Genomic DNA, 70,852 nt, shown 5'->3' with positions numbered 1-70,852 from the left:
CTATTTCTCTAGCCTGAAGGGCAATGGGAATTTTACCAGGAGCTTCAGTGAAAACAGGCCAGCAGGCAGTGCTTTGCATCTCCTACGCTGAGGATCTTTACTTGGTTCACCACTCATTGTTCTGACAGTTGTCTCATTTATTCACTTTTTACATCAAAATCCATTCCTCTAAAGCTTATGTTCAGCCTTAAGCTTCAGCATGTGCTAATAGTATTAATCATTCTGGAAATAGCTCTGTCTACCCTGCTATCAGTAGCTATCTTGATGACACACTGTCCCGGCTCCACGTTGCTCCCCTGCTCTCTGGGGGTGGCTGTTGAGCAACTAAATAGGTGCACAGCAGGGGAGAGGGGTAGGAGGCAGAAGAAAGCAGAGGGGGATGCCTTTGCGTTGTGCCTCCATGTTTTGGAGCATGTGCCAAGATGCACTTAGTTGCAGTGAGATTCAGCCATGGTGTCTTCTGGGGGGTTCAGAGTGTCCCCTATGCATCCCATCTGTCCTGGAGGAGACATCACACAACATGCTTGGCGTGGTAAAGATGGTCTAGAAACCTTCCAAGAAGGGTCCTACTGTCACAGGCGTCAAGGGCAGATGGGACCTGCAGATAGGAGAGCCAGGTCTTGGAAATGCTCTGGTATCCTGCAGATCAAGTAAGTGTTGGTGTTATTGCATGACCTGCCCATATGGTTTTGCCTTTTTGCTAGCCAGACTTCTGTGTATGCATCTCTTCAGAAAAAGGAAGGATATTCTGGAGGGCTTTGAAACCTTCTCCTGGATATATTAAGAAGTAACACCATGTGTGGAACCACCAGCAGAGAAATTCAACTAAGACTAAAAATAGTTTCCTTTTGCTTTCTTATTCAAAAAAAAATGATAATGCCCACTTCTAGGATTCTCATGGTTTTTATCTAATGGACAGTCTTCAAATAAAAGCATCCTCTGGGGCAATGTCATGTTCCCTTCACAATTGCCTGAACCAGGTGTCCTCTTCTTTCTGATCATATATCTCACAACTAGCTATGGCGACTGTGGAAAAATGCCAGTAACAGTAGTAAGGTCGCAAGTAACACACTGCTACCTTCTTTGAATATAATTTAGCTACTGAAAAACAAATGATGGCTACAAGCATATAACCAGTCACTGGCCTGCTTCCTGGCCCATAGCTTAAGAACTTCAAATTAGTACAAAATTATTTCACAGTTAATTAAAAGCCTTACCGTTATGAAGCTCTGCCCATGATTGCACACAAAAAATTGCCAGTACAACTGGCAAATCACTTCCCATGTCTTAGTTTCCTATTTTTAAATAGTACAAAGTACTTTCAGACCTGACTTTTCCACGATCCACAGCAGGTGCTGGGAGAACAAATCCCCCCATGGGGCATTTGGTGGTCGCGGGTATAGTACTGCACACTGCTGCTGTACTGCAAGATGCACATGATGAAATAGTACTTGAACAGGAGAATGTGAGGTCATTTTTAGCTATCAACAGTTCATGAAAATGTAAAATGCATGGGCTGTAAGCAGGAGTGGATCAGAATACTGCTATGGTAATTGCTTAAGAAATATGTTTTTACTCACAAATCAATAGACAAGTCAACAAGTTCTTCTGAAAATGTTGTGTATCTATTTGAGGCACTTCAGTAGCACTTGTATTTTAGTACCCTGGTATCCCATAGCACATGTCAAAATATTGTATTGGTAGTTGAAATTAACTTAATTAGCTGACTTCTTGGGCGTTGATCATCTATTTTGACTCTGTGGTCCTTGGGGGAATACTCTTCAACTTCAACAGAGCATACTGTCAACATTAACAGTGAATCATAGTCAGGGTAGAATAATCAACTTGCAGCCTCATCTCTTTTCCAGCTAACATTTTGCCATGAAGCATGTTTAAAAAGGCTGGAAATAAACATAAAATTGAAAGTTAACTGAGCTACTTCATGGCTTTTACTACAGCAGCAACAATACCCATGTCACTGAACAAATTTACTGAGAAAATGATTTTTGCTGTCAACACCATTGGGAAAAAAACAAAGTTCCCATTCAAGTTACAGCAGTACTGCCCAAATTAAGTGTATGTAAAAAATAAGAATTTTATTATTTTTTTTACTTCCTCAAAAAATGTGGTGCATTACAGGTGAAGACATCCTATTCAGCCACATTACTTTTTAATCGAACGCTTTCCTTTACTTGTTGCTTGACATTAACCCACTGCTCCTCCTCTGGATCCTCTCCACCTCAGTGCTCCCCTTTCCCTTCTGCTGCTGCTGCTGCTCTGTTTAAGCTAACATTACTTTCAAAAGTTCGCTTTTAATCAGACCAAGCCTGCTGGCACGAGCTGTCAGCAGTATTCATTTCTCTAGGCTCTTGCCTTATGTTGCATTGCCTTGGCAACAAGATTTAGCAGCAAGGCAACAGCCTTGAACTTGTCAGAGTCTGTTGCAACGCGCCGAGCATGTATTACTCTCTGGCACCTCAGGTTGCTATAACAACTACTAACAATAAAACTCATCTCCCGGCTTTAAATACAGGAACTTTTACAGTCTGTTTCCTGGCAGGGCTGCAGAAATATTATGTGAATCCTGGCTGTGCTTGTTTTGCCGCCGCCTTCCTTTTTGCACATGATCACAGCCTCCAGGAGCGAGGCGCCGAGGCGCGGGCAGGAGCTCGGCAATGGGCAGCACAGCTGGTGGCAGCGAGTGTGGGTCCTGCCGGTGACAAGAGATGGGCTGGCCCAACAAAAGGGACAATGCGGGGCACAGAGCCCCAGCAGCAAACCCCAAAAGCTCCAGACTGCAGGCTGCGCTCGGTGATACTCAGCGCCTGCCCGCACCAGGCCTTCGGCTATGGCATTTTGATTTTTCCCCTGCTCCAGCAAAATACACCCTGCAGGGCTGGTAATGGCATCCTGGGGAGGAGACTGCAGCCATCAGAGAGGCACTTCTGGTCTCTACCAGCGCAAGTGTTTTTCTCCCACTCTTGCAAACACTCAGCTGGCATTGCTGATGAGAATAAAGGAGCAAGCCTAGTGTGGAGAGACGTGCAAGACCCATGATTGCCCTCTTGTCATCCAGCCCTGCTCAGCACAGGTTGTCACAACACAAATGTCACAAATTAGGTCTGAATCACTGGCATTAGGTATTAAAAAAAAAAAAAGCTTATCAGAGACAAGGCTTTCAGTGCCAGAGGAGCCCTTCAGTCCTTCATTCAGAAAATGCAGGGTGAGGATGTAAATTGAGCCAGTGCAGCATCAGGAACGGTGGAAACTTCCCAGCAGCTCACCCGCTGCCCTGTCACACCTCCTTCCTGTGGCTTCATTCATGAGGACAGTGCAAAGCACTCATCCTTTTCCTGTATGTCACAGACATGAGTATCTTGTGCAGACTTAACATCATTCTCACTTTTCCATAGCACAGGTCATATTTCTTCAAAGGGACAGCATTCGTAACCCACGATTCAAACAATGGGAAGGCTTGTTTAAGAATAACCCAGGATACAGCACATTTCAAGCACGGTGAGGGATGCAAACAGGAACAGGAAAGAAGCAGCAGATCTTTCCTCCTTTATGAGTGGAGCTCAGCTCCTGCAGCCAGGAAGCGCTGATGGTGATACGGCACTTGGTGAGATGCAGGAGGAGGCAGAGCTCTACCTGTTTGTTTCAACAGATTTTAAAATGTAAAAATGGTGCTTTTCATTTTCTACGATTGCTGCGAGCTGAAGGACAGCGGTTGCAGGTGGCAGGAGTGGCTGGAGGTCTGGTCTCATGCTGCTTTCCAGTGACTGCAGGGCCTGAGGCTGTGATCTCTCCGAGACCCCAAGCACAGAGCACCACCTGGACTCACAGGTCTTTTAGAAATTACCCTAAACAGGACCCATGTAGGCAATTATTTCCTGCTGGCAACAACAGAATTAGTACATGGCAGAAAAGTTGCAGGCAAGGAGCATCCCTAGATATGAACTGTCTTTCTACAGGGACCCTTTTCATTGCTTCATTTGCTTTTTCAGGCTCATGCTTTCTCCTGCAGAGTTTTGAGTAAACATTCCCTGTACTGAGTTGCTAAGAGCCAAGCAGCTGACCTGACAGGGACACCCCAGCCCCCAAACTTCTCTGGAGCTCCTCACATTTCATGCTTCATTCAGGAAAAAAAAAATCAGCCCAGTTTTTCTGACTCCTCATCTAGAGTTTTGGTTTCACAGATAAAAACAACTAATCAAACATAATGAGAATTTGTTTTAAGGAAAAGAGCTCATTTGAAAAGCCCGGGGCCCAGCTGTCAGATCTCAGGACAGCAGTGTCCAAAGACATGAAATATCATAGATGGGGTCTCAGATGGTCCCAAACCTCTCATGGATATAGGCTATGGATCACCATCCCTTGGGCATGGCAGTTAAAAAATGTGGCCAGGCACCGAACTAAAGCACCCAAACAGCCTCAGAGTTTGGTGTAAAGTGCAGGGCATACGTCAGCACCCAGGTTCGTGCCTAAGTGCTGATTGCAGTCTGGGACTGCCACACGGCAACTGCAGGGTTTGCTCCTGTAAGGCCAGTTACAGGACCTGGGCTACATTTTATGGTTTACAGTTTCTACACGGGACACATGTAGAATGTTTAATCCCAACTTTTCCGCTTTGTCCCGTTATCTGAGACAGACAGTAACCCAATACTTTGTGTCTGGACTCCTGCACCCACTGGAATAAACATCTGTTTCTTGTACTGTGGTTCATTTAATATATTGCACAGCACGGGACACCAAATTATTTCAACACATTCAGGCTCAAGGGATTTTTTGGCAGGTGAGTGGGCCTCGCTTACAAAGGTGGTGACTTCGGGTGGGAGTTGGGGCTTGTAAAATGTGGCCCTTATATATATATTTACAAATAAATTTCTACTATACTGCAAATATTAATTAAAAACAAAATCCATGTCTGGTCTCTCACTGGGACTCAGATGCCAGAGACTCGGGTTCGCCTGGAGGAGACATGCCACTGACTCAAGTCCTGGCAGGAGCTTTCAGGAGTACTCCTGCTTGCCCCCTGAGCAGGCAGGGAAAGGAGCGGGACCCAGCAGGGTTACAGAAGGCAAAGACACCTGGCTCCATTAGTTTTATTGCTGGAGCAGATAAGGAAACCTTGTGTAATAAAAATGCTTCACAGGTGTCAGGCCAAAACACAGGCAGGTCACTGCACCCTGTTAACATTTGTACTAGTGAAGACTTTGAGGAAGAATGGCATCATATGAACTGAAAAAAAGTCTCTGTTGTGCAATAAGCATGATTTTATGCAAGCTGAACAAATGATCTTCTAAAGCACTTAACAGGGCACCAGTGACAGCCATGGTCTCTTTTGCATGCATTAGATCTAGCTTTTCCCATCCTTTTTCCTGCAAGAAGAGAAAAGGGAAAATTAAGAAGTCTTGGAAATGGCCACAAGGCTCACATTTCACTTGCAAACAGGCAAGTGCAGGTGAGCAGGGATGTATGTGCACTGTTCGGTGTTGAAACGGTGCCAGGCAGAGAACTCAGCGAACATTTCATTTTCATCCTTGTTGTTAAAGGTTTACAAGCAAAGTCCTAACATCTGGTATTTAACTGAAAAGAGCAGACGTGGAAGTACTCGGATATCTACCTGGCCTGCTGCTGCCTCCCTTTCCTTTCCAAATGCAGCTGCTGGGAACCACCCAACCATGATCAACTTCCAGTGCTGGCTGGATAAATTGTCCTCCCAAGAAAAACTAAGATAAGATCTCTAGATAGCCTTGTTTCTTCTCTCCCTGCTATCTTTTCCCCCAAACACACCATTTGTTGTTGCAGTTTCTAGTTTCCCTGTTTCCAAACATACAAAATTTATTTTAAATGTGATCCAAAAGGACTTGTGCCACATGTTTGAAACCTTCATTTAACTCAAAGCTGAGAGCTTAAAATACAAGCAATTTTCTGCTGAACTGTTCTCAGGCCCTTCCTTGCCTTGGCACATTACAGTGCTGCTGTTACGTACTACCAAAACACTGGCATTAACTGTTGTTAGGTAATTTTCTAGGGTGGAAATAGGAAGAGAACTGGACTTAAAATACTTGCTCTCTCCTTCATGGACACAGGTGTGCCTCTGGGCTGGGAGGATGTGACCTTGCCAAGCCAGCACAGAGGCATGAATGCGACCAAACTCACTGCAGGGCTTTTGTGAGTAAAACAACTTGTGCGTGACGGTTTGCAGGACGGCCCCTGCGAAACACAAATACAAATGGGTCTGTTGTTGTCCGGGCAATCCAGCAATGTCACGCAGATGGGAGGGGCTGTTCGACCATGTGTGCAACCTCATAAAAGCAGGTTTGGGCCCTGTGTTGGGAGGATAAAGCGATCCCCCTCTCCACCTCCAATCCCCTGTGGGTGTCCTAAGATGTTTGTCAGCTTGGAAGAGGTGCTGAGGCTGTGGCGCTGTGGGACCATGGCAATGGGAGAGCCCAGTGGTGCTGATGGCCTCAGTCCCCGCGGTGGGAAAGTGGCCTGAGAGCATCCTTTCAGCTGTCTGGTGTCCAGATGTCTCAAGTCACTGGCAGGACACTGCAGTCCAAAAGCCAGGCTCGGTATGAGCTGAGCTGTAGCATCCTCAGTCCTTGGTGAAGGCTGTGCAGATGCTCAGACCCCTGCAACAAATCCCAGTTTCCTATTGCTGTCTCCCACAGCATCCTGCACCACGACCAGGAAAAAGAGATGTGTCCTGGTCACAGACTGGTCACTGGGTCGGCTCTGACACCACGGTCTCACCAAGGTGCCAAACAGGTCCCACCATGAAAAGGCTGTGGGCTTTCTTGAGGTGGGCAGGGGTCAACTCAGGAGATTAGATTGCAAAACAGGAGTCTAAATTTCACAGGTGCCCAACAGGAGAAGGTGAATGAAATGAAAGTTACAACCATAATAAAGGTATCATGGGTATAAGAGGGTTGATAAGATAAAGAGAGTTCTTTTATGGCTTATTTCCTGGCCTTGATCACTTGATACAGATCAAGATTACAAGAGAGTTAATAGCTCTGTCATTTAGCAAGGTTGATCTCAGGCAATTTTGGTTGCTACTTGTCAGGTCTTTCTCCCTCACCCCTCTCTTTTGTAATCTGATACAAATACAGTATTGTAAGAACATAAAAGATAACCCAATTAGGACAATTTAATTAAAAGGTAGATTGAAGTGCTTTCATAAAACACCTTTGCAACAGGACTTGCACCATTTTAGTCGAGATCAAACAGCCACTTAGAAAGGACAGTTTCATCTCTTTAAACATTTCAGATTATATATCATAGACAGCACTGCCTGATAAATTAATTATTGAAGTATTTTACATTATCTACATTGGCAAGTTCATTAGGGCCACTTCAAAGCTTCCCAGAGACCCAAAATGCCCAGGAAACAGGCATCAAACATTTTGGCTTAACCGGAAAGCTCATTCCGCTTTCTCTTATTTAACTTATTAGTCATGTATTATTCAAACGAAATAAATAGTGCTGCCTCCTGTGCTCATCCGGGCAAAGCCTTTAGCAGCAATCCACTGTCTTGTTCAGCCTGGGCATCCACCATCCTCCACGTGGCCCATGTCTCAGCACCAGTCCCCCGTGCACCCCAGACCTGCCCCAGGCTTATCCAGGGGCTTAACACTGGTCCTGCTGGGTCAGGCCACTGGTGGCACTGGGATGCTTGCAGTGTTTAGACCTAGGTCTCTGCAGACAGGCAGGACACCAGCCCATGTAGCACAGTCATGCCTCCACCTGTGAAATGGCTGTTTACTGCAGAGGACTAGTCACGAGCATAATCAGGAGATGTCTGCAAAATGCTTTCTGGCCTGAATACACCTTTTCTTACAAGACCATTCCACTTCTGGAATGAGGTTCCTGTGCAGAATACCCATCAGTTTGTCATTATTAATTCTACCAGAAAGGGAAGGAAATTAGTCTAAATTTTAGTGCTCAATGAGTCAGAACCAGTTAGAAGTCACCTCTGGGTACAGAAGCCTTCACAACATGGCTGTGCAATACCAGACACTCAATAGCAACTTGCAGACATCAATATTTTCCCTTCTATTTTCTGCTTCCTTTAGCACATTTTTAGAAGATGGGAATGCAGACTCTTTGTTTTAACCTTTATTAAATCAAGTTCTTGATCAGGAAGACAGAATGGGGACACATTTTGGTCACCAAACAACACAGTAAAGTATTTTCAGTGGTGGCTTAATTTATTTAATTTTAAATTACAGAGAGACATCAATATCACATTGATAGTCTGTCTGCAGTGGTGCTTGTTATTTCTACCCTGAGCTGGGACCAAAGTAGAAAAAGTTAATCAAATTCAATCCTCCTGGTTTGCTCCCCTCTCACTCTGGTGTTGTAGGGTAGCTAGAGAAGGCAGGACAGATCTGCTCTCACAGATCTGTAGCTGCTCCCCTTGGACTGGCTGCGGACAGGCAGGATGGCATCTCCAGACACGGAGGAATTAATGAGGCAAGTTCGATGAAGATGCTGAGCTTTCCCCTGCCCTGTCCTTCCCCTGGTATGCTGGGGTCTGTGAGCAGCCTGGTTATTTCATGCTGTGGACACTCCCCAAGACACACTCCCACATAGGAGATGTATTTTCTTTCCTCCCTGTACTTGATTGCCGTGGCTCCCACAGTCCATTAGCTAATTTAATAACGATTCACTGGCAAAAAATGATCAAACAAACAATTTCACAGGCACAGGCATTAAGATTACCTTGCTTTTAGCCACTGTCCTAAATTCAGCCAAACCGAAAGCTCTGCAGAGCACGAAGAGGCCAGACACCCTTAGCTCTGCCCCCAGGAAGCGAGCGTGGAGCATGTGGACCATGCCAAGGGAGGGCTGGAGTCTCCTGTTCCCTTGGGTACAATCCGCACAAGTTGGGAAGCACAGGGGAGGAAAAGGCACCCCCACGGTGCAGCACTACCTGGTGAGCTAGCAAGGCACATGATGAATGTTTGAAACGTTTTGGACTGATCCATCCCCTTTCCCTAGGTTGACACAGAGCTCCGGCAGGTACAGCTCTCCACAACTCTCTATTAAGACTCACAGCCAAATGCAAAATCTAACCCCAAATTATTATTATGAGTCAGAGGAGGCTGAAAGGACCATTTCACAACTCTGATTGGATTCAGCTGCTGAGTTTGCCATCGGCAAATGATCTCCGTGATCGTCATGCCAATGTTGCAGTGCTTTTAAAATGTCCTGAAATGTGCTTTAGTATGAGCATCACTAGTTTCTGGCCGGTTTCCAAGAAATGAATCTTCTTAGCAAATATTCTGCAGGATGAGCATAACATGGTCTGTAACACAAATGCAAAATATGGCTGTAGTTTACCCTGAGGGGGACACTGATGTGGTGATCTAAATGGGCCTTTCTGGCCCAGACTGCCAGGATTGTGTAAATCCCTTGTGGCCAAGGCTGGAAGATGGGGTGAGAATAATTGGGAACCAGCAATTACCTTCACCCAAGTTGATTAACGAGGAAAGAAAACTCTTCCTGCTATAACAGTCATGGTCACTAGCCTCCCCCTCCCCTCTCTCCTGTCCCTCCTCAGGGACAGCCTGCAGCCCAGACCCCATCCACTGACCCTTCCCAGTGCTGGGATACTGGTTGCAGGACAGACCTTTTATTCTCTTCTGTCAGATTACAAGCTTTGCTGCACTGTGTTATGCCCTAGATTTTACTTAAGAGATGTATGAGACAGAGCTCCGCAATGTGGAGAGAGCCGCAGAGGGCAGCAGTTGCTGGCCGGAGCTGGCTGCAGGATTCGGGGCTGCAGGGCAGCTGGGATTGCTCAGTCTGGAGAATGGTCAAAGAGAAAAGGGAGTCAGACCTTTTCCAGATGTGCACAGCGAAAGGGCAAGCTGCAACAAGGAAATTCTGCTTGGATATTGGGAACAAACCTTTTCAGTCCAGGGTGGTCAGCACTAGCACGGGCTGCTCAGGGAGGCTGTGCTTCTCCTTTCTTGGAGATAGTTAAACCCCAGCAGGACAGTCCCTAAGCAATCTGCTTTAGCTTTAAAGCTGGCCTTGCTTTTAGCAGGGGTCGGACTAGAGACCTCCAAAAGCCTCCTCCTCCCTGAATTATTCTGCATTTCTCTCATCCTGTTTTTGCTTCATGCTTCCCCTGGAAGTAGTGAGTAGTCAGGGAGACCCAGGTGGTTTAGTAAAAGCCTGCCTTGTGTTGACTCGCTAGACACAGCAGCAAATGTTTGGCAGTTTGTGGGTAAAGCTCTGCGGGCTACAGCATTCATGTGGACTGAGGGAGAGAAAGGAGGAAGGGGTGAGTAGCGGCTGTCTGCACTTTTTCTCCTCTGGAAAAATGCACAGGCGTAGGCCCAGGGACTGGTTTATGTGAGCTGGCCATGTACCCACACGGTTCTCCCTTAGCAGTGGGATGCCGGGTGTCATGGCCAGCCTGTGCATCTTTAAGAGCCTGGTCCTGAGCACCATGCAGCCAGCCGAGCATCTCCTCTCCAACCGAGTCCCCAGGACGTGTGGGAGGCCATCAACTAAGATGGGTCCCACTGAGCACATTTTCATCCTCTCTCCATCCTCTACAGTCACGGTTACACTGGGTGCAGTGGTGAACCCCATGGAAGAGGGGTTCTGTCACGGCACAGGCGCCGGAGGGTCCCCAGGGTACCAACTGCTGCAAGCAAACCGCACCAACCTGGATGCAGTTACAGAGCAGACATTTTGCTTTTGTTGTAGCCTTGCTTGGTAGTGATCTTCTAATTTCTGCATTTCTGTTAACAGCCTCCTGTTTTTGTCAATAGGGTTGACTTATAGCCCACCTGTAAAAAACTGCTGGGGGCAGAGGAGAGTGGTGGAAGGTATTTTCATTAGGGAGCAGACATGGCAAATGGCCAGATTTTACAACTGCACTCACCGTTGTTACACATACGACCCTCCTCCCTTCCAAGCAGAGAACTGACAGTCATTTATCTTTCTGCTGAGGCTTTAAGTGAAGCAGTGGGATGCTGACATCTCCCTGGAGCTGTGCTCGGCACCAGAAAGCTGTGGGGGGCCTAAAGCCTGTCAGTCTGGCGTGGGGGGAGCTGGTGTGAGCCCCCAGCACCTCCGGCCCTGCCCCGGCTCCTTCTCCCCCGTCCCAGGCAGCTCTGAACCACCCGCGACCTCCGGGCGGAGCTGCGCGGGGGAAGGGAGAGGAGCCAGGCCCATTCGCCGGGCAGCCTCAAATTCCCCCTCAGGACAGTATTTTTGAAAGTTTAGGAGCGAGGCGGATCGGAGGAGGCGAGCGCAGAGCGAGGTTCTGGGGACACAGGGCCCTCGGGCGGGGCCCGGCCATTCGCTCCGCTCCGGTTTTTCCCCCGGGGGAGGCACCGGCAGCCGCTAAACGCCGACGCTTCCCGTCAGTTGCAACACACTCGGGGCTCCACACCGGCTGTCTGGCCCACTCCCGCGGGAGACGGAGCCCCCCCGCGGGTCCCTGTGCGGGCTCCCCCAGCGCGGACCGCGCCGCGCAGCGGGCCGGGGCCGCCGAGGCGGGGGCAGGGCGCACCCCGGGGCCGGGCCGGGCCGGGCCGGGCGGCCCCCGCAGGGCCCAGACGAACGGCCCCGGCGGGCAGCGCGGCTGCCGCGGGGTGCCGGTGCGGGGTGCCCGGTGCCGACCCGGTCGGAGCACGGCAGGGGGGGGGGTGGGGTGGGGTCCTTGCCCGGCCCTGATCCCGCTCCGCGCCCGCCGCCGGCTGAGCCCGTGACGTCCGCCGCAACGTCAGCGGCGGGTGTCCGCGGCGGCCCACGTGGGCGCTGACGTCACGGCGGCGGCCGGCGGGCGGGCGGGACGGCGGCAGGTGAGGAGCGGCGGGGCGGGGGCAGGGGCAGGCCCGGGTGGGCGCTTCAGGGCTCACGGCGTGAACGTTCCATGGGCGTGGGGGCGCGGCCGCGGGGGCCTCGGCGGCGCCTGGGCCCGGCCCCGGCCTCCCCCGCCAGCCCGGCCCGCCGGGCCCCGGCCGGGTGTCCAGGCCCCGTCAGCCTGGCCCAGTCGGGGTGTCCAGGCCCCGTCAGCCAGGCCCAGTCGGGGTGTCCAGGCCCAAGTGGCCCTGTCAGCCCAATGTGGGGCTGGGGGAGGTTTTTGGCTCATGGCTGGGGCAGGCTGGGCTGGGGGTTTCGGTGAGTTTGGGGTGCGGGTGGGTATTGGGGGGCAAGTAGTGGGGTTTGTGCCTAGGTGCATGGCTGCAAGTGCTGGGGCTGCCCTGCATGTGGCCAGCCCAGGCCAGAGAGGCCTGGTTTTGAGGTGGTGTCACTAGTTCCTGACAATGCTTATTTTGAACAAGTTTATTTGTAAAAGAGAAAATGAAGAGGAAATCTTCAGAAGGACGAGTGTATCTGAAGCAAACAGGACATAAACACTCAGGGTGGTCTAACACAGCGGCCACAGGCAGACCCAGATGTAGCCTGACCTCCTGGCCTCACCTCCCTTCCCCGCCGTGGCACTGACGCACACCCTGACACAGCGGGCCTGGTGTCCCCAACCCTTGCTATCGCTGGCGCCTGGGGCTGCAGCAGCCCAGTGCTCTGTGTGCATGTGGGAGGAGGTGTCTGGTTCCTCCAGCAGCATTTTCGTGGTCGCTCTTTGCTCTGCGTGTCTGATGGAGATGCTGTCCAGGCAGAATCTGGCCTGGGCTCTTGGAGAACTGAATCCTGTGGAGTGAGGTGTAGATAATGTATGTCTAGAGAGTGACAGATTTTGGGATCCGACTCTGACTGCCATCATGCTGCAGTGATACTTTGCATGTGACTTCTGCTCTGCCTTAGTTTCCTCATCGGTAAAATGGGGATTGGCCTCTGACAGAATGATTGCGAAAACAAATTGGCAGAAAATAGCACAGGCTTGCAAGATTTAATCGTAAGTCTTGACAAGCAAATGCCTGGCCCTTGACATTCCCTGCTCCCCCATGGTTCACCCTCAGTGCATCTCTAATCTTGCCAGTGGAACATAATGCATTTTCAGCTCTTTGCTGGGGGATGTGAATGTTTTATGGGGGACAAAGTTTGTTAGCTATTTCAGTTTGCCCTTTGCTTTCTCAGGCACAGTGGAGCTTATGAAGGCCAGGCCAAGAGCTGAATGGTATTTTGCATGAGCAGAGACAAGAGGCGTCCAGACGTGGGGAACTACAGAGGCAGGTAACATGGCAGTCTGATATGTTTGAAAAAGTTAGGGCAGGGAATGGGACTGTTTCTTGCATGGCTAAATCCACTACCTTCATTTCAGCTGTGTTTAGTTTTAATCACTGGCTTGACATAGCACTTAGGGATATGGTGCAGTTGAGGACGGTCAGTGTTAGGGTAATGGTTGGACTAGATGATCTTCAAGGTCTTTTCCAACCTACATGATTCTGTGATTAAATAATGATAGAGAAGCTGTTTTAAGTATGTAGAGGCTTGTAATTATGGCCAAGAAAAGAAAGGTTACCTGTTAAAAATTATAGGGGAACCAGAGTAAATGACTACCAAAGATCTGGGAGAAAATAGCTTGTCTGTCTCTGTAAATTGAAGACAATTTTATTGGAAAGTTTGTGGAGCATTTTTTTAAAGGTATATCTTATAATGTAGGGGTTATCTAAAATACACATCTTCCTTAATATGGGTTTTGTTGCAAATCTAGCTTAGTTGTGTTTTTAAATATTACAAGCAAATCTTTCAATAGTGAGAGTACTTTTTAAATTATTTTTTTTTGTCCTTGAGAGAATCTCTTGCTTGCTAAGAAAACCGTGGCTTGTCAGCAAGGAGCTTTATTAAAAGGCAAAGCCTTGTCATTCCTTCCCTATTTAAATGAGACTTTCAGGCTCCGGGGGACAAAGCACAGGTCAGGAAAGGAAGCTGTGTCCTTATGAGTTTGTAGAAAGAGATTCTTTTCTGCTGGCTAGTCACTATGTTGTTGCTCTCTCTCCTTTGTGTTTTTCCTCTGTCTGAACATAAATCAGAAGCAATGTTATAGACTGTTACAGCAACTCGTTAGGGAGGACAGACAGAAACAATCACAGTACAATAAAGTTCAGTGTAGTTTGCAAACACTGTATAAGACTATGAAATTTGTCCTGGAAATAAATCTGAGGTGTAATCTAATCCCAGTGAAGGCACTGGAGTCAAGATACCAATTTGAGGATTTAGCGTATGGTGCCTTTTGAGCTTGATTTGCTTCTTGTGGTCTGCGTTTTAAAACACAGTATGACTGTGGGCAGACAGTCACACAGAAGTCTGGTGTGCTCACAACATCCTGTGATGAGATGTGTGAATAGTGGTCTTGGGTTGAGATTTTTACACCTGAATGCATCAGATCTTGGTTCAGTTCCTGACTTGGTCACAGTGCTGCTGTGTGACCTTGGTCCATTCACATCTTCCTATGGCTTGTGAAATGGAGGCAGCTTTTCTGCCTTCCCGTTTAGATGGCAAACATCACAGGGCAGGGACTGTGCCTTATTGTGTTTTGGCATAGCACTGTAATGTTGCTTGGGGCTCCTGGTAGTTACTGAGATGTAAATAGAATAAGTGCCTGGATAAGCAAAAAACGTTTGAGACTTGCATGCTATTTGCTTCTCCTATCTATGATCTGTTTGTGGACATGGCTGTGAAATGAGCTGTGAAATGAAACGGTCAGAATAAAATACTGCATAGCATGGCATTCAAGCAGCACACAGCCTACCCACCTTGCCCTGGAAAGTGAGTGACAGCATTAAAGTTGTAAGATCCCAGAATGTTCTTAAAAATATGAAAGGAATGGGTAGAGAACTGGGAAGGGGATTATCCCACTTTGGGCACCCTTTGGAGATGTGAGTGAAGAAAAGATGGAGAGAACCTCTGAAGAGGTTCAGGTTATGTGATTTTCATAGGCTTTCAGGCCAGGCCTCCCCCCCAGCTTGAACATCCTCTGCTGTCAGCCAGTGCCTTCCACTGCAGCCTTCGCTTGCGCTGGCGCAGCAGCATGGCCTGATGCGTGACTCTGCGCGGTGCTCGCAGCAGGCCCTGGCTATTGATGGTTTCTGGGTGGCAAATTGAGAGGCTGGTGTTCACTGCAATGCCAAAGATACATCCATTGAAAAACCACAGCAAGGGAGGGTGACTGGCCTGTGCCCTTGTTTTCCCCTCTGATCGGCTGTCTTACATCCAGCCTGTGCCCCACCCCTGCCTGCCTGATACCAGCTGAGATCTGCAGAGCATTTGCCAAAGGTCTTTAGAGAGGGTTCCCTTAAGACTCCCTGGCAGTCACTTGTGAGAGCTCAACAGGCTGTTTCTCCTGTTATAGTTGTGTTCTTGCTAGGTGAACTAACATACAGCCCAGAGGTAAATATGGCCAGTGAATGCATCCCTGTGCATGTTCTTGGGAGCACATTCCTTTTGTCTGAGTTAATCCAATCCACTATGAAACTCTGGGCTACAGCATAACTTCAAAAAATTTGATTCTTAACTGTTCCATTTCTGAGTTCCTGACCTGCATGGCTTGCTCTCCCAGCAGCCTGTGCTTCTGTGGCATATAAGCCACAGTATCTCTGCCCTCAGAGTGAAAGTTTCTCTCTGTGCACATGACAGGTTGGGTCCTTTCTGATCTGTGGGTACTTGGGACCGTCAAGATCACATGCCAAGACCTTTCCTGGCTGTCATAGGACAGGTCTGAGGTGCTCTGGTTCCTGGTGCTGTCCACATGCCAGGAGGATTGGCAAGTGTGTTAAGCTCGTGTGTATCACCATTGGGCATGACCATCCCTCACCAGGTGGGAAAGGTCCTTTAGAGGATAGACCAGCTTTGACTTGCTGGCCTCAGCCTGATTCCTCTTTCTCAAGGAATGTGAGGAAAGTGACAAGACAGGAGAAATTCTGGGCTGAGAGGGATGATGCTGGCATAGTTGTCCTCAAGGGGAGTTTCTAGTGGTGACAGCCTCCAGCCTGTGTGTGTGAGTGGCCCAGGACAGCTGGAGAAGCTCTGAAGTTTTGTGCTTTGTTTCAGTTGCAGGTGGGAAGATGAGTCCAAAAATTACAACAGAGCTGCTGAAGCAACTACGGCAGGTGATGAAGAGTCCCAAGTATGTCCAGGAGCCTGTCCAAGCCTACATAGTACCCTCTGGAGATGCCCACCAGGTATGGATGGATGGATTATGGGAATGATTGCACTTTCCTTTCCTGAAAAAAAATAAAAGTCAGGGATAACTAAAATCATTCTTTGTTCGCTTGCTTTAATGGTTCTAGCATAAAAGCCTGGGTATCCTGAGAAACATGATGGAAAAAGTTTCTGGAGTCTATTCAGGAGACTAAGGTTTTTATGTTCTTGTAACAAATCACCGTGGATGTTCCACCAGCAACTTCTCATCAGGTTGTCTCCAGGGAGCTCATGCTGCGGAAAAAGGAGCTTGCCAGAGCACTTGCTGTCCCCATCTTGGCTGTTGGGAAAAAATGGATTTACTGGGGGAGGAAAATGCATTATCTGGGCTTTAGTTTCCCCGTTAGCACCTCCTGATCAACACATACTGTTAAGCAAGGTGTCGAAGGATTAGTTGCAGAGCTTTCCCTTTGCTAGATCCAGTTCTTGCTGGAATTTGCTGCCTTATGCTAAGCCCTTCAGATCCCATGCAGAGGGCCTTTGCAGAGGCAGGGAAGAAACAGGCCATGACACTTCCCTTTCGATGCTGCTCTGCATCAGCTTGTTCTGTGCACTAAAGATAGGAGGGAGGTCTGGGCCCAGGGTGGTAACCTGTGGTGGTGACCGTGTTGTGTGCCGCTTCCACCGTTAAGATTTTTGTAGTTTGTGACATTAATTTTAAATTGCTGAACTGCCTTTTACCTCCCCTGCCTGCTCACATGCTAGTTTCACTCTTCCGTTCGCTCTCTTAGGAGACCCAAGAACTGCCAAGGGTTTTTCCCTCCTCAGCCATTTTCAGGAAACAAAAGACCTGAAGCTTTCCTGGCTTACACCCAAAGCTCCCTTTTACCCCAGGGTGCACGGGAGCAAAATGCAACTGAATCGGAACCTTTGCCCTTGACTTGGCGCTGGGGTGAGCTGGGTCCAGACTTGCCTGTGTCCTGGGACTGTATGTGCAGCATCGGGTTTCCTCTTAGGGAGATCCAAACTTGGGCAGGTAGAGGGAAGGCGTTTTCTGCAGCTGCTATTGTCTGCTGCATTCCTGCCTCAAGCTGCCTCTGTCCATATATAACTCTGGTTTCATTTCACTAGACGTTAAATGCTGTCATGTGAGTTGAAGAATGTGACCCTCAGGACTTCTGGGTTTTTCTGTTGCTTTCTTTTCCTTGACAGAGTGCAGTTAAGCAGAGAACCCCATGTTGCTATTTCCTGCCGGGCGAGTTGGTCAGGTTTCTCTGTAGAGCAAATCTATCTGAATGGAAACGATTACTAAAAGCCACTGATTCTGGCGCCTCCTGACTAGCTTGTGCAGGATTTTGTCTGTGAGGTTTGGGAACTGGTGCAATTTTAGGTATTGGCAGAAACCTGTTGATCCCAGAACAGGCTTACTGATTCCAGGTAAATTGTGATGAGCTGTGATTTGCAACTTCCCCACGTTCCAAGCAAGGGTTTGTTTCCTGTATGCAGATAAGAACTTTACAGCCCTGCAGTCAGATCTTGCTCTTCCGCAGCTCCCTCCATGACTCAGAAGACTGTAGTTTAATGATACCCAAACTTTTGGTGGCTTGAGCCATTTCCTCCCCACAGCCCAAGCTACTTATTGCTGTCCTTGCCTCTTTCAGCTGTTCCTGAGGCTGTCCTGGCATCCACATCAGAGAACTTGTCAACAAAGAGGGCTTTCCCTCCTGTGGTGTTGACACAGGGTTCAGGTTGGGAGAAACTTTATTCCCTTCTAGGTTGCAAAGGGACCCCTGGATGGGACCGATGCTGATACACCCTGATGCTGCAACTTGCTGACTAGTTTCTCTTTGTAACACTGGCAATGTTTGAACTCTGAGCTCTGTGATGCTTTTAATACTGCTTTTCCTGCCAAGGCTAGAAGGCTTAGGTTATAATACTGCCAGGAGGCTTGCCACCAGTTGTATCCTTTGCTTTCCATGCTTAGTTGTGTAAGGAGCTGAAAGACTTGCAGAGCTTCTCAAACAGCTGGCTCTGACTTTGACTTAACCAAGGCTGCTAATACCTTGGATTTGTGGCTCTTGCATCTAGCCCTGGATGTTGGCTGCTTTGATTTTTGAAACTTCTGATGCTGGTGATAAGCAATCAGAAGAAACGGACTGTTTCCTTGGGAACCTGGATGAGAATTTTGGGAATGAAGCACCTAAGTCCTTTGTGGTTCGGTTAAAAATGCCTGTCTAAGCTTTTGGGGTATTGCAGTGGTAAGTGCAGGATCCATTTTTATGTTGAGTCACCCAGTTTACATTGAATCTGGAGTTTGCCCATACGGGAATATTCAGAGATTGGAGGAGCTTTCTTCTTAATGGGAGGGAATGATGTTTGGATTAAAGCTTGGGTTTGGAGCCAGTCACAGCTTAACTGGGGCTGGCTTCCACCCCCAGGACTTGACTCAGTGAAAACAAATTTGGTCAGATCTGGCTGGTCTTCCACATCAAGGAAACACCTGTCCAGCTCAGGGCCCCATGTTTGGGTTGGCAGAGATGCTGTCTTCTGCTCAGGGCTGGCTCCTCTGACACACACTTGTTCTGAGCTGAGGAATCAGAGCTATAAAGCAAGAGACAGCTTGTGCACAGGTTGCACTGACCTGTTCCAGATCTTACCAATGCACTTAGGTTTTTGGCAGTGAATACCAGCCTTCCAAGTACACAGCAGTGTTTGTTCTTTAATAGCATCAGTGTCATAGCTCGAAGGGCAGCGAACTGCACTTCCCATTGCTGATCTTGGTTGACATTAGGATAGAATAAGCTTTAATGTGTTAATGGCCCAACCATGCTCTGGTGATAAGCACCACTGATTTTTTTGGGTTCTTCCTGGCTTGGCTGAGGGTTTCTGTGATGCAGCCCCCAGTTTTGTCTGTGTGTCAAGGGCTGACAGGTGTGGTGGAAAGCAGACGTGAAAGACCCGATGAGGGCCAGGTTGAAGGCCATTGAAGCTGCAAGATAAGCCCCAGGGAAATACCTTGTTCTGACTGTGCTGTGGCCTGTACTTTGTGTGGCGTACGCAGGTGTTCGCCTTGTAATTTTAGCTTGTACAAAACATGGGCTCATCTTTGCACAGTGGGGGTTGCTGCATGGAACAGAACAGGTGGGTGTGCAAGAATTCAGACTGACAGATGAATGAACCATCTTCCCCTCCAGATCCCTCATACTTCCTTTTAAAGCCCATCTGCCTCATTGTAAACTCTTACAACATTCCCTGAATTTGTCTGTGAGTGGGACAGCACGAGATATTTCCCACACAGTCAAGGTCTTTGTTAGTTTAGGTCAGCTTTTACCAGATCTAAAACTGATAGACTTCTTTTTTCCTTTTAGATTTTTTTTTTAAATTGTTTTAATCCATTTCACTGTTCTGTGCTGTTAGTGCAGCTAGCTCAGTGTTAACCCTTCCTATATGAGATTGCTTGTCTGCACAAAGCAGCCTGCAGTCTCTGCTGCGTTGGTCAAGAGAAAGGCAAGAGAAATCACTGGTCTGATTTAAGATGTACTTAGTGATATGATCCACAGTGGGAAATTTCCAGCATCCCCTTTAGGTATCAGACCCTGGGAGATGGTGTCTGTAGGAGAGGGGGAGTTGTAGCAGTCAACAGGCTGAACAGTCATTAGGAAATACTGAAATGGGGAATGCTCCTCAGGCCCAGCATCGCTCTGCCTTCATGTTCTGTCCTGCTGTGAGACTGGTAGCTGGGGAAACGGGTGCTTGATTCTGTTCCCTGAACGACTTTGTCCTCTCTATCTGCTGATGCCTCTGTCGCTATTTTAAAGGGGGTTAGTGGTGACGGTGGTGCTGTGGTGGGCTGAGGCCGATCCACCCAGTCAGCTAGGGGTGTGCAGAGGGCACAGGGTATCCTGACCCCTCTCTTCCCCACAGCTGCTGAGTGTATGTCATGGCTCTGTGGGAGTCTGTGGGGCTGGACAGGAAGAGGCACAGGGAACTGGACTGGCTCAGAGATGAGGGCACCCATGGTCTCAATACCCACCCCATTGCTGCCAACTTTCATTAGTTGTTGGATAAAATAGAGGATTTCTTGGGAGCGTATCCCAGGAATCTTTCCTGGCAATCAGGAGCAAAACTACTTGGCCAGACCCTCTTTTGGGCCATGGGCTTTGCTGTCCCAAGGCTCAGTTTCAAAACATTAGTGGTGAATGGTTGGTAGCTGCTGCCTAGGGCATCTCCCAGGAGGGAGGAGACATAGCTGTTCTGGAGGGGTTTTGACCATGGGGTGATTGGGAGCAGAAATAAAGGGTTGGTCCCAGGTGCTGCGATTTGTGCTTCTTGCTCACCTCTGTGCGTTGAACCCTCTGCCTTCTATAGAACAGTGAAGAGTAACAGATTTGAAGGGAGTATTTTCTAACAATCAGGTAATTTAAAAATAGCCCTGGCCAGAGATGGGGTATCTATCACAGTATCTATCACAGTAGGAACTAAACCTACCTGAGAATCAGGCTGTGATTTCTCAGCTCAGTCCCTAAAACGTTTCTTTTGCCACAGCGCAGCTGGGTGTAGAGAAACTTTATGGGCAGAGGAACTGACTTTGGTTTCAGACCATTTGTAAGGTACAAATCCAGGGGTTTTGCAGCTCAAACATCAGTGCTGTCAGCCTGGATTAAGCTGATTTGCTGAGTTGCACTAGTTAATTAACGGGCCTACTCAGCAGTTCTGGCCTCCGAACTTGCCAGAGTGGGATCCCATAAAAATGGTGTGTGGGCCATTTCAAGGTACAGTTGTTCTTTTAATTTTGGCAGCTCCTGTGGATGTCATCTCTCTGTGGATTCTCAGACTCTTCTGTAATGCTGCCAACAGATGTGTCCACAAACACAGGTTGTGATGGGTTTGGGATGAGGATGGACTAGTAGTCTTTGATTCCCTCTCACCCACCAAACCTTGGTCTGGTGGTTTCTGGTGTAGTCAGGTTTAGAGTAGGCAAGGAAGAAGTGAGAGGATCAGCATCTAATTATGAAAGGTCCTAAGGGTTAAAGTTTTTACAGTTTTACCACCTTGATGATTTTCTTTCAGTGTCATTGTTGTGGAAAAGAAAGTCTTAAAGGAATTCTTGTAAGTGCCAGTGAGGGGACTTCACTGGAGATAGTGAATTTTACAGATTTTATGCACTGATTACTCTGGTCTCCAAGATCAAGGGGTACTTCTGGTTTCTCTTCCTTTCACATTGCAGCTTCAAAGACAGCATTTGTTTGTTGCCCAAAGGGGAGGCTGAGTGTGAAATAAACATCTGCAAACTCTGAAGCACTTCAGTGTTTACAGAACTTTGTGGGAGAAAAGTGCTGCAGCTTAAAAAAAAAAACCCAACCCAGTTGGATATAAATACAATATAATCACAGATGATTAAATGTTCCAGTGGAGTAGAGCCCAGTATTTTTTAACTCATTTTGTTCTCTCTATGGCGTCCTTTAGGAGAAAAAGCTTATCAAAGTATTTGTCATCAGCTGATTTTTTTTTTCCCCTGCTGCTATAAATAATTGCTGCCTCTTTTGTTTTCTAGAGTGAGTACATTGCACCCTGTGACTGCAGACGGGCGTTCATCTCTGGATTTGATGGCTCTGCAGGTACCTTTCCAGAACTTGGGTTCTTGCTAATGTACATAATTCCCCTGTAAAGAAATAGTCCCATTCATGGCATAGAGGCAGGACTGAAAAGGAAACCTATCCAGCTTGTTTGGACTGTTTTCTTCCTATTTCAGCATCTGCAGAATTATGTCTTGGCTACCCGCTGGAATTATGTAATATCAGTGCAATAACAAGTTTTCAGAAAATGTTTGACCTCTGAATGAACCTCTCGTAAAGTAAAATCCTGTTAACTCTTTAATGTGGTGCTTGTAACCTATAGTCATTTCTTTTGATGTGCAGCCAGTATGAACAGATTTTTACATTGCCCATTTGGGCTGGGTGAATAGTAGATGGACTTTAGCTAGCCTTTTTGTTTAAACAGAGCCAGGGCCAGAAACACTGCATTTGGAAGCTGAATGCTGTGGAAAAGTTTGCTTATCTTGCCGAGACAGGATGTTTTCTTGGCTGTAGGATAGGTCTGTGTTTCAAGAGACCTAGTTTTTACCCTAGCTGTACCCTAGGCTCTGCTTTGCCTGTGTGATTGCTGGAAAGTCACTTTAGTCTATTGAGGTCTTTTTCCCTCAGCTGTAAATCGGTTTAATAAATACTGCTACCTATGTTTGGAGGGTCTATTCATCAGTTCCTATGAACCAGTCTGGGACCTCGTGTGGGAGGTGATAAATCCAGGGCTGCGGGCTGCTCTTAATGGGTAACATGAATCCTGTATTAATTTCACGCCTTCTGTGTGGCCTCTTCATAACCTTTCTCTCTACTTTGGGCCCTTGTTTTGTACTTGGAAGGTCTGTGTTCCCAGCCTAGCGCTCAGTGAATCAGTGAGGTTTCACATAGGGCCTCACCTTGTGTTTCTTGCTTCATCTTCTCAGGCCAAAGCAGCTTAAAATGGGGTTTGTGTTGGGGGAGTTTGGTAGAAGACAATGTATTCATATTTGGAAACTCTGCTCTGCTAATGTGGGCTTTAGTTTCTGGTGACAGAGAGTATGGTCAGGATGCAGAGACTCAGAAGACTTGGATTCAGTTTCTGTCTGTGCCATGGTTGGTTTGGTTTTTTTGAATCACCAAGGGCAAGAAAGCTAGAGTGCCTTGCTGAGACGTCACTGCCCCTCAGCTGTCTGCTTGCATCCCTCCATCTGGAGTCAGTGGAATGGGACAGACACTGAAACCTGCAGAAGTTTATGTTCATATTTCCTGTTCAGCCATCTCTCCTAGAACTGTAACATTTGGGAAAGGGGTGCAGCTGACAGCTGGGAGTGATACCCACATCTGCAAGCCTAGTAACAGCTGTTTCTTGTGGATGGCCAGGCTTCCTCCCCGTAAGAAGGTGGGATGGAGTCTGAGGATGTATAGTATGTGTTACTGTGACAACAGCCAAGTGGAGACTCTGTTTCAGAAGGTTTGGAAAGCACCATTTACCCAGTTCCACTGACTGGCCAAGATATGCTTAAGTTCAATTCATCTGAAGCAATTCGTTAAGCTGCATCCTTGTGCGTACTGTCTCTGATAGGATTTGGAATGTCATAGTGTGGGGGAAACAGTGAGCATCTCCACTGAAACCGGACTAACCTTTGAACAGTGAGCAGAGCTGCCTTTTGGGGAATTGGGGGGCATTTCAAACACTCCCCCTGCTGTCTGTGCCTCTGCACGGTGGCTGCCCACCTCTAAATCACTGCACCTTTCTGCCTTCCTGCCCAGGTACTGCCATAGTAACTGAACAGCATGCAGCCATGTGGACAGATGGACGCTACTTTCTGCAAGCTGCACATCAAATGGATAACAACTGGACACTCATGAAAATGGGTACGTGGGAGATTGGGATACTGCTCCACTGATAAACAATCACAGGCTATTGGGTCACTTCACACATATTACAACTTGGGCTGTAGGGATACCCCATCATGCAGGGGCTTAGGGACATCTTGGATACAGTGCTCCTCCTGATTTAGTGTCCTGTGACTCTTCTTGCCCATCAGTCTAGACATTCATTAGTAGATGTATCTGATGTGTTTAGCCTGGACTTTTTGGGTAGTGTGGGAACCCTTCACTATAACTGCTTCTTTGAACCTCTTTTTTCCTTTTTTTTTGAAAATCCATGGAGGTCTGAAAGATACACCGACTCAGGAGGATTGGCTAGTGAGTGTCCTCCCAGAAGGCTCGAAGGTGGGAGTGGACCCTTTCATTATTCCGGCTGGTTGGTTTTACTTTATTTTACAACGCTGGGTTGGGCAACTAGATTTTGCTTCCTTGCTTCTCTGGCTAAGCTATTGTGTGATGGTATGTAGCTAACCATGTTTCAGCCCAGATGGGGTGGTTGATTAAACTGTTACACAAAACAGGTTGGGTTTTGATTTTAAGCCTGTATCACGAGAGCTCCACAGCAGTGCATTGACTCCAAAACACAAGGGATGGGAACTAACTGCATGAGACCAACTACACTGCATGGGCCTGCAGTGACCTTATCTGAAAAGCAGAGTCCCGATTCACCTCTTTTTGTCCATACTATGGCTTGTCATGGGCACTTCAGTACAAAGTGGCTGAATGCCATGGTCAGCCTGTGAGCCAGAACACCCAGGCAGAACTCGTGCTGCTACTTCTACTCGGCATCTCTGCAGCTTTCCCTGTAGGAAGCACATTCCTGGAGAGGTACCATTTATATCAGATGAACGAGTATCCATCTGCTCATGCTTCAGAACATGGGGCCCAATCCAAAGGTCACTGGAGGCAGGGAGAGACGTTTGCTTGATTCAGATGGGTGAAGGATCAGTCTTGTGACTGTATGGAAGCCCATCTCACCTCTCATCTAGCTTAGATCTAGCATGGTTCTGCACTGGGGTAGAGGACACCCTTACGGCAGCCTCTGGGATGGCTTCTTCCAGTGACTTCTGTCTCCCAGATGGAGCAGTTCTTCTTCAGCTCAAGCATGAGGCTCCAGGGCTGCAAGGTTCTGTACCTGCTGCTGGCTGTAGTGACTCCATTTGTGGAACTGTAATTGCAATAGCTTTTGCTTTGTTTGTAAGGGAATGGGAAGAAGGAGAGGCTAGAAGGAAAGGAGGAGACTCAGCTTCTTGAGTTTGCCCCCTCTGAATGGGGCCATTGCTGAACCAGTGTGTGTTCTTTAAAGCCATTGATCTTGACTCTTTTCCCTTTGGCAGACCAGTGGAAGAGGATGTCCAAAGCCTTGAGAAGTGCTGGCCACGACCTTGTGCCTATCAAAGAAAACCTGATTGATACAATCTGGACAGACTGTCCTCAGCGCCCCTGCAAGCCTCTCATCACACTCGACCTGAGTTATACAGGTGAGAAGCTTAACTTCCAATAGCTAGGGACTGTTTCTGCTGCTCTATCCCCCTTTGCTTTCCTCTTACAAAGTAGTGAGAAAAACACCACTGCAGCACAATATGATCCACTATGAATAGGTCAAGAAGGTGATTGAACCTAAGCTAATGACCCCTTTGTCCTCAAAACTTCAAATCGCCATTTGCTAGAGGCTAGATAACTTCAAAACAAATCCATGGATGTCTGGAGGACAGCTCATTTGAGATAGTTGATATTAGTTATTAGAAAGGAGTAAGGAACACAAGCACAGTGTGTTTCGGGTCCCTCCAAAATCCAGTGTGTTGGTTTGTGTTTACATCATCATTCCCAGTAAAGTTGGTGACTGTAGCTTTTCATGTCGTGTTTTGTAGGGGTCAGCTGGAGAGACAAAATTGTAGCCCTCCGTTCAAAAATGGCTGAGAGGAAGGTCCTGTGGTTTGTGGTAACGGCCTTGGATGAAGTAGCATGTAAGTCTTTGCATCTCCTTTCTCAGTTCTTCCCACAAAATAAATACTCTTTCTGCCTTGGAAAGAAAGAACCCTCCCAGGGTGAGAAGTGCTTATTACAGCCAATGCGTTTGTTAGAGGTCAATTAACTTGTATCAAGTGCAGTGGTGGTAACAGGTCACAAACAGCGAGCCTGTATTTCTGCACAGTGCCTTACTACACCAGTGCAGCTCCTCAGTACATTTTTGGCCCAGGAAATGGAGCAAATCACCACCTTTGAAAAACAGCCCAGGCAAAGGGAAAGGAAGGTTATATATAAAGCCTGAGGCAATTTGAAGGGAAAAAAAAGACCTGTGAGATTTTCTGGCTGTAAAATATCCTGATGCTGCCTCACCCAATGGGAAGATGGAGACTGTTTTCTGCTGTGGAGGCTGGGCTATAAACAAAGCAACATGTGGCTTTGTATACATAAGGCAAGGGTGGGGTACACAGCTTTCACAGTAATCTTCCTAATTGTCACGACTTTTTAAGTCAGTCTCTACCTCTCCAGTGTTTGGCAAATGCTTTGATTAAAACAAGTAAGTCAGGGCTCAACTTGTATTTCCAGATCATTTCAGCCCAGGGTCCCACTAGAGAGTCCCCTCTGTGTTTGGGGCCCCAGGATGACTAGGTCTGCCACCCTGGCTCCCAGCCCAGTGTGTAGGAAGGGAAATGGCTAGAAACAGCAGTGTTTTCCCTGGGACTGTTGTTACTAGTGCTGTGTAGCCTTTGCACAGAAATCACCAGTGTGCAGACTGGTGCAGTGTGAACACTGGCAGTGTTGAGTGCTGCTAATGCCTGTGCCCTGTGTCTGATTTGAAAAGTTAGGAATGAAGGTGCTGTGTTCCTAGCTCCAGCACTGCCAGCTCAACGTCTCTGGCGCTGGGTGAAGCCAGCTTGCTGAGGTCTGTGGGCTGTCCTGGATCTGGGACACTGAGCAAAGAGCTTGTTTCATGAAAGAAGTACTTCTGAGAGTGGTGAATATGACTCCTCCCTGGGGAGGCCTGCGTGAGCAGAGATTGTGTGTCTCACCTTTTCAGGCGCATCTCCAATTAAATTAATGATAAATTGGTGCCCTGAGGTGGTTTCAGATTAAATATCTCCAGCAAAGCCAAGCTTGGTTATGAATCAAGGGTTTTAAGACGAACCAGGCAAGGTCATGAGAGAAGCTTATTGTCAGGTGCCTGGTTGATTTCCTATCCTAAAGGGGGAAGGGGGAGAAGTTGTCTTTAATTTTCTCTAATTCAGTTCACTCTGTTAAACTCCAGACAAGTTTCTGGGGGCAAAAAGAGAGCCACAGAGGAGGCTGTTGCCTCCTTACTGCACTGGGAGTCGGCCGAGCAAGGAAGTTTATACTCATGCAGTAAAGAGTTCTTTGTGGCTCTTTCCTGCTTTCAAGTGACCTGCTCCTTCCCTGGGGAGAATCAAACTCTATTTTTACTTTCGTGGCAGAATTTGCACAGTTCGATGAATTCAGTGCTGGGTTGTGATTTAGGACATGTTGGTTCTTTTCCCAGCTGTCCCGCTGGCTGGCCTTATTGCCTTGAGTAACTCATTTCAGCTAATTGGATACCCTGGGGTTTTTATTTGACCCTAAAATCAGGAGTTTGGAGATGCTGAACATTTACTTCCCCTCTTGACATTGCCGGGAGTTGTGTGGGATAAAATCTTTGTGAAAAAACCCTGAGACTATGCAGTCTGAATCTGAGATGTTGGAGGCACCCAAATGAGAGGCCTTTTTGGAGTATTTTAGTCTTGCCTATGGTGTCTCTCTTCCCTCAAGTATCAAAAGGATTGGAATGAAATGATAACTTGTAACTTTGAAGTCTTCTGGCTGTTGAGAAGTGAGCTTTTATTGCATTTCACAGACCAGAAAGGGCAAACACTACTTTTTTTACATGTGTCCTTGTCTTTTTTGCCTGTACCTGCTTTCTTCCAAGCCAGCCCTCCTTTAGAAGTTAAACCCCAATTTCCTTGTCCGATGAGAGTGTTTAAACTACAGTTCTGGTGCCATCTCCTGGCAAAAACTTAGGATTGCTGGAAAAGCAGCAGGATGTGGGACAGCTGGGTAGGAGCTGGACCCACGGCCTGCACCCATGACAACTCATTGGTTGACTGTGTTTTGCTGAGATTATTTCTGGCTTTCTCTAACGTTGAAAAAGATGAACCAGGACTGTGATTCTTGGCGTTCTTATTTTCCAGGGCTTTTCAACCTCCGAGGCTCTGATGTTGAGTACAATCCTGTGTTTTTTGCATACGCCGTCATAGGAATGAACACAATCAGGTGCTTGTATTCCCCTCTTCTGTCCCCCAAAATGCATTTTTCTGTGGGAGAGCTGTTCTAGCAAAGCATTTGTCTTTTCAAAACGCCCACGCTTGGGTGCCTTAATGTCCTCTCTGAGCACTTTTATCTTCGTTGTAATTACTCTCCTCCCTTGATCAGAGCTAGAGAGGCAGCCAAGAGCTCTGCTGCGCTCCTCAGCACCTTGGCTGACTTGCAGTGTGACCTTGGGCATGATGGCTGACCCCTCTGTCTGTCACCCTGAGATAACACAGAGGGCCCTCGGAGCCCTGGGTGAAATGTGGGTAAGAGCCAGTGCTGGCCTGGACATTGGAAAACTTTTCTCTAACGTCATTGATGAGTCACTTCAAAACTGCAGGGACTGTGTAGAAAAGTTTCAGGGCTGACTTATGACAGGAGGATTCTTTCCTGTGACTGCCCTGTCTAATGAGCCTCAGCAAGCACAAGTCTTTTAGAGGTGTCTCCAAGCTGCATGCTAGATGCATCTGAGGTAAAACCTGGCTGGGTGAGTACAGATTGTATGTGAAGGTTGAGCTGAACTCTCCAATTCAGTGAAAGTGAGACAGTGCGGTACTTAGAACAGCAGTAGCTTTTCCATTTCTGGCTGTTGCCCTTAAAAATTAGAGAATGGCTATTATTTGCCTCTGTTACTCTCTCCTGCTTGAAGAGCAGTGATGGGATGCAGCCATTTTGAATATGTCATACAAACAAAAGTGCTGTCACCTCCTTTGCTCTCAGCAGGGTGGTACATCTTAATTTCAAAGCAGGATTTAAGATGTTTGAAGGCCAGTGGTCAAAACAATATAGGACAAAGTATAGCACATAATTAACAAACTCCTTTCTCCCTGAAATGTCACCAGAATGGTTTCTCCTTCCCTCCTTTACTCCAACGACTGTCAGAAGTGGTCCCACCTATCTGCTTTGTCCGATTTGTTCCTCAGACTCTTCATCGATGGTGACCGGATGACGAACCCAGCTGTGAGGGAGCACTTACAGCTTGACTCCACCCTGGAGCCTGAGTTTAAGATCCAGGTGATGCCCTACGGATCTATCCTGTCAGAGCTGCAGGCTGTTGGTGCAAGCCTCTCACCCAAGGAGAAAGTGTGGCTCAGTGACAAAGCCAGCTATGCTCTGACTGAGGCCATTCCCAAGGTTAGTAGCCCTTTCGAGGGAAAACACTTTTCTCCTCTCTGGTTAGAGTGGTCAGGAAGGGTGTTAATGAGGGCAGCTGGCCTCAACTTCCCCTCTGCAAAGCATGATGCAGGCTGGAGTTTGTGCGGAAGGGATCCAGCCATGCTGAAGTATCGAGGGGTTGTTAATCCTGGGGTTGCTCTCACTGGAGCTGCCCTTCCAACTCGCTAAGCTGATTTACCCAAAGAATTGTCAGCTTAAGATAAGACAAGTACAGTGAGAGAGGGGAGGGAGAGAGAGAGGAGGCTGAACTTGGGTCATTTTGCCTATGGCTAGAGCATCAGCCTTATGTGGACCAGCAGTAAGAGCTGGAAACTTGCAGAAACTGAAGCAGGGAAGTTCAGCAGGACTTTCGGGAGGGGGTACTTGCCTTCATCTGAGTGTCTGAAGATGGTTCCCCTTATTTATTTCGGTGGCTAGAGGATATCAGGCAATAAGTAATGTCTTGTACCGAAGACAGGAGGGACAGGGCAACAGAGTTGTTGCAGCAGGGAACCTTGTGAGGACATGGATAACCTGCAGGCACTGGTTGTCCATGCAGTGAGTGCATCTGCTGAGGGACAGTTGTAGCATCAGAATAATTTCTGTACAGCTGTACTTGCTCTATATTACCCTTGAATTTGGCTGTCTGGGAGTCCTGCAGTCCACCTAATATTCCAGTAGTCATGAAAGGAGATACTTGGGGAACGACACAGCAGCAACTACAGATAAATAAGCTGATTTCCATGCATCTTGTGTACACCTCTTGTTTGCTAGAGATCACATTCTCTGGAATGCCATCCAGTTTAAAGAGATACCTAGTACCTAACAGATACTATGAGTAAATATGACGGGGAGTTACGGACCAGTGGGTATTTTCCAGATGTTGCCTTGGAAGACCAGACCCGCTGAACAGAATCCATGCTTGTGCTGGGTTACTGAACAGTCCAGGCTTCCTGCCTGAGAATTGCAGGGCTCAGATGAAGGGGCTGCTGAAGGAAGAACTGAATTGTAAAAAGTGTTTGGCTGCAAGTCTGCATTCACCCACCACCAGGTTTCTGCCTGCACCAGGCAGGCAGATATCTCCTGCCTGTTTCATGTATTGCATGGTTGTGCTGTGGGCGTGCGTATGATACAGTCATACCTGTGACAACAGAGCTAACTCATGGGGCCTGAAGGCTTTTTTTGTATACTTTTAAGAGTGGTCTCAGCTTTGTGTCTTCCAAAGGACAAAATCCCAAGAGCAGGGTCTGTGTGTGTATCCCCAGGCTGCCATAGTTTGATACCAGCGTAAATCTCTGCTTAAGATCTTCAGCTCTTATGGCCAAAATAGCAGGAACTATGCATATTTTTCTCCGGTGATGACATTTATTTATGTACCTTAATAACATCATTGTACTTGGTGCATTAGGACAGGTAGTAAAACCAAACAGATCTAGAAAGTTTTGTTGCTTTCACTGTATCCCTTTAATACGGGATGTGGCGCTCTGTGCCTTTGCACTGACTTGAAGGAAATGTGCTGTTTGCCTTGTGTGGGTTTTCTGTGTTTTAAAAACCAGCAAGACATGTACGTGAGCAAGATAAACAGTTTTTTGCCGCTGCTCAGGGTTAAATCTCCTGACCCCGTCAATCCATTTCTAGGTGCAAATGGAATTTTAATACAGAATGCTGACATTTTGCCCGCTCTCTTGTTTGTGGTAGCAGAAAGCATAGAGTCTATAGAGCATTCAGGTTATATTGTTCTTCTTTTGACTTCAGAGTAGAATACCCCTTCCTGTATTTGGAATCAATGGACTAACCCCAGTTTGGGTAAGTTGCTGTAGATGATTCACGCAGAGCATCCATATGGAGAAGTACAGCACGTCCAGCCTAAATTAAGGAATGTAATGAGTTGTAGTGACATTATTTACCCTGTTAGCACTGGAAGTTTTGGCTGATACTGAGTCATTATAGGGCTACATGCCCTCTGTATGCAATGGGAGAGTCCCTGCCTCAAGGAGCTCTGTGCAATAGAAAGCAGGAGAGGAAGGGCTGTAATGTCTTGATTAAAAACCACTTAGTAACTGAGAGAGCCAAAGGTTTCCCAGTTCCTCATGCTGGGTGTTTTTCTCCAACTCTACACCACTTTACACCAGCTGAGCAACTGGTCTAGGGTGCTTTGAAGAACCCCAGTGCTGGAGATCCATCTACTGTCTGTCTCCATCAAAGCCAAATATTGACACTGGGAAAAGTCCAGTCCATTATTAAACACAGATCTGCAAACTCTTTATAGATTTGCCTACAGCTGCATGTAAATATACTTTTCACAGAAGATTAATAGAACCTACCAGTATCTATAAATGTAAGCTAATCTAAGAATCTGACCATTGAGAAGTTTTGCTCTGACTTTGATAAAAGGACTTTCCTGACTTTCTTATGGCTTCTTCAGTACTTTAGTTTCTGCATAATGTAGTGTAATTGTCTTGCTATTTTTAAGAATTTGGAAACTGTAAGCCTGTAGGATTTGTGTGAAATTGGTCTTTGCTGAGGGTCTACCAGGCCTTTCCCATGAATTTGAGTGGTGGTTATTTGTATGCTGGTGCCTTGACAATAGGAAAACAGCACGTTGCTTCATCTGTGCTTGTGTATGTGCTCATGCCATCTCCTGATATATAATGGGTAGAGCAGAGAACTGTGGGGCAAAAGACTTCATTTTTGTTCCTTCTTCTGATGACAAGTGTGACAAGGTTTGGGTTGGTGAATTTCTGAAGACATGCTCAGAACCAGCCAAGCATTCCTGCCGATCTAAGGAGAGCTGATGTTTGGGGAAGTGCACAGTGGTAAGGGATCAGGTACTAGTTCTTGATGCAGGGCCACCCCGTCCAGGCACAGGAAAGCTTTGTCTCAATCCGCTGATGTAAGCTTCTTTCAGAGGTGGACAGTAAGAAAAGCTCAGCTTTGCAAAGGCCTTTCATGTGTCTTGGGGCCTTGATGTGTTTGTCAGAGCTGCTGATCATTAGAAGCGGTGATGCTCAGTGCTGAAGGAGCCAGAGCCTTGAGGAGCCTGCCAGGTTCAACTCCAGTGCTTGGTACCTGGGCTGGGTACCCTTTGCGCACTGCTACTTGGGGGTGACAGTCAGCTAACAAGCCAAGGTGACTTTTTAGGTCTGTTTGCACAGCCTAAATTCCACCTTAATCACTGGGATTGATGTTTCCCATTGGCTGTTTTTCTTCAGTGTACATCAGCAACAGGAAACCTATGGCTCGGACATTGATACGGTATTTAGGATATCCAAATCTTCACCCTGCTTCGTGACAAGCTGTTGACCCTTTCATTCCCTGGATTTCCCTGTGGCTGTTCTTCCTTCAGTCAGGGACTGCTTCTCCTCTGTTTTCCCCAGTGCACTTAACTGACTACTGGCAACCAGTATCTCACAGCGCTGAAGGTTGAGAGAGACTGCCAAAGTACAAATTGTGGCCAGGCTGAGTTATTAAACCTGAAGGATTATGTAGTCTGACTAATCCACAAGTAATCCCTGTCCTTCTGCTGCAGGCTTACCGATACCTCACCCCATATACCCCCATCTGCATTGCAAAAGCTGTGAAGAATGCATCGGAAACAGAAGGCATGAGAAGAGCACATGTAAGTGAAGTCTTGAGAGCCTCCTTGCACATGGCAAGAAGTTTGCTTTATGTTTAGGGAAAGAAACTACATTTTCCTTTCAGTTTTAGTGTTTTGGATTAAAAAGCAAATAAGAATTTGGATGGCAGGATAAAAATGGTTTTCTGTCAGACATCTACTGCTGTTGAAGCAGTTTTTTTGCTTGTTTAATATTCCCTTGGAGTGAAGAACAACATTTGTAATAGTGTGAAGAACCAACCTTGCTCTGTTGGAAGACAGTGCAGACTTGAGAAGTGTTGTTTAGAGTATGGGCCCTCAAAGGGATGTTCTTTCCCCTTTGCTAGTTCTGTTGTCTTTCTCAGTGGAGTCTTCAAATTGTTATCACTTGAATAAACACAGCCTACAGAACACAGAGAAATTCTTCAACACATGGTGCAAAACACAGGCCAAGATACTCAGAAGCAGCCAGTGTCCTCAAAGCACTCTGGTTTTGTGTCATCATCATGACACTCTAGAAATGAGACTGATTTCCCAGGAAGCTTCATGTTTTTGAGCAAAGAAACTGCCTGTGAAACAGGCTCATAGTGGAGCTGAAGTTTTCTCCTGTTTATTTCCTGTTAATTTTCAAGCAGCAGTTTTCAAAACAGGAGAAATGTGCCAGCTAAAGCAGGGCTGGCAATTCTGGACTTGGCCCATATTTTCTGCTAGCTTCTTGGGAACTGCTACTTTCTATTTCAGTGCTTTTCCTTCTCTGCTAGTTAAGGGAAAGTAAACGTACTTGTGCTGAACAGAAGCACTTTGTCACCTGAGCACAAAACTGTGCCTTGCTCTTGCACACTTGTCTCCTGCTCTTGCCCCTGCATGCTGCAAGTATGTAGATAAAAGGAAGAAAAAGGGGGGTCATCAGGTGAGAGAGAAGCCAGAAGCTGTGTGACGGGGACTCTGTGGTGCTGGTGTGCCCAAAGGGCATGTTCCCCTGTTGCATCACTAGATGTGTCATGTGGATACCTTCCACAATCTGAAATGCAAGATCTTGTGTGTTGAAGCACAAGATACTTGAAAGTCATGTGTGCGATAAAGCCACTGTTATGCTGAGTACTTGGTAATTCTTCACAGTAAGATAATTCCCAGCAGTAAAACTTTATTAACATTTATTTAATTGTCCAGATACATTTCCAGTGCTCGTATTAATTACAGGATGTGGAACCTGGGAAGACCTCTTAGATCATTTCTTAGTTTGTTTCTGAAACTTGCAGGTCAAATTCTTTTGCATCAAAATCTGTTTATACTGAGGCTTGATAAATCTTTTTTCTTCTCAATTCTCTTTTCTTGTGCCTCTTTTAACATAGATTAAAGATGCAGTTGCCCTGTGTGAGCTCTTTAACTGGCTGGAGAAAGAGGTAGTGTATTAATTTTTTCTATCTTGGAGTTTTTATTGCTATGTAAAATTCTTCATAAACTTTTTGATAGTCTTTGTAGTGTCTTTGCTAAAAGTGGGGAAACGCGGTTTTATCTGTGTTTGGGGGGGGATTTCAATCATGCTTTTAGCCAAGGCTGAATGATTTTTTTTGAAAACATACTCCCATTCATTTTACGCAAACCAAAGCCAGAGCAGGTGAGAACAGATTTAATATAGAGTTAATACTGTCTTGTGCTGGTTTGGTAGTGTAAATCATGAAATAATATCCAGTTTGGTGCAATACTTTGGAATTATTCTCATGATAATCAGTGTTGTCTGGCAGTGTGGACAGATTTGGCATTTATGAATGGAGAGGTGCAGTCATGCCCATGTGCAGTGAAAATGGGATAAAGACAAATTACTTGCGCTTTTTCTGTGTTAGAAGTATGTAGTGAAGGTGCAGAGTGCCAGGTGTTTGCTTCTTCTGTGCTGCTGCATGTCTGAGTCCATTGACTTTACCTGTGGACATGGCTTGATGACTTCCAGAAGGTGCCTTTTTACATGTCTGAGTACCTCAGGAAGTCTGCCTTGGGGGTTATGAAACCTAGCTCTTGCTCCCCTTTGCCTGTTGTCCAGTCCTGGGGAAGTTGTGTCACTGGTTTTAATTTACCAAATGCCTAAAGTAAAATTATGTCCTTTTTTTTTTTTTTTTTCCCCTGTTAAGTGCTTCCATTTCTGATTTAAAAGCATAAAAATTCTGCTAATACCTTGGGCTGTTGGAGAGAACTGTTTAAGCTTAGTGTAACCTGTCTGTGAAGAGATGTTTCCTTGTGAGATGCTACCTCTGTACATATCTTAGTGAAGTTAATGCAGCCCTAACTGCTCCCTAGTCAGGGTTCAGCAATCCTGCTGTGACCATCTCTGCGTCCTGCTTCTCACATGCCCTGCACAATATTGCTAGGTTTGTGTTTGTCATTACTGAGGAATGAGGACAGAAAACTTGGAAAGAGGCAACTTCAAGACAGGGTTTCATAATGCACAGATGAGGCCCAACGCTTAAGCATATTGAATTTTCTTTTCTTGTGGTGTACTAATTCAACCTACATCTTTGTCCACTAGGTTCCAAAGGGAACAGTAACAGAAATAATTGCTGCAGACAAAGCAGAGGAGTTTCGCAGGTAAAAAGTAAATCCCCTGTGAGGATGTTTTCTGGGTGGCGTTTTTATCCTTTGTTTTTATTTTATTCTTTAGAAATCCAGCTCACTCACAGATATATTTTACCTGTGGACAAACCATTACTACAGGATTTCTTTGAACACTTGAAAGAGTTGGGCAAGAATTGGGTCTCTTGGGAGATACGAGTCCCAGCCCACTGGATCCTATCTGCTTTCCTTTTGAGGTAGCAGTGAGGAGTGCCGTAGGTTAGGACACATACGAGACAGTTGCTTTCTTACCATGGAGGAGCTGATGTAAGAGTGTGATTTCCTCCTCTTCTGATGGAGAATGAGGACTGTTTGTATTGAGAGATACTCCCACGTGTACATCAACAAGACCTCTAGAAATGCCTTTGAGTAAATAAGTAAGAAAGAAGGAATTATTCGGGACATCTCTTTCCTGGGTGATGAATTTTCTGCCTGTAAGGAAAGGGTAGAGATGGAAATCAGGTTTCCACATGGGTGGGAGGATAGGGCTTCGATTTGTACAATTCTCCTACCTGAGTGTGCTTGCCCAGATGGCTTTCAAGGGTAAGGAGAAGTCTGAGGTGTTGTGAAATTGAGGATGGGGCACTCCAGGTGCTCCAGCTGCCTGGTGTGCTCCTCTTGCTTCTGCTGTAGTGATCACAATCTTTTCTTTCAGCCAACAGAAAGACTTTGTTGAATTGAGTTTTGCTACCATATCAAGCACAGGTCCAAATGGAGCCATCATTCACTACAAGTAAGAGAAACACAGCTTCTCCTTTCATCCTTCAGCAAACATAGTTGGAATGAGCTGTCTAGCTTCTTTGTGGAGTCACAACAGAGTACTCCAGGGAGATGTAGTCGCTGTTGATTGCCGTCTTGCTTTATTCCATCAGAGCTTCCACACTTACTAAATAAAGATCTCTCCCTGCTGGCAGCATGCATGTATTAGGATGCTGATCTGCTCAGGGGCCATAGAAAAGGGCTATTTTGGGGGTAGAAGTCTGGGAAGGACGAGTATGAAGTGCAAACTCTTCTGAAATATGTTCAGGAACAGATGTTGAGGGTTTTGCTGGAAGCAATAAAGTTATTCTCTATACTGTAGTGCTGTTTACAGTCCTCAGTATGGTGCCTGGCTCAGCATGTGTGGGATTTCCATCACTGCTACAAAAAATCAGAGCCAACACATCCAAGCTTGCACTTAATATGGTTTCTGGACTGCAGATGTGGACTGGAGACCTTGACACTGTGGAACAAAAAACTTTGTGTTTAACTGAACAGGCCAGTTCCCGAGACCAACAGAACGCTGTCTGTGAACGAGATCTACCTCCTGGACTCAGGAGCACAGTACAAGTGAGTGGGATGAATGGTCCTGAACCGCTACGTTTTCTGCTTCTAGTGACCACTGGCAGGGTCAGCTCACAGTTTCTATGGCAAGCATGGCAATGTGTAGTTTTGAGAGCAGTGCCATTTCACAGAGAGCCTGCTCATTGTATCCCCTCTGGAGGGAGTTTGTGGAATTCTGAATATAGTCAAGTGCATCAGTCAATGGGTGACTGATCCATGACAGGAGGCCCTGAGCTAGGCTCAGGACAGCAGACTAGGGCTGCTGACAAGCCTTGTCTGGAGTAGGGGATGGGATCTAAAAGCACAGTTCCCATCTGAGTCCCATTACCAGTGTGATGGTAGCTGTGCTCTAGCTGGTGGTTCATGTTCCTGTCTATTGCACCTCTGCTCACCTGGGACATTGGTGTGTGAGTTGCAGGGAACAGGGAGCAGGCCTGGCTGCCCTGGTTTACCCTTGGGCTGCCTGCAGAGCAGCCTGCACAGCTCAGTGAGGCACCTGCCCTTCCAGGATCTGCCCTGTGGGCAGATTTGACTGATGTTGAGGTCAGAACAAGGTGGGGCAAAGGAGCAGGACAGCACTGTCCTGTGGTGTTCTCTGCCTTTAGAGGCAGGGTGTCTCATCCCAGTGGCCACTTGGGTCTCAGGTGTGTTTTTGGGAAGGCATCATGTCTGTTGACTCACTCAGTGCTGTTTTGACAGGGCCATTCAGTGGCCTCAATCTCTGCAGCTGTTTACTGTGGAACTCTGCCTCCGTGGAAAATGAAAGAAGTGATGTTTTTAACCAGTGTAGATGAGAAGTGGCTTGTTAAGAAAGATGCAGGACAGGCCTGGCTGCTCCTTTGAGATGGGCTTTGTCTCTAGAGCTATGCCTTTTTGTTATGTCAGTCAGGAAGAGCATTGAAAAGGAACCATACAGGCATCCTTTGATAAGATTTTTACAAGGAGATCTTTTTTCCTCCCCTCTGATGGCCTAATTAACGATTTCCTTAGTGCCACTATGAAAAGCAGCCCTTTGAATACAATATAAGCTGGACCTCAATGGCACTTACCACAGCATTGTGATAGGGATGCTCCACTTGTCCCTGCTGAGAAGTTAAATCGTGAGTGCTTTGTGACCGTAGCCTGTGTGTGCTGGGGAGAAGCGTAGGCACAGGAGTGAGTGTTTCAAAGGGAACTCATTATTTCAAGGCCCTCTGTGTTTTTGACAGCAGGCTCAAAATTATATTTGTAGAAGAACTTAGAGCTGGCTTCTGATGTCTCAGACTAACCCCTGTCCAAACGCTCAATAACTTCTAGAAATCTTAGCACAAGACATCCTGAGGATGAAAGGGACACTATACCCCCTTACACTTCCATCTCATGAGCTGGTAGCTGTCATTTGTGGATAAGTATATGTTTTTAAGCTGCTAATGAATCATCTTCCATACAAATAGACTAAATTTGGCCTTCTCTGTTCTGGTCTCAATGGGCGAGTACCAGTTGCTAAACTTCAAATTAACATCATTTTTATGAGCAGTTTAGATTCTAATTTGCGAAGAGCTTTGGGATGCTTATGGATGAAAGATAACATTTGGAATTGTAAGTCATTATTGCTACATCTGGGACATGTGTGTTCAGGAATTTTTGAGATTAGGAACTGTTACATCATCAGTCTTGTGTAGCACGGAGCAGATGACTTTACCCAATTATGAGTTTGATTGGTTTGCTGCAGCGTGACTGGATTTTCTGTGCCTCCTGACTTCGATCTTTCTTTTTATCCCATCCCTTTGCTTCCTGAATCTTTGTTTGCCTCTGAAGAGATGGTACAACAGATGTGACCAGGACAATGCATTTTGGCACACCATCAGCCTATGAAAAAGTAAGTTGGCATCTCAGTGTGGTTTGCAATCTGACCCTTATTATTAGAGATACTTAAATTAGTCATGTGTCCTATTGCTATGTAGTCAAAGTGCTCTATCAAGTGTCATTTATTTAATAATATGTGACAGCATTTTGATAAACACTGAAAAGGAGGCTGTCAGACTTCAGACTTCCAAAATATAAACTGAATGATTTAGATAATGACACCTTTCTATCTTAAAATGCACCCCTCTCATACATAATAAGAAATGTCTGACAAGAAATAATAAAATCAGCGGGCTGAGGATAAACATTACTGGCTTGTCCAACATGGGAGTTAGGAGAGTTTAATTTAGTGCAAAGCTCAGTGTCTAATGCAAGGCTTGCAGTAGTGGTTTGTGTCTAGTGTACCATATCAAAAACTTATCTGAGAATGTCCGTGTTGGAAATTCAGCAATGTAATTTTGTTTGTTTTAAATGACTTTAATTAAAACTGATTTCATCATTATAGTTCACTCAGTGATGAAAATATGCTGTAGGGTATGCTCAGGAAGTAAAACTACAGCCACAAAGAAAATCAGTCACGTAGGTCAGGTGAATCCTGCTGCTGAACCTGCAGCCTGAGTTTGTGACACTCCATAATTAGTGGAGAAAGATCTTCAGAGTAATTTAAACACTTTCTGCTCATGGTTTGCGTTGACGTTGCCAGCCATAGGAGACCATGAGCAAGTCTTTCCAGTTCCTCTTCAATTTGCTACACGATGCAGTCTTTCTTCCCATTCCTGGGGAAGACAAAGTTTTGCCTCTCCCTGTTTATTTATGACACACATTTCTTTGACAGGAATGCTTCACCTATGTCCTGAAGGGACATATAGCTGTGAGTGCAGCCATCTTCCCAAATGGAACCAAAGGTAGGTTGGTGAGTTGGAGTGTTTTGGTCACAGCAGTGACCTCTGAAGAACCGTTAAGTGATCTGAGAGCAACGTTATGGTTGACAGGTCCAGATGTGTTGGGCAGGTGTTGATGTAACTCTTCCATCGCAACATTTTTGATTCTGGGTTACTGATGTCTTCTCTCTCAGTGTCAACCAGTGCTGGAAATTCTGAGGGGGGAAGTCTGAAGGGTGTTCAGAGTGCTCTGGTTCTAGGGTGATGGTGACTTTCCTCAGTCATGGCACTCTAACACATCTGTGGCCTTTCCGTGCTTGGAGGTTGTCTTTAAGCTTTACTCATGGCCGTGACAAAGCGAGAGGTCACTTTCCACCTTCAAAAGGACTGGCTGATTGTCTTCCAGTTAATGTGGAATCTCTTTTATCAGTGAGCAGCATGGGAAAATGACACATAAAGGAGCTGTTTTGATTTTGTGCCAGAGAAGCTGTGACATACATTCACCCTTGTTGAATTTGTTGCAGAGCTATTTTCTCCCTCATCAGACACCTTACACAAAGATGCCTCTTTTTAGAGTTTGCATTCTTGGATAGATGGGGAAAAAGCAGCTGCGTAGTGGTACGAGAAACCCCAACTGAAAATGGGGGGTGTCTGAACTTGAACATATGGGCTTGGTATTCACATGCAGATAACAGAAATTCTCTGCATTCTGGTTGAAACAATCTGAAATGACTGGCCATCCAGGCAAGAAGTCTGGCTGATTAGTTCACCAAATACAATCGACAGGTCTTCTACTTTGAGTTCACTTAGTGCAGCTACCTTTAAGAGGGGTACTGAATTATCTGTGGGATGTTTAACCACTAGATTATTTCCTGAAAACCCCAGTGAAGCAAACAGCAGTGCAATGTTTCTGTTACAGACCATCTTCTGAAGAGCTGTGTAACAGGAGAGAGAGAGGGGCTCTTTGGTTGAGAAAGGGCTTGAATGTCAGATTTGCCAAATCTGTCCTGGAACTTCTGACAGTCCAATGACTTGTTTTCTTTGGCTGGTGATGGGGTTTTTTTGAGGGGGTGGTAGTGGTTTTGTTTGATTGTTTGTTTAGGGGTTTTTGTCATGTTTTCCAGGTTTGAGCCTTCAGTGTGATTATCAGTGTCTCTGAGGGAGCCTGACTTGATCAGATTCTCTCTCCATGTCTGTCTCTTCCCCTTCAGGTCACCTTCTAGATTCCTTTGCCCGCTCTGCCTTGTGGGACTGTGGCTTGGATTACCTGCATGGGACAGGACATGGAGTTGGCTCTTTCCTAAATGTACACGAGGGTCCTTGTGGCATTAGCTACAAAACCTTTGCAGACGAGCCCTTGGAGGCTGGCATGATCGTCTCTGATGGTATTTAGCATTGGTGATTCTCTCTGGTTACTGGGGGAGGGACTAAGCTCTTTAAAATGCAGAGAGAATAAATCTGGCAATGGTGTAAATGAAAGGAGGGATCATAAGCTCTGGTCCTGCCTCCTCAGCTTGTTATTTTGTCATTTAAGCTCTCTAGGTAAAGAAAGACCCTCATTTTAGCTCTTTCGCCTTCCATAAAGTATCTTTGCAGCCTGGTGCTGCAGGCCTGCTTCCTGCTTTCTACAGCGCAAAGCTCAGCAGAGCTGTGCTGCTGACCAGCCCAGCTCTGGCGTGCTGCCTCCCATTCTGCAGTGGAAGAGCTGGCCACAGTACAAGGTAGACATCAAGCTTTCAGGAGCTCATCTTGGTTTTGCTATGGGCTATTTAAGGCAGCTGTTAAATCTTTACATGCCTTATTCTTCCGGTAGCAAATTAACAGCCTGCTGGGGTTTGCTGAGAGACTTACATTCTTTCAGGGCTGCAAAGCCCTCTCAGGGAATCAGGGGAGCACTCTCTAAAATAAGTATTTTGGGGAAGGGGTTACCCACCTGCTTTTCATAAAGACATTAATATTTTCAGAGTTTCTGATAGTAGGAACACATATACTCTGTGCTCTTTCTTGACTTGCAGGGAGACTCTCTGAGCTCAAGGGCTGTCTGTCTTGTTTCTCTTTTCTTTGAGAACTTTTGCTGTCACCTTGCTCGGGGCTTCTGTGCAGATTAAGTAGAGTCAGAAATTTGTTTGCCTTTGTGGATGCCTGATGTCAAGATTGCTTAGTGACTTCAGTGGACTAAAGCCATGGAGGGGAAGTTTAGCCATAGGGAGTAAGTATTTGCACAGTGCAGCTATGTGGCTTAGTTAATTACTCTCTGTTTCTGCAGAGCCTGGGTATTATGAAGATGGGTCCTTCGGGATCCGAATAGAAAATGTTGTCCTTGTGATCCCTGCTGAAACCAAGGTGAATGACCTGCTCAAGATACTCCTTCCTCCATGACTCACTGGTTGTAAAATTTAAAGTACTGGAACTTGAGGTGGGACCATGCTGCAGACAGTTGAATCCTATCCAAGACTCCTGGTCTCCAAAATCCCGCTTTGCTAATGGGGGCACAGAAGACAGTTCTGCTTCTGCAGAGTTTCCATAGGTTGAATTAAAATGGTTTTTGTCTGGATGTCAAAGACCAGAAGCATCTTTATTCAACCCCTTGGAGTTATTGTTGTAGAGTTGGTTATCTTCTCAAATCGGGATTTTTTTTTCCTCTGATAGAGAGACCTCAGTGACAGTAGAAACAAAACTACAGACAGATTTTAACATTATAATTTTCGGTCTGGCTGGGTTAGCATACAGTCATCAAGCTGAGTCCTGTACAATTGTGATCTGGGACGTGGCCTTTGAAGAGTAACCATTGAAAGAAATAACTAAGGTTTATATTGAGATTCTTTGCTTGAACTATAAGAAAAATGTTATTGTAAGTTGCTACCCTCTCATCTGAATGTTACGTGGGGTGTTCTGTAGTGGTGACATGAGCCAAGGAGTGTCATCCGTCTAGAGCTGTTTCTAAAAATTTACAACCCTGTTTGTCTTTCTGCTGCAGTATAATTTCAAAAACAGAGGGAGCCTGACTTTTGAACCATTAACACTGGTTCCGATCCAGACGAAAATGATTGATGTTAATTTGCTGACACAAAAAGAGGTAAGTGAAACAGTAGGTTTCCATTGCCTTCTTTGCACTAGGACCAGCTTGTTCTGTTCTGTTTACAAGAACCACTGGCCTCTGTTCCATTTCATAGATCCAGAGAGCAATTCTGAGTTAATTTTGAACCTGATCCAGCTTTGAGTGGGAGGGTGGACTAGACGAGCTCTCCAGAGGCCCTTCCAATCTTATTTATTCTGTGATGAAGGCAGCGAGGACCCCTCCGATGATGTTGTTTTGGTAGTTCCCTTGATACGGTATTTGCCGCTATCATCTCTTCTCTTTTCCTACTTCTGCCTTAATTTGCTTCTGTCAGACTATCGTGCTGTCTCCCCAGAGACTTATACCAATGACAGTCCCATGTTGTTGTCTGTATCTACTTGTGTCCAGTCCCATTCAGCCACACCACGTTCTGCAGTACATCCAGACTCTGAGCAGACATCAGTGATACCTGCTCAGCGGCATAATAAATAAAAAAGGAAATAAATACTCTAAACTTTCTGTTTAGATCTCCCACTACCTTCACCGTGAAGTGTTTCATCCTGTTTTTCTATCATACTCCTTATTTTGCCTCAACCCATCCTCCTTTTCTGAATGATAGTCCTATTTGCATTTCCTTTTTCTGAAGAGGACTGTGAAGAGTACCAATATCTGCCGTAAGGTTACCTGTTCAGATCAGTAGAGCAGCTTGTGTCTCAGGGCTGCATTGTGTCAGTTACAAATTTGCAAAGCTATTTACTAGGCTGTGCCAAGGTAGCTCTTCTGACTTGCTGGAGGCAGTGATTTGCAGAGGCTTTAAATACCTGTCAGCTGAACTGAACCTTGGCTCCTCTGAAAACCCAGGATGAATTGCTTCAGTTCCTACCCTCATCAAATTTACAAATCACTTCCATATATGAGAGGTCTGTCTCTTCGGGACAGGATTCCCTCCCAGCCTGACAGCTCAATCCCAAAGACCACAAGGGCCTACAAATGTCTTTGGCTGTGCACAACTTGTAAGGGCACCAACTCTTCTACGTTTATACTGAATGTCATACCCCCTCCCTTTCTCTAGTGTAACTGGGTGAACGACTATCATCAGAAGTGCAGGGAAGTAATTGGAGCAGAACTGGAGAGGCAAGGCCGGCACGAAGCTCTTCGGTGGCTTGTCCAGGAGACGGAGCCTCTCATCAGAGTTCAGTAGCACCACAGTTGTCTGCGGCGTGTAGAACATCAGGACAGCTCGGTGTCACAATAATCTACGTCTTCTTGGCGCTTGACACCACTGGGAGAATGTTCTTCAATAAACCTTTGGAAATCAGGAGGGGTTTTCATGTAGTGTTTCTCTCCCCACAACATGTGTGGGTAATGTGGGGGTAAGAAGGGTTACTGTCTCAACAATTTTTTTTTGCAGAGGAGGGGTTGAGAATAGAAAGCAAACAAAACAAGCATGTTGCCTTTCAAACAGGGGTTTTACTGAAATAATGGCTCTAAGAGGCAATACTGGAATATTTTATACTGTCTGATTTTTCACGTGAAAACTCAGTATTTTTGCATACTCGGGTTCCAGTTGCTAAGATGCTGCCCACACAGCAGGACTGATTACTGAATAAAAGATTCCAACCCGCTCTTTGCTCCGTCTGCCTTCTCTTGCAGTCAGTGATGTGTTGGGTTTGACAGCTTGAAGGGCAAGAACCAGATAATTCCACCTTTATGTGTGCATCAAGCTCAGACAGTGGAGAAATATGTATGGGGCTGCCCTGTGCTAGGCGCTGGGCAGATGTTACGGAGGGGCCTGGCAGGAGCAGTCAGTTCTACCTGTGCTTTGTGACAGACCGTGGAAGGGATGTGGTGACACTCAGCAGAGGTTTGTGTGTGCAGAGCACTCAGGCCACTACTTCTGTCTATTGTTACAACTTACTGAGTACTTGTATAACCCTTGGCAGTGCAGGATGCGCGGGCAGTATCATGAAATTACAGCTCTTCCTGGACACAAAGCAATTATTAAGTTAAAAAGGAAAAGCATACAATAGACAAAAGAAGGCCTCTGCAACTTTGGTTCAAAATCAGCCTGGCCTTGGCCACCAGAAGCCGTGCTCTGGGCTGCCAGGCAGCGCACAAAGGCGTCTAGTGGTAAGTGAGCTGCTGCAAATTAAATACAGGCAGGAGAGCTGCCCCCTCCCCGGAGGGGGAGTGCTCTGCTCTGTGGTCTTCTGAAAAGCACCGTGTGCAGGTGCATCAAAGCATTGTCCATAATGTTACATGATGGGTAAGGATACGTTTACTGCAGGAAGAAGTCATTCTTGACGTTTACACTGGAAGTGTTTTTGATTGACTTCAAGTTCAATGTTAGATCTAAAAAGAGCAATCGGGTAACAGCAACTCAGATTCCTTATATTTTAAAGAAATGTTCCGTGCAGATGGAAATGTTTGTATATGTAATTTTCTTCTCCCCCTCCGCCCAACAAATTCTGAGAGGGAAATGTCTGTTAAATGACTTGAAATGAGTATTTCCCTCAAGAGTTCTGTAAATTTGAAGCCATATCATGTAACTGAACAGAAAAGGAGTGGGAGGAGAAACAAAGTTGCTTGGCCTCCTAGCTATGTTATCCAAGAAGGTGATAAAACAAAAATGCAATAAGCGCTTTAAAAGGTCAGTTTCACACCCCGGCCTCTGCAGATAGGTGTATGTATTTATATGTACAAGTGGTTCCCCACCACCACCTGGAAGCGTTCGCTTTCACCTCAGCTGTCCTGGGAAACCCGTCTGACACACCAACCAGTCCACGGTGTCTCGTGAGTACGTGCTATCGACTAAGATGGATCAGGGAAAACTTTTCTTCCAAAGGTGCCTGTTGCCTCTGCAGGTGCTGACCATGCCACAGGATCAAAGGACAGGCCGGGCATCTCTGAACAGGTCATGCTGTGACAAATCGGGACTTTCCCGGTAAAATCGATGTGTACGCGATGAGGCTGAACGACTGGGGAGTTGTCAGCCAAACGCCACAGCCTCCCCCAGCCCGGTGGGAGACCTCTGAGGCTGGAAGGCAGCTACTCTCCAGGGTGATGGTGGAAGTTCAAGCAGACGACTGCTGGTCAGTCTAGACCCGTGGGGCTGCACTGCTGGCCGCAGGTGCTCCCAGGAACGGTGTCCTGGATGTCCTGGCAAATGCCCAGCCAGGGGAGGTCTCTCCTCAAACTCAAGGGCAAGTGTTTCCCACAGGAAGGCAGAAGAGGAGGATTTCTACCAAACGGTGAAATGACAGCCCGGGAAGCTTTTGTCCTCTTGACCCAAAGCCACCACGGTTGGCTCAGACACCTGGGTGGGGAGGGGGGGCACGACACTGAAAGCAATTTGCTAGGTTTGAATGGCCTTACTAGACCTTTTACCCACCTCGATTCCCTCTTTACTGTCAGATGCCCACCTGGGGCCATTCCCACCCAGATCCCAGAAATTCATGGCTCCTTCCCCTCCCAGACTCCCCTCCAGTGCACAGGGCCAGAGGTGGAGCAATCCAGACTTGTCTCCTTCTCTAGGCACCAGCCCAGAGATCCTCAGCAGATACCTCCTGCCCTTCACTCCCTAGCTCATCCCTCCATGCCACCTTGACTCTGTGGGCTTTTGTTGCAGGGAGCCTGGCACTGTGTCCTGGTCACAACTTGGAGATCTTTACCCCTTTCTCAGATTTGGCACCTCAGCAGAGGGAGACGGGGTGTTTCGCAGGGTGGGGCTGGCTGACACGTATTCCTAACTCTAAGGCATTTGTCTCTCTCCCTGTTCACTCCTTGAAAACACAACTACATTGTACATCCTTTCCTGTCTGAGCTTCAGGTTTCCAGTGGAAATTAAACTTGGCTTCTTTTTTTTATTTTTTCTTCCAGGTTTTGATTTATTCCATCAGTGCCTGCTTTCCCTGGGTGGTCTCTCCCTTCCCTGGTGGAAGAAAAAGTTAAGGAAGAGAGGAACAAGGAAAAGAATGAATAGAAACCAAGTTTCTGTCAGGTTTGGGTTTTATTTTTGTATGAGTGACATACACAGAAATGACCATAAAATTATGCTGTTCAAGTGAAAAGTGTAATTTTATTTGATTTAAAAAAAAAGATTATTTTTTTTCCATAGAGGCTCTTTTTGTTGTTGTTGTGGGAAGGAAGGGGCATTTTCAATAGCAACATGCTTAATGGTCTATTTTCAAGTCATTCATTTTTGCAGTAGTTTTAACCCGGTGGGTGTCTCATAGTTTTAGAGCATGCTGCAAAGCACATTTGTGCTCTTTATACAGCCTCTGTAACAGGGGTGCTCTCTGGGGTAATCCTATCTGGTCCTATCACTTCATCCAGCCCAGGAGCTCGGCAGGTAGTTGTACCTCACCGCAACTGCCCCCACCACCTAATCCTGTTTCTACCCGTGGGACAGGACTTCATCAAATGCGAACCATACTCAAGGTCCATGTGGCAACCCTGATTTATGTCACCAGAGCTCTTCCCTCACTGTCCCCTGCCCAGCTGTTTGTCAATGTTTGTGCTAGAAATCTCCAGCTATGCTGTTACTGTTTGGGGGCTCTGAAATTCTTTGTTTCCCTTGGAATAAAAATGTTACGGAAGGAGACAGACCCTATTTTTCAGTGAGGAAAATCTGCATCGGCTTTACCATTCAATCATGAATCATGATGTGTGCATTGGCAATGTGCCTGTTGGTGTACAAGGTTTTCTGAGGCTAATAGACCATTTCTCCTTGAGCAGAAGGATTCATATTCATTCATCACCAGCAAGAAATGCTCCTTCCCTCCACAAGCCTGGTGACTGCTTGGCTTCTCCACAGTCACCCCTCCTTCCTCAGTCTGAGGGTACTAACTTAAATGTGCCTGGCAGCAGTAAAATCCAGTTGTTTTTTAACTTAAATGGTTCATAACTCACCTGTAATGGAAACCCCACTATTGTTCGTATGACTATTAAACCCATCACTTTCCACGACAGCTATTGGAGCAAGTTTTGATTTACCCCAGCCCAGCCTTAGAAAGAAAAAGAAAACTTCTGAGAACATCATTACTGAGGACCTCCTCAGCAAACCCATCAAACCAGCCTGATGTTGAGGCTGCACACAGTGAATAGTTGCCCAGTAATGACGAGGGGCTGGGGTGTGTTGTGGGGCACGGATGCTTATTCCTGTGATTCCTTTAGCAGATAGCGACAGTGAGAGCCAGGTGGTTGGAGCAGCCAAATATTAAAGCTCTCCCTGGGGATCAGGAAATGACATCTTCTTTCCTTTGCTACTTCTCTGTCACGTGGTGCTCTGAGGTGTCTCCTCTGGGTGTTGTGAGGCTGAGGACAGCATGGAGGACACCCGCATTTTGGAAGATGCTCATGGAGGGCTGAATGAGGCTGCTCAGTCATTCAGGAGACTGCCTAAAACACGCCTGTGTGCTGGCACCTGATGCCTGTGGAGGACCTGTCTTTGCCCAACACTTTCTCCTTTTTACACTCAGTGGGAGTGAGTTGGCTGCTGATGCTAAGGATTATTGCCTTTATTTTTGCTGACTTGTAGCAATTCACACCTCATTCCCAGAGTCCTCTGTCTTCTTTTTGGGGAAGAAATGCAGGTCTGGGCATCTGGTGGGGGTGTCTGGAGATCAGGAGTTAAATAAGTTGCCTGGTGTCACTGCTCTCAGCTTGTTTTACATGATTAGGACAAAACTCCCCATGGCTTTGGACGTAATAAGAAAAAAAAAAAAAAGAAACAAGAGCCTCTGGAGGGTAGAAATATGAACTGGGTTAGTGCTTAATTAAGTTGCTTATTAACAGTTGTGTAGTGGCCTGGAAGAATCTTAATATACCAATTAAAGCAGGGAGCTATCTCCTCAGCTTTCCACCACCTCTGGGGACGCTGTCAAGAACAGGAAGCTTGCAGATCAAGTGCTGTTTACTTTGCTCCTTCCAGCTTGTTAAAAATCATTCTAAATTTGGGATGTGGCAGATGCCCACGGACACATTTGCTTCCGCAAGGCAGTGGAGTGACGTCTGTCTGATGAAGATTAGCATGGGAAAGCAATGGGACCGCAATGCTGTCTGACCCCATAAAACCCCTCCTGTTTCTTACCATTTCTCTGTGTTGCTGCACGAGGAGGAGGGGGTTGGCAGCTCCACGCTGACAGTGGGGCACGTTGGTTTGCACATACAGCCTGGACAGCCGGTGTGGGCTCACAGCACGTGCTTGGAAGGGATGTGCCAAGTTACCCTGCCTGTCTGCTGGCTGTCCCATCACTGTGCCACACCACCCTTCAGGAGCTTGCCAGTCTCCATCGTAAGCTGCAGGGATGGGGGGGTCCCCTTCCAAATGTGCCTCGTGTGGGTGGCCAGAGAGCATGGCTGCTCTGATGACTAGGAACCTTCTGATTTACAGCCAGAAGGTACTTAAGGCCATTTTAGTGCCATTTGCTCAAAAGTCTCGCTCTTCCTGGTTGTTTACCTTCCTGAACATGCTGCTGAGGAGGGGTTGTACCTTCTGCTTCTGACCATCCTGAACAAGATGACCTTGTGCTATTGCTGCACCCAAGCCCCCTTGCTCATCCTTCTTGCTCCAGGAGGAACTCATGAGATGACTTATTAGCAAAATCATAAGAGCTTTAACCATCACATTCCTTGACAACTGGATTTTTGGAAGAAGAGGAAGATACTTAACCCCAGGGTTGGTATGTCAGGTTATGTTCTTGAACACGTGTAATGGATCTTGAATTTGGACAAGCCAAGCTCGGCCATAATGCCCTACAAAGAAAAGACTGAGCAGAATAAGTAGATGAAACCTCACTGTTTGGTGGAGGAGGGGCTCAAGGAGGAGAGGAGCCATCATTCTCCTCTTGTCCAAACATCACGTGGTCTGGACCCCTCCATGGTATCTCTTAGAGGGGGGGAGGCTGCAGGGGGAGCTTGGAGGAAGGAAAGGGCAACCTGATCACTGCAGCTTTCAGCAACATGGCAGGGCCTCTGCAGGCAACCTGGCATTTCATGTGGGAAACAAACAGCTTTCCAGCCACAGCCCTTTGCAGTGGGCTTGACCAGAGGGACAGGGACACTGGCAGAAGGGTCTGAAGGAGATTAATGTTGAACAACCCTGCTGATGGACAAGCCAGTCTGTGGCATCATCCCTCTTCTGCTGGCTGCTCAGGCGAAGGCTGTAGGCAGGGGGTAGGAGAGGTAATAGCAAGGTTTAGAAAAATATGAAGGCAGATGTCTGAACTCCTCTAACAAGCCGTCAGCCTGATGAAGAGGGGACCCCGTGTCTCCCCACTCCCAGCCCAGGGCTTGTTCCAGGGGTGAATATTAGTGCATGTAATGCTGATGGTGATCCTGACCACAAACCCACAGGGAGCACACAGAGCCAGCAGAGAGCAGCCTAAGTTGTATCAACAGACAGAGAACCTCCTTTTTTTAATTTAAATTGCTTATATTTTTACTGGCCTGAGGGCTGGTGAAGGCTGCAGGGGAGTTTGGTTCCTTGTGGCTGCCCATCACCAGCTCTCCTGGGACCACGGGCTTCTGGTGTATGATGTTGCCCCACTTCTGTGATGCACCCCATCTGCAGAGCAATTTCTACACTCGGATGGCATTTGAAGAAAAAAAATCTAATCCCATCCATTTTTCATGTACCTGCCAGTGGTTTACCCTGGCTCCTGGCATCACGGGAGCCTTTTGCCTGCAAAGCCTGAAGATGGGTGCCCTCCCGTGTGCATGCTCAGCTGTGAGCCCTTTCTTGCAGCAGTCTCTGGGGCAATTCGTATGGGCCGGCAACCAGGTGAACAGAGAGCCTGGTGCCTGTGACTGCCATGTACAGAGCTGCATTGGACTGATCCTGCTTAAAAAGCAGTCTGGAGCCAGCATGTTGTAAACAACTCCCAAAACAGAACATTAATCAACGGGAGAGGGTCTACCATAAGTCTTCAATATCCCCCCCATCACCCCAGCATCATGTCAAGCAGCTGTGGCTGGGCATCTCCGGAGCTGGAGCAAGACCCTGCTCGCTGTGCCCCGTCCCTCTGTGCATCCTCTCTCCCGCGCAGATGCTGCTCTCCCCTCTGTGCTGACAGGGGACTCAGCAAGTGTCCTTTGTTTCCATTTGCATTTGGAGCACAACTTCCAATAAACACCACCATGTTCCTCTTGAGGTTTGAATACAACATGAGCTGGGGAATTTCAGGTGAAGGTAACATTAGTTTGGAGCGCCACGGTCTTCTAGGAGGGATTTAAGGAGCTTGGAGGGTTTGTGAGAACGTCTCTGCTCAAATCCAAACAGGCAGCTCGGTAAGTGCTGAATTGAGGAAAGCATCCTCTTCCCCTTGTATCTTATTAATATTTAGGGCTGGGCTTCAATCATTCATTCCTTCAGGGTGTGCTTTTATCATCTCAGTGCTACAGGATTAGCTTGTGCACCTTCTCTGGGCACTCAGAAAAGACCTTTTCATAATATTTGCAAAATTTCATATCTGAGAGGCCTTTTGCAAGAAAAATATATGCAGTCAGAAAAAGCAAAGCTTCCTCATCACCACCCAGAGCTTCTTTAAGATCATGCAGAGCTGAGCCTTCATAGCTGTATGGGATCTGGCCTTGGCTGGAGATGAGCTAATCCAGTATGACTTGGTTAGAGGTTGGGTCCATTATTTCTTTTCTTATACAAGAACTAGTAGATATCTAATGATATTAGATAGACCCAGACCACCTCCATAGGCATCCACAACCCTTGGCACAGCCAGCTCATTTGTCTAAGCTGTGGACAAATTGAAATACACTGTGATTAAATACTCCAAATTATTGACATCTGCGCTATAAATACCTGACTTGTTAATAGCCCATCTTCCTGCTGGGTCACAAAGTCAGTTTGCTAAAATGAGGATCATCAGATTGCATGTTTCTGAGCACAGCTTGATCAGGGCAGGGTCTGGGAAGAATTCTATTTCATTTGCCCAAATATTCTTTTTATTTAATTAAGTAAAGCCAACCATGGAATTAGCATTCCCTTTCTCCCTTCAGGAGCCTGAGTGCCTGTGGGAGCTCAACACTGCAGCAATCACTGCAATTTCAGAGTTGGTCAAAACAAGGGACAAACAGGAAATATTTTTTCTGCTTTTTAAAAATATTTTGTAGGGTTATTTCATTCTGGGGTGAGTTGATAAGATCATGAAAAATTTTGCTAACCAAAATCCTGGAAAAATTATTGAGCCAAGAGTGACATCCATGAAACCATTTAGTTTTCATTGGTTTAGAAGATGTTTTGTAAATAGTGGAAATTCTAATTAAACTCAAAAAATCAGATTAATTTTCAAAGCAAAAAAAAAATTAAGTAGAAGTTGGGAGTGTTCCATTTAGAACTTGTTGGAACAAGACTGTGTAACAATTTTTGAAATTGTATTAAAATATTTTTTGACATAAATCTGATGAAACCTGGCTCTAATCCCCTGATACAGACTGAATTTTGAGGAACTCGAATTTTGCAGATAAGAAACACAAAACCTTAAAAAAGTCCTTGAAGTCAAACATTTTGCTGAAAAATTCCTGCTGCAGTGATTGCACTACTCCTGAGAAACAGGAGTAACAGGTAAGATGCATCAAAGTGTGTGTTCATCCTATCAAACAGACCAAATACCTTGTGTTTACTTTCTGTAGTCAGTGGAGAGAGACAGGTAACCCCAGAAATGATGTCGCATACTTGTGAGTTGAAGCGTCCTTTTGGGGTTATGGACTTCTCCATTGACTTGACAAGCAGACAAGGCTTCTCTCTCAGCCATCTCAGGCACGTGGGTATGGCTAGGTGGAATAAATGAACCTGTGTTCAAGTGACAAGACTCATGAGCGGCATGCAAACCTCTCCTTTGCTTCAGGCAACGCTTCCCACCTAGGACCTTCACTGACCCCCCCTCTGGGCGCAATGCTATGTTGTCACTTCTGAAGTGCTCCCATCATTCACAAAGTTCTCAGCTATTCAGATTTAAAAAATGTTTCAAATCCAGACCAATGGCACTGGGCAGCTCTGAATCAATCAGAGAAATGGTGAGCCAGATGAGCAGCTTGATGGACCGTGCTTGTGGCCAGCGGCTGATTGAGCATCCTTGCCGATGCTGAGACCTGCTGTGGCATCCATGGGCAGGCAGCACCGTATGCCAGTACAGACTAGCCAGCAAACTGCATCCCACCTCTGCTACCCGCAGCCAAACTATGATAACACGTGTTTCTTCTAACCTCTTGTCTAGATTACGGCAAGGCAGTTTAAAAGGGCTTGCCACCCGGGGCAGGGATGTCAGGTGCTATTATCGTCTTTGGGTTTCCCACAGGAAAATGAGAACAAGCATTTCCACTTGGCAAAGCAAATAACCCTGGGCATTGATGCTTTTGAGTTTTCTTTGCTGAAGGCCATGGGTAAGGGTACCTGCACGCCTTGCAATGCACGGGATGTGATAGAGATGTCTCATGGAGTTAAGTGCTCCCCACTGCTCCCTAGTCAGATGACATTGCCCCGCTTCTGCTGCAGAGTGGAGGTGACGGAAGGCAGGTGCCTGGGCCATTGCTTAAAAAATAGCCCCTCTTGTGCACTGTTTAAAGATGCTGTTTATTATTACCACAGGAGCAAAGTTGGCTGTTTCCATAACACTGAAAGGCAAACACCACGTGTTTGCCCCACAGCAAGCAGCGAGTCAGCAACACAAGCTCCTTCCTGGTCAGGAAGCAACAGGTAAGACTGTTGTTATTTTGGGATATCCAGCCCCTTAGGAAGACAGGCTGAAATGTAACATCTCCTGCAAAAAGCTCCCCTGAAAGCATTGTTAGTTGTGACAGTGTGAGCAGCCTGATGGGGAGATACCCAGCTCCCTTCCCCTTCCTCACAGGGTCTTTGCACCAAAAACTGCAAACCCATTTTATATTAAAGGCTCAACATAGCTACAAGGAGGCTCAGCAGGACTTAATTTTTAATTGTGAAAAATCGATACAGACAGCTTTTTTGCATGCTGCCTCTTGCTCCTGCAGCACTGGTTATAATTTCTTATCAACTCTGGATTCTGCAAGCAACCCCAGCTGAGCTCTGGGGAGGTGCCGGCATTAAAGAGGGGGCACCGCGGGCCCCGACACAAGGGTGGAGAGCTGGGATGGTAACTGACAGTAAAAGCTGACAACCAGAAATTAATGTTGCTTTTAACTATCAACTCTCAGTAAAAATAAACCTTGAATCCTACCAGGCCTAGCTGTAAAATTACACGGATCTTGCTTTAATCATTTACTGAGCACACTGCACTCTGCTTCTGCCTTGAAGAGGATGGCGTAATGCCTGTCCGGCTCATTAAACGTGATGTGGGCTGAAAGATGGAGATTATGTGAATCCAACACTCTAGCAAGGGGTGCTGGCACTGTCAAAATGTGGGTGGTCGCTAGAGAACAGCCTCAACCAGGAGCAACCCCACTTGTATCAGCGTGGTCCTACCACTCCTGTCCAGGTGTGGAGACAGGCTCCAGGACAGGGCTCACCCACCTCTAGTCTTCCTCCTGAGTGGTGTGAGCTGTCTTAAGAAGAGCTGGGACACACGTCTTATCCTGAGCCTGAAGATATGAAGTTATGTTGCAGCATGTATGATCACAGGCTGTTGTGCATGATCTGGATAAATATCAAAGCCCCCGAAAAAAGTGGGAGGCTTTTCTGCAAAGGCAGAAAAGTACTAATAAGAGTCTGGAGGGGGCTCTCTAGAAGAAGGCATTCTAGCTTCATTTATTCAGTTCTCTGTGTACAGAGGGACATTGCTCACTTGATCACAGGTCAGTTAGTCTTTGTAGGTTGAAATATCTGGGACATAGTTAGACCTATAGCAGGAGAACTGGGTGAGTTCCCAACGTAGGGTGGAAAAATTGTAAAAATCCATCAAAAATCCAGCTGCTGAATCAAGAGAAGATATACAATGACATAGAAAAAGCTGCAGAGTCACAATTAACCTGGTAATGACCCTGTAGTAGAGCAAGTTCTCATTACCTTTAAAGAACAAAGCAAGTGAGTTTTATGCTGCTATGGTCAAGCGTTTAAAAGTGCATTTCATAAACATGGAATTTTTAATACAAGCCATCCTACCATTAATAACAGTCTGCCTAGCATTAAAAATTGTACTGCAGATGCATGATTTGTCAGTTTTGAAACATCAGCAAATTTAGTTTTAATCTGCTGTAGAGCTGGAAATAGTCACTGTAAGGATGATACTGTTTTGCATTCAGTGCATTTATTGACATGAGAAAACCAGCAAGCAGTAAAGTGACTAATTCAGGAACACACAAATGTGAAGGCTGTATGGAAGCACATAAACCACGTGGTGCAGAACTGGAGTTTTGTTCCTTGGTTTCCCTGGGTTCACCCCCTCACAGCAAGCCTTCTGTGCGCAGGGAGAGAAAACACAGCCTGAAGCAAAAGTGCTGGTATCAGTGAAGTCTCCCAGATGGTTTTTCACAGAATCACAGACTCATCTAGGTTGGAAAAGACCTTGAAGATCATCTAGTCCAACCATTAACCTCACACTGACAGTTCCCAACTACACCATATCCCTCAGCGCTATGTCGACCCGACTCTTAAACACCTCCAGGGATGGGGACTCCACCACCTCCCTGGGCAGCCCATTCCAATGCCTAACAACCCGTTCTGTAAAGAAATGCTTCCTAATATCCAGTCTAAACCTTCCCTGGCGCAATTTGAGGCCATTACCTCTTGTCCTATCGCTTGTTACTTGGTTAAAGAGACTCATCCCCAGCTCTCTGCAGCCTCCTTTCAGGTAGTTGTAGAGGACGATGAGGTCTCCCCTCAGCCTCCTCTTCTCCAGACTAAACACCCCCAGTTCCCTCAGCCGCTCCTCGTACGACCTGTGCTCCAGACACTTCACCAGCTTTGTTGTCCTTCTCTGGACACGCTCGAGTAATTCAATGTCCTTTTTGTAGTGAGGGGCCCAAAACTGAACACAGTAATCCAGGTGTGGCCTCACCAGTGCTGAGTACAGGGGCAAGATCCCTTCCCTGTCCCTGCTGGCCGCACTATTTCTGATGCAAGCCAGGATGCCATTGGCCTTCTTGGCCACCTGGGCACACTGCTGGCTCCTGTTCAGCCGGCTGTCAATCAACACCCCCAGGTCCCTCTCTGACTGGCAGCTCTCCAGCCACTCCTCCCCAAGCCTGTAGCGCTGCTGGGGGTTGTTGTGGCCCAAGTGCAGCACCTGGCATTTGGCCTTATTGAAGCTCCTACAGTTGGCCTCAGCCCATCGCTCCAGCCTGTCCAGATCTCTCTGCAGAGCCTCCCTACCCTCGAGCCGATCAACACTCCCACCCAACTTGGTGTCATCTGCAAACTTACTGAGGGTGCACTTGATCCCCTTGTCTAGATCATCAATAAAGATGTTAAACAGGAGTGGCCCCAAAACCGAGCCCTGGGGGACACCACTCGTGACCGGCCGCCAACTGGATTTAACTCCGTTCACCACCACTCTTTGGGCCCGGCCATCCAGCCAGTTTTTTACCCAGCAAAGCGTGTGCCCATCCAAGCCTCGAGCAGCCAGTTTCACCCGAAGAATGCTGTGGGAAACGGTGTCAAAGGCCTTACTAAAGTCAAGGCAGACAACATCCACAGACTTTCCCTCATCCAATAAGCAAGTTGCCCTGTCATAGAAGGAGATCATGTTTGTCAAGCAGGACCTGCCTTTCATAAACCCATGCTGGCTGGGCCTGATCATCTGGTTGTCCCGCATGTGTTGTGTGATGGTACTCTGGATGAGCTGCTCCATCAGCTTCCCGGGCACCGAAGTCAAGCTGACAGGCCTGTCATTTCCCAGTTCATCCTTCCAGCCCTTCTTATAGATGGGCATCACACTGGCCAATTTCCAATCTGTAGGGATCTCCCCGTTCAACCAGGACTGCTGGTCAATGATGGAAAGCGGCTTGACGAGCATCCCAGCCAGCTCCTTCATCACCCTCGGGTGTATCCCATCCAGTCCCATAGACTTGGGTGTGTCTATGTGATGCAGTAGGTCACTATCTCCTCCTGGATTGTGGGTGGGGTCATTCTCCCAGTCTCTGTCTTCTGGCTGAGGAGGCTGGATTCCCTCAGTACAACTAGTCCTGTTATTAAAGACTGAGGCAAAGAAGGCATTAAGCACCTCAGCCTTTTCCTCATCACTTGTTGCCATTTCGGGCTGGTGCTCAGGTACTTGAATGGCAGAAACCCAGGAGGGAGACCTACAGGTGGTGATGGGCAGTGAGTTGGACATGAGATCCTTGCCAGATGGGTCAGTGTGGTCTGGAGGCTTCAAGCACAAGAGGCCTGAAACAAATCCTACCCAAAGAGAGTGCATGGGAGCTCCCTGTACAAGGAAGGCAGCGTGACCTGTCCCCCAGGTCTCAGCTATCCATGACATTTTCACACCACTTGACAGTGTGAAAGTGCTTTTAAAAGAGAAGAAACAGCCCAGGGAGAAGAGCCTTTCCACAGCCCTCCTTGTTTGCTGGAGAACCATCAGGGGACCTGCATGAGCTCTGCTCTGGTGAATGGGACAGCCTCAGATTCAAGCCCAGCAGAAAGTGCTCTCAATTAGCACCTGTCCCCCAGGCTCAGGTTGACTTTTGGGAAAATAACAGCCATAAGGCTCCTCCATCTCACTGGGGAGCTCCCACAGCCCTGCAGTAAAGAAGCCACTGTAATGATTTTCTCTCCCCTTTTGAGAACCAAACATTGGCTTAGTCTGTAACACATACATCCTGGCTGGCAAAGACAAACTAGATCATTAAGACAATAGAAACAGTGAGTGTACAGAGAAACATGAAAAAATGACTCTGATATGCATTCACATTTTATGCATTTACTGGGATAAAACCTTGAGTCTATAATATTAAATCAGAATGTCAAAGAGATAGCTTATGCTAATTTAATTAAAGGCAGCATCCTGGTTCACATGGATAAGGAACTGAATTAATATTGTACACCACCCACTAATTTTGTCTGCCGTGGGTGTGCTTCGTCTGGGATGCCCTGATGTGCTCATGGCTCTGTTTTTCTGGACAGTATGAGTATCCCTCTACCAGAATTAGGAAGGGTCAAATTTTATGCTTTTCAGTCCCAAACCTGGAAAACTGTGTGTAAATGCCATCTCGGGGCACCTGGCCACCAGTTCATCCATTAGTGCTGGAGAGGTGGGAGTCCTTGCCTGCCTTTGCTTCCCATGAGGGATAAGAGAGGATTTTTCATGGTAGCCTGAAGTTAAGTGCTATATGACACACCCCCCACCCAGCCCACTCCTTTCCCTATGTATGAAACAGGAGTGGACTCTTCTGGAAAACAAACCAACTTGTTAATGGAGTTTGAGGCATCATAAAGGTATCATAAGCCTTCAGCTTCACACTTCATATATTTATATCCTAATTTTGTTTTGAGCATATTCTCTTCCTTCATGTGTGTGGGAAAATCATTCTCCAAGAGCTATAGTAGGGCACTATTTGGAAAATCTTGACTTTTACGTGGGTGCCACAAAGGAGCTTCACTAGCTGGCTGGCAGGGTTGGGGGATGATGAGATCTGTCTGCTGTTTGGGTGGAGAGACACATCCAGCCACCACTCCCCTTGCTTCCAGCCACATCCTTCCACTCCTGGCAGTTAGAAATGACAGGGGTGGACGTCCCTGTTATTTATACAACAGGAACATCTTAAATCCTCAAAGCAGAAACAAATACCTCACTTCCTTATGTGCTGGACCTTGGCAAAAGCTAGGTGACTTTAGGAAGTTGTCTCTGGGCCCAACTCAAACCTCAGCCAAGCTAATGAGAGTATTTTGGTGGATCTCAAAGGGATATGCATCAAATGCTTTGTTTGTCCCAGGGTCGGATGCAGAAAAGCTTAGGTCTTCTTTGTGCAACATGTTATGATGTGCTCAACTTGGAGAATGTGTTGAAGTTCCTCAAAGTTTCTTGGTAGGACCAAAGCTGCCAGACAGCTTCTGAAATGCTAGGTCCTCACTGCTTCATCTTTGGCATGGCAGTACCTGTGAAACAAACTTCAGTTCTTTCCCAGCCTGGGGTGGGAAAAGGGAGAACAGGCAATTAAAACATTGTTGGCTAAAACTTGGTATCAGCTCATAATATTGATTTCACACAAATCTTCAAGAAGCTGTTTGAATGCTTTTGCCCTCTGCAAATCAGGCAAGGAGCCTGGGTCCACTACAGATAAAGCTACAGATTTTGGAGTTGAACTTGTAGCCTAATTTGAGCCCATCAGAATCAAAGACAGTCTGTCTGTCTGTCTGTTTGCTTCAGTGGGGCACCAGCTGTCTGCTCCAAAGTGCTTGGTGGTTAAGGGTGCCAGGAAAGTGGAGAGTTTCATTAGTAACTGTGAGAATTGTGGAGGGAAGGGCATCTCTGAGGGTATGAGGATTGCCTTGCTGGGGAGTAAGACTGTCATTGTAAGCAGGGGTGGATGCAGTTTTAATGTGAAGAAAGTAAAATAGTAATAAATTGCAGCATAAAGTTTCTTCTTAGTGCTCTTTTTCCAGGCAGGGGAAGCACTAAACATGAGTGCACTGAATGGGCAACAGAGCCCTAAGACTGCAGTAATACCTTCTGCTGGTAGGTAATAAGAGCAAAGCATTCACTGGATGGCACCTGTAACTCCTTGCTGTTAGCCTAAAAATGGCATATGGAAAACTGCTTGTGTGTAGAGGTGTCTGTGTTCTGCAGCAGACTGAGACACTCAGTCATGAGGCCAGCTCTGTCCATTAGCTATGAAAATACTGATAATAGGTATCGTGGAGCAGAAGTATCCAGTCCCACATGAGGTGACAAGATTGAGCAAAATTTAGAGAGTCCAGGTGTCAGTGAGACAGAGGGAGCATTGCCACCATCTGGGGTATTCAGACAGGACCTTTCTAGGGTGTGTCAGTGCTGAAACACAAGCAGCTCCATTTGTATTGTCACTATAAGAGATGCTTCAACAGAGTTTGCTGAGCTACCATCCTCTCTGGTTTCTTAAACACCTTGCTGCTGACTTGTAGCATTGGCAGAGAGCTGGCACACTGCCCTCTGAAAGGGTGCAACTGCAAACATCTGTATTCTGCAAACAAGAGGACTAAGAGGCAGAATTTTCTTCTTTCATTAAAACTGAGCTTCTCAGATGACAAACACCTATTTATGAGAGCTGGAAAAAACGAAGATGCCAAACTAGGCATGAAATCTGCAATAGTCAGAACTTGAATTTGCTCTCAGTTGTGCTTCCTGCTAAAGGGCATGAATGAAGCAAGTTAATAATTTACTTGCCTGAGGAGTATGTAATGTCAGACCCCCAGAGGAGTTGGAAGCACTGTTCTCACCCCTTGAAATTTCCCTCTGGCTACCAAGTATTCTTTTATCATCACACTTTAAAGTGAAAACACTCTACATTTGTCTCTATGACTGTATTGCAGAACATGACTTGGGAATGACCTGAATAGGAAGGTCTGACAGATTGCTTTTTTTAAAAGCTCTTTAGGGAAAAAAGCAGACACAAACCTCTGCTAAATTACACCTGTGTAAAGTAATGCATTGCCACCACTATTGACAGTATCACACCTGGCTAAATGAGTCTGAAAGGAGGACTGGGACCAGCATCACATTATTTTCCTCTAAGCAGAGCTGCTTTGGTCTCCCCTGAGCCCTGGGGAGCCTAGAAAAACCTCCTTGGATCTGACCTCCTTCCCCCAGGTTTGACAGGTCATTAGAGATGGTGAATCAGCCATATCCTCAGTATAGTGATTTGGGGCACTTGGAATGTAAACAGTGGCTGGATTTCAATTTCTAAAGAAGATTTCATTATTTTGGACTACATCAGTGAGAACGTGCTGTAGGTGATCTGTGAGAAAGGTATCTGAAGCCAATTTGTTGGGTACAAGCTGCTGAACTGCAGTCATCAGAAAACCACTTCTGGTCCGTCCTCTGCCCACTCGCTCTAAGATGATCCATTCTATCCCCATTTTGCCTTTTCTCCCCAAAATGCTGCATGTGTGGGAGTTTGTGCTATGTGACTGTGTCCCTGCTTTCCATGTTGAGGGGAGGGGCTATTGATTCATTTCCTTATGCCCAGGAAGAAATAGTAGTTCTTGTTCATGAAAGTTCTGACTCCGTTAACAGACAGATTACCTGGCAGCCAGAAAACCCCGAGTGCAGGCAGCGCCTGGCTTCGCCTTTGGGCTGTGACTTGCTGACCCCCTCCCCGCTCTGGGGTGGAGCGGAGGGAAGGATGCTGTGGGGCTGCACCGCGCCCTGCACCGCTGCAGGGGCAGTAATCCTGCGCCCCCCGACGTGGGGTTTATTCGCATGGGCCTGGCGCGATGCTGCCCGGCCCAGCGGGGTCAGACCCCCCGGGGCTGCCCGGGGTTACCGTAAAGCCCGACTTGCTGGACTGCGCCGGCGGTGTAAGGGCACCCCGGGAGGAGGCAGGGCGCCGGGAGCCGGGCAGGGCTCGGGCAAGCCCTCCCGGGGCCCGCTGGGCAGCTAGTCCTCCGTATGGAAAGAGCAGGAGCAGCCCCTGCTCTGCTCCCGGCAGCCGCCGCTTCCCATCACCAGAGGGACCCCTCGGACCGGCCATGGGTTCCCCCAGCACGGCTGCTGGGGATACTGGTGACAAGTGAGGGAGAGCTCTGGAGGGCACCGGGGCTGCAGCCCCGCAGCCGGGCTTGTCCCTGCTTCCCAGAAACCCCTGTAAGCTCGGCCTTAACAACAGTAAAAAAGGGGCTGACGCGAGCAAATAGGAAACAGCAGGCTTGGCATGGAGCTGTCAGACAAGCTGGACTCACCTCTGGCCCTCCGGCCCTGCACTGGTGTGTGTCCACTAGGAAAAATCCGCTGATAATTATGCAGCGATGCAACGTGAGCTTTGCTGGAACCCAGCATAAATCAAATCACCTGCTCTCTACTTACTGTGGTAAAGAGCTATGGCTGAAGGAAAAAAACACATGGGGGAAAAAGGAAGAGAATATTCAAGTCTCTCTGGTCACTTGCGGCTTGCTTGACACTTTTTTGCTGCTGACAGGTATTTGAAATTATGAAGGTAGAGGAACCTTGATAAAATTAAGGCTTGTTGCTACCAAACCCGGTCTGTAATAGTCTTGCTCATGATTTTGTGGTCACTAAGACACAAATAGGGGTGATGATGTGTGGTTTTAGGTGAGAACAGGAGTTTGGTCTCTTTTCTTGGGGGACATCATATGCCTCTACATATGCTGGTGGCTCAGCACTAGAGGATGAGTGTCTTCGCTCCATCCTACTCCTCCAAAAAGAAAGAAATGTCCCATGGTGTTTCTTGACAGAGTCAATAAATTAATTAGCAACAATAATACAATAAATTAGCAACAGGAGAAAAGCAGAGCAACTAAAGGGCATCTGCTACATCCTAAGAAACTGCTGGACTCCAGTATGCTAAAAGCTGCAGTTCTTAATGTAACATAAAACAGGGTTGATTTGAAAGCTTAGTGAAGTCACCTGTAGCATTTTTTTCACCTTTATCAGGGACTAGGGACTATTTGGACTAGGGCCTTTCAGAGAACAGTTTTCCTCAAAGCAAGTACAGCTCCTGGGTTTGAAGTAGGACATGAACTCCCTGGCCTCAGCTCGCTCGAAGGGAACGACCCTTTGGAGACGAGTTTGCTGAGTGTCTGCACTTGCAGTGCAGCATGATGGCTCTGTGCTCAGTCTGTGCCAAGAGCTCCCTGGGTACCTCTATGAATTCTGCAATTGAAAATGCTTCAGAAAGTTCTTGTCTTTCTGCTGTCCTTCAGAAACTGCCAGCTGGAGGGGGAAGGCTTTTTAGTGCATTGATGAAATTTTTTTTTGGGAAATCAAACACTTTTTTGTGTTTGTTACTCCTTTTTTTTTTTTTTTTTTTTTTTTTGTAGCGGATTTCCTTCCTTTCATAATTACCAAATGTAGTGCTGTGGGAGCGTCTAGGAGATGCCCAATATGAGTAGACAGACCTCAAGCCAGAAGCTTTATACCCAGCTGAAGTGGAAGGATGGGTCCCTGTCCTGGCTGCTTCAGTCATCTGTATTCATTTTTGCTACAGTAATCCTTCCTGCAAAGCCAGTCATATGCCTTCTGTACAGCTGCATGACTAATCCTTAAGTATTCGTTTATGTGGGGAATGTCACCTCTGGGTGTGCTACTTGCTGGTCCATAATGGTACATTTTCAAGGGAGCAGGTTCAAATAATCCAATCAACATTTCTTGAAGTGGGATATGACCCCTTCCCCTTTTCTCCTTGTCCTCAGCAGAGTACAAGAAACACATGATGTGCCTGTGAAGAAATTGGAATGTGAGTCACAAGGAGATGAGGGGTGTCTGAAGGCTGATTGCAGAGTGAAGGGTTGACTTGGGAGGAAACACAGGGTAAAACAATGTGGGAAAAGCTGCTTTGCCTGGCTGTTAGAGCTGCCTGCTGTAGGGCAGTGGAGTCCCAGAGCACTCTTTGAAGACATGGCGGGAGCCATAACACTGTGCCTTGTGGTGGGATGCTTTGTGGCTGGAGAACATCTGGGCTTCCATGTCTGAGGCCATGTCATGGCCACACTGTGCTGTATGGATTACAAGCAGCACAAGCATTTCTAGTACTCCTGAAATGTCCAGGTCATGATACTCCAGGTTGCAGAACTCGAGTGCTGGTCCCTCATGAGTTTTGTTGGGCTGCAGGAGTGTAGCAGGACTGACAGCTAGGAAGAATGTTATGTCTTGAGCCAGATCCCATCCCAGCAACCCCCATGGAGTGGAGAACCTGCCTTCTCAATGGTTGGCTATTGAACATAAAGTTTCAACTTTCATGTATTGCTTAACTTTAGTGGAAAGAACATTTTCAGTCCAAATTCCTCCTGGTTTTTCACTTCATGTCTTTTTTTCCTCCTATAAGTCAACCCAGGAACTTGGCAGCTTGAAGAGGAGGGTGCCGTCAGTCCCTGGGGCTGGTTACTCACTCTGGCCTGCATCCCAAGATGTGGTCTGAATTGTTGGCGTAACTCAGGGGAAATTCAGCCCATTGCAGAACTGGTTGCTATGACATTTTGTAGATCACCATATTGGGAGCTATTGGTGCAAGAGGAATCTACATTCTGCCTTGTGTCTGATTAAAGCCTTTTTGACAGGAACTCTATACTTTTGGCATGAATATGGATGATTTGGGCTTTGAGAACCAGAAAAATCTCTATTCATCCAGTGTGATAAAGGATAACTCCCGTGGGACAGCTCTGGGGTCATTATGTTTTTTAAGGGGTAAGTTAAAAATAAAATTTTTTATTCATCTGTTGATTCCTTTGGCAATAATACTCATCACTTGCATTTTGGTATAGTGATGAAGAATTTCTAGGTGACAATTTGATTTGGAAAGTCAGAGGAAAAGTTTCTAAACAAACTGATTCCCACAAAATGAAGAGTGGGCTGTTTTTTCCTCCAGTATAAGACAAAGAGATCAAAACTGGGCATTTCTGGACAAGGCTAAAGGTATGTTCCTGCCCTGCTCACTGAAAACTGGAGATTGTCAATAGGCCATTGGTCAGTTGTCCTGAGGGCATTATATGTAAGACAACTTTGCTAACTTTCAGTCAACCTCCTTAAAACCGCTGCAGTGAAGGAAAAACCAAAAAACTGGTTCAAATGAGGACCACGATCTGGATGCTTTGTTCCAGAAGCATTTTTAAGGCAATGGAAATGTTTCTTAAGGCTATTCTTTTTTGCATTCTAGTTCAAACTGTCGTCTAATCCTGTCTAACATCTGGTGCTTCAGAGAAAGGAAAGGAAGAATGAAATAAAACCTCCCTGTAGACTCAGAACGTGCAAGTAAATTGCAGCTTCTCTTGTCTTAAACAAGATTAGCAATCATTGAAAAGACAGTGCTGGGTTATGGTCATTTCCATGAAGTTATCAATGTCCTTAGGTACGACATCTTCATTTTCAATGCCTTCTATTAAACACCAGCTCAACAGGATCATCATGGAGTCGCTGACATTATGTGAATTGGTTACTTTTCCCAGCTGTTGCTACTACCTATTTTTGGCTGTGCCCTTTGGCTTGCTTTTGGCGCTTGAACTGTATCAACCACTAGCAATATGAAGCAGTGCACAGGACTGACAGTCATACAGCCATTCAGGGAAGCTGGAGATGTGCCTAATAATAATCAAAGCTACTAATGAGGCTGCATAATGCTGGGGGCTTGCAGGGAACCTTCTTGCAATGTGGTCACGAGTGTCACAGTTGTTTGAGAAGAAGAGGGAAAATATAATGTTTGTTGCAGCAGAGAGGAAATCCAACTAGAATATTTTAAGTTGAGTGAGTAGCAGCTACAGTGTTTACATTTTCTTGCCATGCAGCTGAGTATGATCATTATTTATGATAGCATTGTTAGAGATGCAGTGGTATAAGGAGAAGAACAAAACTTTTTGTAAGGAGAAGTAACAGCTTTTATTTGTAACAAAAGCTATTGCTGCTATCTAAAAAACCTTTTTCACTGTTGCCACATACATGTCCACATCTGGGGAATGTTCATGCAAGTTACAAGCAGATCATCTGCTTTTTTGGCTAGAAGAATTGTTCACCATAACATTTGTAAGCCAGGAAATTCCATGTGTTAAATCATTGATTATTGGCTGGGACTTGTGGCAACCTATTGACTATCAGATCCACTAGCAAAACTGCTGCCTCTGTGCTTCAGGTTTACCTGGAGAGAGGAAAGAAAGGGCATGCAGAGCTGGCATGCAGCATTGGGAACAAGCTGTAGCAATCCTCAGCAACCTTTGCCACTGGAACCTGTTGTCCATCTTTCCAGATGACATACTTTATGTAGGGCAAACATTATCAAGTCTTGCTATCACAAACTACCCTTGAGCACATCTTTCCTCATTAGCCAGCTAATCTCTGCCTGTCCTCAGTTTTGTGCAATCTTGCTGTAGGTCATGGCCAGAACAGAAGGAGTGAATAGGAAACTTGTCCTTTTCTGGCCTGTGCTGTAACATATATTTTTAGTCTCTTCATCTCTCCGTCAGAACTAAAGGGGAGGGTGGAAAGTCTGATTTGATAGAGATAACCAGAAGTTTGTCAGGTAAAAGCCTATGGGATCTAAGAGAGAGCAGGGGCACTTCACCGGTTCCCTGCAGGAACTTCTCATCACATTTTGAGTGTTTCTGAGAATCCTTTCCTCCTCCCCTGCCTTTCTAAATGCTGAGTTTGGAATTTTAACCCCACCCTCAAAAAAAAAAAAAAGGTGTGTGATATTGTCCCTTCTCTCAACCTCTTTTGTTTTGCAAAATTTTCCTTCAGTCACAAGGGCCATTGTCCCTCCTCACCCACCCTGCAGCCTGCTGCTGTGCTGTGACTGCTGAATCCACCTTGGTGTCACCATGTATTGGGAAGAAATGGAGGACATGGCACATGGGACAGCATCCTTGGTCCCTCACAGTCCTGGTCTCAGAGGACCTGGATACCCTTTTGCCTGGCTGACCCAGGACATGTTGCCTTTGGGAACACCTTGCATAGCCCAGACAAATAAGGCGGATCTACCAGTCACTTTAAAATCCTCAGGCATCTTATGCAGAACTCACTTCATTATGCCCCAGCCTCCAAAATCATTAGTTAGCAGTGGCCATTTTTTTCAATTATGGGATTTAAGGGATTATTGTGAGTCATTACCCTGAGGTATTAATATCTACATTGCTTCTGAAACAGTTCAGGTAAGGAGGTGGTACAGCAGCTGCACCCAGGATGGCTGGGAGCTGGGAGCGCGACCCTTTCTTTTAGTCTCCAGAGCAGAACTGAAAGGAAAATGTGCCCTTGTGTTAAAAATTCAACTCAATCCACAAACTTTTCACTTCGTCTCTCAAGGGGTCAATTAAAGCTTCACGGTCTTTCCTGCCACACTGGCAAAAAAAGATCTTCATCTCCCCTCCCTTTGATTAACTATGTTGTTATAATCAGACGATGCAGCACAAGCAAGGGAAACTAATATGCTTTCCCCCCTAGCTGAGGTCCTTGTAAATGAATCAATTAATTTGAACCAGTGCACCCCTGTGCTTGAAAAGGTGCAAAGTTGGCACACAGCTAAAATCCTGCTGAAGGCTCAAGTGTTGTGGAGGGTGAGTGACCCCTGCACATGCAGACTTCACACATGCACTTGGGCATGGGCTTGCTGAAGCTGTTTACTACTGCAGATCCCTCCCCCCATTGAAGAGATTTTCTTGGCCTCTTAGCTCCACAAAAAAGATGATCGTAGCAAGCATTTAAATTTTTATGAAGTGCTTGCTTTATTATCTTAATAAATCCTTGTTTGGTTTGCAGAATGCATCCCCATTGAAGTTAAGAGTTTATATGAAAATGAAAATGGCACTATATCTTCTTAATTAGACAAATGTATAGATAAAAAGAAACAAATGTCAGCTGGCAGTGGAATTTAATTTTGCTGGGAGGGCTCTTTTTTATTTCTCTCTCAAGATGCTTGCAGAGGTTAATGCTGGTGCTGCAGGCATTCAAAGGGACAGCAAAACTGTCCCTTATCAGTAAGCAAAACACGGGCGCAACCAATTCTTCTGTGTTGTGCATCTCATCCTTGCTGAATTATTTACTTCCAAAAATGTTACATAATTATTATCACATAAAAATTAAGCAGATTTTATTTTTGACAGGTGAACAGCCAAGGCTGAGCCCGTGAAGTCTTTGCTCCAGTATAGTTTTTAAGGTACACTAACTTACAGGCTTAATTGGCAGAAAATAGTGGGAGAATATTGATCAATGGATTTTTTATTCAGATTGGTTTTGGCTTTCAGAAGCAAGACATTTCAGAAGCAGGTCATTATTATGTCTTACATCTCCTAAAGACGATAGCTGTAAATCAAGGGGAGTCATCCAATGTTCTCTACAAGACAGGGTTTGTTTTTTTTTTTTAAAGACAAGAAGCAAATTTTAGCTGAACTGTGGGAATAGTTTTGTTCTAGCTCAGAGCTGGCTGCAGGGTGGACCTCAGGCTGAATTTGCTCTCTTAGCTATACATGGTAGAAGAATTTCTGATTCTCATAGTGAAATATAGTGGCAGAAACTACTGGATTTTAAAGGAAACTCTTGTAGTTGCTGGGCCTGATGTCCAGGGTTTTGTTAATGGGTTTTGTTCCATGTAATAGGTTAGGATAACTGCTGCTCTGCAACAGGTCTAGTGCAGCAGAGATGGTCCTGGCTATAGGGCTCCTCATCTTCTTTTTTGTGCTGAGGTGGATTGAGACTTGACAGGAGGCATCAGCCTGGAGATCTCCTACCAAAGTGTTTCAAGATAGATCCTATTTCTTTTGTGACTGTAGCATTGCTGGCTGCAGCATCTACCTCCCCTCCCCTCTTTTCTTAAGCAGGCCAGTTCCCATAAGAAAGTATCTGCTTTGGCTTTACAAGAACACTGCTTTCATAACCCTGCCCTGAAGCGTGATGAGTGAGACCTGGCAAAACTGTCACTGCAGTGACTGGAATAGGCGTAGAAAGCAGAGAAGCAAAAATGTAATACAGAGTTTAAATATCTCTTCTTAAAGCAGATCGGATACTTTCTGTTTACTGTGCAGCTTAAAACACTGTTGCCAATGAACTCTGCTTAAAAGGTTTTTCATCTTGATTTCTCATGCTTCTTTTAAAACTTTCTAAATTAGGGAATTTGTTCTTCTTTTCAAGGGAACATGGCAGACTCAAGGAGACTTTCACACTTATGGAACAAAACCAAGACCATCAAACCAAAATCTTTGGTCAGGGCAGTCTTTTTTGTCTATGAGAAATCGCAGACAGGAAGTTTAAAGCCGTGCTGATGTTGGCAGGGCAGGAGGAGATTTGCAAACTTCACTGTGCCACATGGTGCATTGGCAAATCATCAGCCTCTTGGGAACGGGGACCAATTGCACAAGCACTGCGAATCTATGGGCACATCTCATTAATCTGCCTGTGTCTGGGTGACCCTTGCTTTGCTGATGAGTTCCATCGCTGCCGAGTGGGTGAGCAGGGGCTGGTTACTGCTGAGCGTCGGCAGAGTACTGCTGCAGGACGTGCTGCTAGGCTTGGGTGTGCATTTGGGTGACAGCATAAATGTGCTTGGGGAAGCTTTTGCAGGAGAACAGCCCAGCTCAAATTTTGAAGCACTGAGCTGTGACTGCTTGAGCTGGGGCTGGAGAGGACCTGAATGTATTTGCTGCCTGGGTTATCTGACCTTCATCTCCCCTAGGAAAGGCAAGATGGGGCCAGCAGGCTTCCTAAGGAGAACAGCCTTCTGGGGGAGAATTCCTCTCCCAGGCACACAGCAGCAGCCATCATTAGTTATGTTGCGAGTGTATCTTCCAAATGCAGAAATCAATTCTGAATATTTTATGGCTTTAATTACAGCACTCTGCATGTGATGCAGAGAATGGGTTATTAGGCTGCCGGATGCTAATTTCCTTCTAGGATGAGTTTTTTTTTTTTTTTTCTCATGCTTTTCCAGCTTTGGATAGCAAAATATTGCATTCAAGAAGGCAAAAGTTCATGGCAGCATTGAACTAGCAGTTAGGCTTGAAGCAAGAGCTGGCAAAGCAAAAAGTCTCCACTCCTTTCCAATGTGACTCAATAGCTGAGCTATCAGTAACATATAGGCAGGGAGGGACTATTTATCAGACAGTCATTCATATCTGCTGCCAGATAGATTCTCCTGCAGTTCAATCAAAAAGTCCTGGGAGTCACTGGGTTTTGGTCTAACAACCAAGATACATGGATGGGTGTTGAAGAGCAGGTAATTCAGGCCTGGGGTGTTGCCTGGCCCTTCCATGTCTGCTTCAAAGAAAGGGACCAAACTTACTGCTGTGACGTGCCACTAGACTCTTAGCAAGCACAGTCAAGGCATGGGTGTTGGAGCTAAATGTAGGGCTTAGTTTCTACCAGTGAAACAACAGCAGTGATATTACAGCTCTCACAGACAGGGTCTGGACTATCTCTTCTTGCTTTCTAAGCTCACCTGCAGGCAGGTCTGTCTATGCAGACAACTCTGCGAGTCTTTGAAAAGTCAGGCCTAAGGAAACAGCCAAGACAGTACAAGCACAAATCAGAGCCTTGATGAAGAGTTTGGCTTTTCCCATCTAAGCCATCTGTCTGCCTTCCCCTGGTATCAATACCAGTATTGATCTTTCCAAGTCATTTATTTTGACAGTCTACACGATGACATGATATAACAGATGCTGTGTGCTCCAGCAAGTAATGAGTTCAGATATTTTGTTTCTTGTGTGAATGCAAAAGGCCATTGCCCTCAGATTGTAAGGCCTTGGCCTATCCTCACATCAAATCTCATAAATGATACAGGATTGAGCTGACTTCATCTTAGCATCTTCCAAGGGAGTGGGTCTGGTGATTGAAGGAACCATGTATCTCTGCTGAGACTGAATTTCATATCCTGGGCAGCCTAAGAGAGGCTATGCAAGCACTTATGTTTGTTCTGAGGCTTCCAGATGTTAAACCATATCCATACATCTTTGCACAATCATGGACTAGGGGTTCGACTAGATCACCTAGAGCATGGTACATGGTCTTCGCCAATGTGCGAGTGCTTGAGCTGCTCTCATCTCTAAAGCGGGTTATGCTGCTGTACCACGCTGTTTAAAAGATCCATGTGCTGCCCTGGCAGAGGCTGTGTTTCAGAGGACATTGCTTTCAGCCATGAGTTGCACTTGGCTGAAATCAAAGGAACTGGTTATGGCTGTAAAATAGCTTTCCTCAGTTCCATCATTTATCAATGACAGAAAGTACACCCATAGCACTTATCTTCTTTGGGACTGGATTTATAATCTGATAAAGTCAATGGCAGCCTCTTTATTGACTTAAGAGGATTTTTGGGTTAGTTTCTCAGTTACTACCCGGCACAGTAAAAGTATACTGCCTTTGCAAGTCAAGGAAAATAATCCATGTTACACAAAATTTCACTCTCTTAAATGGTCTGCATTCCTTTTATGGCACTATTTCCCATAACTATGCTGTTTTAGGAAGTCTATTTTGTTATGGTGCAGAAGAGATAGTTCTCCTCTTCTCCAAATAACTTTCAAATACACATTCCAATTCTGTTTTTTGCTTTTTTTTCAGTGCAGCTGAAGGCTTAATGCATGTCAGCCTTTAGTGGATCTGCCTTTTTAAGACCTGTCTGCCTTCCTTTGTGAGTATTCTTTGCAGGGCAAGGAAATGACACTTTTCTTGCATCACCTCCCATAGCAGGAATTTCTCTGAAGTGGAAGTTCCTTTTCCTTGTCATGAAATCTGTGTGTTCTCATAGAACCCTGTGAACACAGAAATTCTGTGTGTAAATCACGCATTTCTCATTCACCTCTTAAAAATCCTCTGTCTTTTTCTTTTTTCAAATGGTGTTTTTCAGGAGTTCCTGACACTCATGTGTGAAATTGCTGTGCATTTGGAAGGTGAGTTGAAAAGCTTTTAGTGAATAAATCTCTAATAATTCCCAGTCTGAGGTTCTCATCATGGTTACAGTGTCAGTGGGGGGGGGGAGATTACAAAGAGTGTTAGGAGAAACCTGGGAAGCTTTC

General features: G+C 46.2%; 1 protein-coding gene across 2 annotated transcripts; it reads left to right on the top strand.

The window, feature by feature from the left end:
• The first annotated feature begins 11,717 nt into the window (after nucleotides 1–11,717).
• Nucleotides 11,718–43,916, top strand: XPNPEP1 (X-prolyl aminopeptidase 1). Of its 2 annotated transcripts, XM_074875242.1 has the most exons (21): nucleotides 11,718–11,837; nucleotides 13,075–13,170; nucleotides 15,988–16,118; nucleotides 21,632–21,695; nucleotides 23,406–23,510; nucleotides 23,809–23,901; nucleotides 24,863–25,006; nucleotides 25,397–25,492; nucleotides 27,713–27,794; nucleotides 28,754–28,964; nucleotides 32,515–32,604; nucleotides 33,933–33,983; nucleotides 35,102–35,160; nucleotides 35,840–35,917; nucleotides 36,442–36,513; nucleotides 38,305–38,365; nucleotides 39,188–39,257; nucleotides 40,445–40,618; nucleotides 41,500–41,576; nucleotides 42,211–42,309; nucleotides 43,364–43,916. In XM_074875242.1, exons 3-21 carry the CDS (start codon nucleotides 16,002–16,004, stop codon nucleotides 43,490–43,492), a joined length of 1,872 nt encoding a protein of 623 aa, XP_074731343.1. In that variant the 5' UTR covers nucleotides 11,718–11,837; nucleotides 13,075–13,170; nucleotides 15,988–16,001; the 3' UTR covers nucleotides 43,493–43,916. The 2 variants fall into 2 exon arrangements, with proteins under 2 accessions (XP_074731343.1, XP_074731344.1); XM_074875243.1 differs by lacking the exons at nucleotides 11,718–11,837; nucleotides 13,075–13,170; nucleotides 15,988–16,118; nucleotides 21,632–21,695; nucleotides 43,364–43,916 and adding an exon at nucleotides 42,407–43,334 and having other exon boundaries at nucleotides 23,409–23,510.
• Nucleotides 43,917–70,852: the final 26,936 nt, after the last annotated feature.

Source organism: Strix uralensis, chromosome 7 (assembly GCF_047716275.1).
Source record: "Strix uralensis isolate ZFMK-TIS-50842 chromosome 7, bStrUra1, whole genome shotgun sequence".
Taxonomy (NCBI): domain Eukaryota; kingdom Metazoa; phylum Chordata; class Aves; order Strigiformes; family Strigidae; genus Strix; species Strix uralensis.
This window is presented reverse-complemented; position numbering and strand designations above follow the sequence as displayed.

Excerpts from the sequence above, each read along its gene's own strand:
- XPNPEP1 (XM_074875242.1), top strand. The coding sequence starts at position 16,002 with ATGAGTCCAAAAATTACAACAGAGCTGCTGAAGCAACTACGGCAGGTG. Across the intron at positions 35,918-36,441 it reads GGAGCCATCATTCACTACAA|GCCAGTTCCCGAGACCAACA; the intron begins GTAAGAGAAACA and ends TTAACTGAACAG. Across the intron at positions 36,514-38,304 it reads GACTCAGGAGCACAGTACAA|AGATGGTACAACAGATGTGA; the intron begins GTGAGTGGGATG and ends TTGCCTCTGAAG.